This window comes from Pseudorasbora parva, chromosome 20 (genome assembly GCF_024679245.1).
Source record: "Pseudorasbora parva isolate DD20220531a chromosome 20, ASM2467924v1, whole genome shotgun sequence".
NCBI classification, from domain to species: domain Eukaryota; kingdom Metazoa; phylum Chordata; class Actinopteri; order Cypriniformes; family Gobionidae; genus Pseudorasbora; species Pseudorasbora parva.
This window is the reverse complement of record NC_090191.1, coordinates 360,635-432,723: the sequence shown is the minus strand read 5'-3', so window position 1 is coordinate 432,723 and position 72,089 is coordinate 360,635. Positions and strand designations below refer to the sequence as shown.

The window sequence follows — 72,089 nt, the reverse complement described above, 5'->3', positions numbered from 1 at the left end:
GGCACGATTGTCTAACAGAAATTTTAATGTGAAAACAAGCTATGGTTAACATTTTGCTTTGAAAACAATGTATTCAGTTCAGAAATGATTTGTTTTTACCTTGAATACACTGGCAGGCAGCAAGAATCTCCTCCCGTTCAACAAAGTGACAGAAGCTGTGTCTTCCAATCAGTGAAGCCTGCGCTCCAGGTCTGCACAGAAGAAAACAACCTCCAATTGCTAATCAAAAGTTGCAGAATCACGGCCAAAACGCGGTGGGCGGGCGGTGTAAATAATGCTAAAGTAAAGATAACTGCAACCTGTGGACTATAGGCTACAAACAACCCACAGCAACACTGTAAAAGTAGCCTGATGATGGGAGACCAGATTATAACCACATACATATGTAGCCTAGGGTTAAATATTCATTTGTTATCATTCTAAATGTCTTGTTACTGATTTCATTAGTTCTCACATTATTTTAACATTCATTAAAATGTAATCTAATCTAAAAAATCCATAAACAAATAAGGCATAAATCCTTCCTTCACTGAATGCAATGCATTCAATCATTTCTAACCGTTGCCTGCGGTGAAGTGACATCTGCATCTGATTAGTTTGAGGATATATTTTAGTTCCTAATGCATTTCGAGTCTTCCTGCAATACAGTCGAGATCTAAACAGCTCATAATCTGCAGGTGGCTGTTCACACTGTCATAACACTGCCTGTTCGTATCATTTTAAAGCGGTGTCTCACCTGGGCTCCTTGTGTGTATTCGGTATATTGATGAATGAAGTCGTCTGGTACGCTCTTCAGTTGAAGTCTGAAGTCAAAAGGGTTCTTTGGTCATATTTATAGTGCTTATGTTCAGGAAATGTTTCCCTAGAGCATTTTGATTGGTAGAAGACAGAGAAATGTATCTGGTTAGACGTGTATTGCTCAACAAGAGGGTAAATACCTGGCTCCTTTAAATCTTTCAGACTAAACCACTCCCTCCTGTGTTCTGATTTGGTATCCGTTACCATAACTCTACTGTCCCCTCGGGGCTCTGTGGCCTGGGCCACATTCTTCAGCTGACTTTCTATCTTTTTTTTTTTTTTACTACATTTCTACACTTCAAGTCTTCCTTTACATAATTGTAATAATACATAATAATGTTAAGTCCTGCAAAGAGAGTTTGGCAACACTTTATTTTGATGGTCCCTTTTGGACATTCTCCTGACTCTACTGATACTCTAATAAGATGTAAGTGCAGTGTTACTCATTGTCAGTGTTGTGGTCTGGACCAGCTCATTGGAGTCCGAGTCAAGATCGAGTTCAAAGAGGGCTGAGCCTGGTCGAGACCTGAGAAAATCCACAAACAGCATTAGAACTTAATTTTATAAACTTTTTAGTTATGAAGGGCGTGCACGAAGTGAATGCAGAAAAACTGCTGCCCTTTTAAAGCAATGTGAATGTGCCGGAGGGAGAGAGTCAGACTTTTTTGTGTGGTTGGACACTTTATTTTTATTTTTTTAAATTGTACATGTTGTTAACATGTAAACATTGTTGTTACAATGCTGTTAATTTACACAATGCCTCCTATTCATTTATGTTAATAAATGTCTAAGGAGTTGTCGGGCCAGGGGAATCGTCCCCTGGAGGACTATGTTCCAGACTTTTTATACTTTATTGATGGATTGCCATGGAACGAGATCCGTTGGAAGAGGTGTTTTTGTTTTGGTTTGGACCCTGACCTTGCTGAACTCATGCCTTCAGCTGAAAACCCGTTCACCCTTTTTCAGTGTATTGATTTAATTTTATTTTTGAGTGGATCCTCGTTTACTGTGGGGACTGAGGAGGAAGAACCCCCTAGTCCCACAGCAGTCCATGCTCCAGGCCACGTCCATGCTCCAGCCCATGAGCGCACTCTGGCTTCAGCCCCAGTCCAGACTCCAGCCTATGAGCCCACTCCAGCTTCAGCCCCAGTCCAGGCTCCAGCCCATGAGCGCACTCCGGCTCCAGCCCCAGTCCAGGCTCCAGCCCATGAGCCCGCTCTGGCTCCAGCCCCAGTCCAGGCTCCAGCCCATGAGCCCACTCCGGCTTCAGCCCCAGTCCAGACTCCAGCCTATGAGCCCACTCCGGCTCCAGACCCAGTCCAGGCTCCAGCCCATGAGCCCACTCCGGCTTCAGCCCCAGTCCAGGCTCCAGCCCATGAGCCCACTCTGGCTTCAGCCCCAATCCAGGCTCCAGCCCATGAGCCCACTCCAGCTCCAGCCCCATTCCAGACTCCAGCCCATGAGCCCACTCCGGCTTCAGCCCCAGTCCAGACTCCAGCCTATGAGCCCACTCCGGCTCCAGACCCGGTCTAGGCTCCAGCCCATGAGCCCACTCCAGCTCCAGCCCAGGAGCCGGCTCCAGCCCCAGTCCAGGCTCCAGCCCATGAGCCCACTCCAGCTCCAGCCCCGGTCCAGGCTCCAGCCCATGAGCGCACTCCGGCTCCAGCCCCAGTCCAGGCTCCAGCCCATGAGCGCACTCCGGCTCCAGCCCCAGTCCAGGCTCCAGCCCATGAGCCTGCTCTGGCTCCAGCCCCAGTCCAGGCTCCAGCCCATGAGCCCACTCCGGCTTCAGCCCCAGTCCAGACTCCAGCCTATGAGCCCACTCCGGCTCCAGACCCAGTCCAGGCTCCAGCCCATGAGCCCACTCCGGCTTCAGCCCCAGTCCAGGCTCCAGCCCATGAGCCCACTCTGGCTTCAGCCCAAGTCCAGGCTCCAGCCCATGAGCCCACTCCAGCTCCAGCCCATGAGCCCACTCCAGCTCCAGCCCCATTCCAGACTCCAGCCCATGAGCCCACTCCAGCTCCAGCCCCATTCCAGACTCCAGAACCATGAGCCCACTCCGGCTCCAGACCTAGTCCAGGCTCCAGCCCATGAGCCCACTCCGGCTCCTGACCCAGTCCAGGCTCCAACCCATGAGCCCACTCCGGCTTCAGCCCCAGTCCAGACTCCAGCCTATGAGCCCACTCCGGCTCCAGACCCAGTCCAGGCTCCAGCCCATGAGCCCACTCCGGCTCCAGACCAAGTCCAGGCTCCAGCCCATGAGCCCACTCCGGCTCCAGACCCGGTCTAGGCTCCAGCCCATGAGCCCACTCCAGCTCCAGCCCAGGGGCCGGCTCCAGCCCCAGTCCAGGCTCCAGCCCATAAGCCCGCTCCAGCTCTAGCCCCATTACCACCATGGCCCCCTGAACTGCCTCTACCGCCATGGCCCCCTGAACTGCCTCTACCGCCATGGCACCTTGAACTACCATTACCACAATGGCCCCCTGAACTGCCTCTACCGCCATGGCCCCCTGTACTGCCTCTACCGCCATGGCCCCCTGAACTGCCTCTACTGCCATGTCCCCCTGAACTGCCTCTACCGCCATGGCCCCCTGAACTGCCTCTACCGCCATGGCCCCCTGAACTGCCTCTACTGCCATGGCCCCCTGAACTGCCTCTACCGCCATGGCCCCCTGAACTGCCTCTACCGCCACGGCCCCCTGAACTGCCTCTACCGCCATGGCACCTTGAACTACCATTACCACCATGGCCCCCTGAACTGCCTCTACCGCCATGGCCCCCTGTACTGCCTCTACTGCCATGGCCCCTTGAACTGCCTCTACCGCCATGGCCCCCTGAACTGCCTCTACCGCCATGGCCCCCTGAACTGCCTATACCACCATGGCACCTTAAACTGCCTCAACCGCCATGGCCGCAAAACTGCCTCTACCGCCATGGCCCCTTGAACTGCCTCTACCGCCATGGCCCCCTGAACTGCCTATACCACCATGGCCCCTTGAACTGCCTCTACCGCCATGGCCCCCTGAACTGCCTCTACCACCATGGCCCCTTGAACTGCCTCTATCGCCATGGCCCCCTGAACTGCCTATACCACCATGGCCCCTTGAACTGCCTCTACCACCATAGCCCCCTGAACTGCCTCTACCGCCATGGCCCCCTGAACTGCCTCTACCGCCATGGCACCTTGAACTACCATTACCACTATGGCACCTTAAACTGCCTCAACCGCCATGGCCGCGAAACTGCCTCTACCGCCATGGCCCCTTGAACTGCCTCTACCGCCATGGCCCCCTGAACTGCCTCTACCACCATGGCCCCCTGAACTGCCTCTGACACATGGCCCCCTGAACTGCCTCTACCGCCATGGCCCCCTGAACTGCCTCTACCGCCATGACCCCTTGAACTGCCTCTACCGCCTTGGTCCCCTGAACTGCCTCTACCGCCATGGCCCCCTGAACTGCCTCTGACACATGGCCCCCTGAACTGTCTCTGACACATGGCCCCCTGAACTGCCTCTACCACCATGGCCCCCTAAACTGCCTCTACTGCCATGGCCCCCTGAACTGCCTCTACCGCCATGGCCCCTTGAACGGCCATGGCCACCCATGGGTCCAGGTCTGTCCACGCCTGAGGGTCCGGGTCCGCCCACGCCTGAGGGTCCGGGTCCGCCCACGCCTGAGGGTCCGGGTCCGCCCACGCCACAGGGTCCAGGTCCGCCCACGCTCCCAGGCCCGTCTCAGCTACGCCAGGGTCCATGTCCGGTGCCTTGGCACGGGCCTGGCCCACCATCCCTCCCCCAAGTCCACCCCCCAAAACGTTTTAGATGTTTTGATTATGTATGTGCGTCAGGGGCCGCCCATAGAGGGGGAGATCTGTCACATGGTGTTTCCAGATTCTCCTAAATTCATTATGGGTGATTTTAATCACTTTTTTGTAGAAAAATCCTTAAAAGGTTTTCAGCAGTACGTCACATGTGCTATTCGCCTGGGGAAAACATTGGATAAATGCTGTGGCTCTATCCCATGTGCATATAGGTCTATCGCTTTTCCTCCCCTTGGTTCTGCTGATCACTATACTTATTTAGCACTAGCATATTTACCAGTGATAAGGAGTACGAAGAAGGTTTTAAAGGTTGTTACACAATGGACTAACGACAGCATTGATGGTTAATCATTGTTCACAGGTGTCCCCTGTCTTGTCATTAGCCCTTGTGTATTTAAGCCCTCATGTTTGCCATAGTCTTGGTCAGTTATTGCATGTGTAACCTGCTGTCGGTGAGTGTTAGTCAAGTCTTTTGTTGTTTTTTGATTTATGTTAAGCTTTCATAAAAGGACTGCACTTGGGTTCTCAACCTCGCCTCCAGTGGGTCTTCTGTTACAATGGAACATTAGGTCATGAATATTTACTTATAAGGCTGGGGACACACTGCAAGCAAGGCATGTCCGTTTTTATTTCGGCTCCAATGTTAACCGGTTAGAGCATGAAATATAATAGGAAAATATATTTATATGCCATTTTGACACAAATATATATTAATAAATTACCTTTCATGTTTGAAAGTCTGTAGGTTAACATAAATGCAGATATAGGCCTAATTGTAAAAATAAAAAACCACATAATTATCGATTTTGAAATAGTAAACCTGTCAATACACAACGAAAAATTGTGTAGCCTATTTTGCTGTCAATACCATATATATATGGTCAATAGGCTACTGCTGATGTTGTCTTTGCTATATCAATAGGCAATATATTTATATTTAACATGACGTATAGGGCTTCCCTGTACATTAATATCAGCAGCGTCGCGTCAGACACGCTTCTGGTGTGCAAAGTCAGAGAAAACGGCATGCAGCCACCCCGCGACTGACACACCACAGAAACGCCACGCTTGCAGTGTGTCTCCGGCCTAAGTCATGGAAATGTAATGGTAAAAATGTGCATGAACCCCGGATAGTGCTAACTAGATCTGTGTGGCATCTGCATAGCTGTGTTAAGCAATCTAATTCTCTTTCATTATTTGGCTCAGTGGGAGCATGTTCAGGTTGAATAGGAGTGGCCTTGGGGGATTCGGCATGTCATAGATGTCCATTTAGGGTGCGTTCACACTTGTCATGTTTGGTTCGATTAAAACGAACCCTGGTGCGGTTGCTCGGTTAGTGCGGTTCATTTGAACATATGTGAACGCTGCCATCCGAACCCTGGTGCGCACCAAACAAGCGGACCGAGACCGCTAAAAAGATGGGTCTCGGTCCGCTTCCAAACGAACTCTGGTGCGGTTCGATTGATATATGAACGCAACACGGACCAAAGACATGTAAACGGACCAAAAACCGGACGTAATGTCACAAGATGCGACGCATAATGCAGCTGATTTGACGACGCGGAAAGATCGGTGTATCCAAAATGAGTAACTTTAACATTAGAGGGCAAACGTGGAGCAACGAGGAAGAGCCTCATCAATATTTGGTCAGACGAGCATGTTTCGAAAATGCTAGAAAAAACACACAAAAAGCATACCTGGCTCTTCTCATCAAAGTTCCTGTGTTGCCCATTATTAGCAGGTGCAGACGACAGAACGGCCGTCTCTGTTCTGCACAACGGAGGAAATCCTGCTGCTGTTTTGAATGTTTTGAACATTTTATGAGCTCTTCATGAGTTCTCAGCGGGTAAAAATAATGCCACATGTACACGCATAAAATGATCGCGTTTAATCCAGCACACAGCGTTGTTTGGAACATTTCATGAGCTCTTCATGAGTTCTCTGGTAAGAAATAATGCCAAATGTGTTACACGCATAAAATGATCGCGTTTAATCCAGCACACAGCGTTGTTTTGAATGTTTTGAACATTTCATGAGCTCTTCATGAGTTCTCTGGTAAGAAATAATGCCAAATGTGTTACACGCATAAAATGATCGCGTTTAATCCAGCACACAGCGTTGTTTTGAATGTTTTGAACATTTCATGAGCTCTTCATGAGTTCTCTGGTAAAAAATAATACCATGTACACGCATTAAATGCCCGCGCGTGTAATCCGCACACAGCATTGTTCTGAATGTTCGGTAAGCGAGCTCCTACGTCATATAAGCTGACCAATCAGGTTGTGAGCGTCTCCCTGTGCCTTTGGTTCGGTAACTTTAGGTTCGCTGTTAAAAATGCCCGTGTGAACGCTAAGCGGACCAGGACTATTATGTTTGTTTTTGTTTTTTGGTCCGGACCAAACGAACCAAACGAACCGAACTACAAGTGTGAACGCACCCTTAGACTTATGGTCACCTACAGTCAAACCAACATTTTTCAGACGCCTTCAACTTTTTCTCACATTATCACAGTTTATTCTAATTTATTCACAGTTATTATAGTTTAGAAAATAGTAGTGGAATAAAAGAAGAACTTTTTCAGAGAGTTAAACTGTGTCAGAATAAATGAATCTTGATAATGTCAGATAACTTTGATGGAAAGGTATGTAATACAGAATTGGAGGGTATAATGTCACAGTCAACTTTATTTTGCTATCCTCACTTACATAAATTAACTATGGTGGACCTGTGCCTGGACATGACCAGCTCATCCTGGAGTGTCTGCTGAGCCGTGTCAATTGGTGTCTCCTCTGAATTTGCCTCACCGGCACGTCATCCTCAATAAACCCGTCTCAGGCGCAATAACTCCGATCTTTCATGTATTCATACTCTTGTGTAATCGACGCACCATCCTAAATAAACCCGTCTCTTCCGTGATACCCTGCAATTTTGAATATTCCGATCTAAAATGATTTCTGACCTGTAAGGTTGCCAGAATAATAATCCTCCGCTGTGTGTTAATAGGCCAGAGGAGAACTGAGTCTGGTTTGTCTAAGGTTTATTTTTCTCCATCATGCCCTGATGGAGTTTCGGTTCCTTTGGTCGCCTTTGGCTTGGCTTGCTCAGTTGGGGACGCTAACATTATGATCAAAGTTATTCAACTAATTATACAAATACAATTAATTTGTTAGGTTTTAATTAATTCTATAAACTATAATACTGATCTGCCAACATTGTCTCTCTATGATAAATTAAAATAAGCTGATAACATCACTGTTTACTCCAGAACGACTGTACAGCCAAATCTAATTCTGCTGCAGTTTTGTCCTGTTTAACACTGAAGCTGCTCTGACACAATCAGCGTTGGAAAAGCACGATATAAATAAAGTTGACTTGACTAGTGTCCTGCATCCACCAGTAAAAAATATATCTGATGTCTGAATAATTTTATGACTTCTGTATTCTCACATAGTCCCCTTTGACATTGACTCTGACTGTATACTCACAAATAACCTCTCCCTTCTCAGTATGACCTGAACCATTATTAGACCATCCCAGAAAGCCTAATCCAGTTCCCTTTCAGTCAGTCACGTTCAACGAATTGGGGATCATCTTTAGAGACCAATCTGCTTTAAGTGTATAAAAACTAGCCAATAATGTTGGCATGTGGTTTACGCCCGCCCACAGGGTGAAGGTACAAGTCAGCAAATGGCTGCACTAAAAGAGCAGAGCTTTATTTTCGTTGATCTGGCTGATCCTGGCCTAGTCTCGAGAACAGTTGTGCAAGCAGAGAGGTGCTCTGTTAAATCAAGTATTCATGAAACACTTTAATTATCAATCAGAAAACCTCAAGCTATAGTTTCTCAATTCAGCACTTCTGTCTGTCTCACAAAAAGAGAACTGTTGTGCTCACTGTTAAACTTCTATTATCACACTGATGGTTTAGATTTGTTGTATTTCAGTTCAACAAATCAAAGCTGTGTCCTTATTAATAACATTAATGTTTTATGAATCTGATATGACATAATGGAAGCTTAGCAAAGAGGCTGTTATGAAGAATGGAGCAGTTAACAATATACATAAAACAACAACTGAACATTCATTATAAACTAAAGGAGTGAGTGAAATGACAAGAAGCATGCATTTGATGTGAAACGAGTAATTTCTCTCCGGTTTTCTTTATATTTTATATTCAGCTTCATCACATGCCTGTTTACGAGCAATTCTAAATAATTATAAATACAATGTGAATATGCACATATTAGAGTTACAAATGATTTACTCTTATCATCTGATCGTGGTTGTATCTCTCTATTAGTGTTACTCGATCTTAGCGCTGCATTTGATACTATCGATCACAATATTCTTCTGAATAGAATCGAAAATTATGTTGGCGTTAGTGGAACTGCTTTGGCATGGTTTAAATCGTACTTATCTGACCGTTATCAGTTTGTAGCAGTAAATGAAGAGATGTCACACCGATCACAAGTTCAGTATGGGGTACCGCAAGGCTCAGTGTTAGGACCGTTGCTTTTCACCCTGTATATGCTACCACTGGGAGATATCATTAGGAAACATGGCGTTAGTTTTCATTGTTATGCTGACGATACTCAGCTCTATATTTCCTCACGCCCGGATGAAACCTACCAATTCACAAGATTAACAGAATGCATAGCTGATATAAAAAATTGGATGAATAGTAATTTTCTGCAACTTAATTCAGATAAAACTGAATTTTTAATTATTGGACAGAAAAGCTCCACAAGTAGTAACCGAGAATACTGTCTAACACTTGATGAGTGCTCTGTCAAGCCCTCGTCGTCAGTGAGGAACCTGGGTGTGCTCTTTGATACCAATCTTTCATTTGAAAGCCACGTTTCTAGCATCTGTAAAACCGCATTCTATCATCTTAAAAATATATCTAAATTACGGCACATGCTTTCAATGCAAAATGCTGAACAGTTAGTACATGCGTTCATGAGCTCAAGGCTAGATTATTGTAATGCTCTACTGGGTGGTTGCCCTGCTCGCTTAATAAACAAACTCCAGCTAGTCCAAAATGCAGCAGCTAGAGTTCTTACTAGAACCAGGAAGTATGATCATATTAGTCCAGTTCTGTCAACACTGCACTGGCTCCCTATTAAACATCGCATACATTTTAAAATCTTGCTTATTACTTACAAAGCACTAAATAGTTTAGCTCCCCGGTACTTAAGCGAGCTCTTAACGCATTATACCCCATCACGTCGATTGCGGTCTCAAAACTCTGGCCAGTTGATGATACCTAGAATATCTAAATCAACTGCAGGCGGTCGATCATTTTCCTATTTAGCTCCTAAATTGTGGAATAGTCTTCCTAGCATTGTTCGGGAAGCAGACACACTCTGTCAGTTTAAATCTAGACTAAAAACACATCTCTTTACCATGGCATACACATAGAACATTTTTAACTTTCATTATTCAATTCAATTGACTGATTGTTAGGCTGCATTAACTAGGTCAGCCGGAACCGGGAACACTTCCCATAACACCTGATGTACTCGTTACATCATAAAAAGAGTGACATCTACGCTAATGTTAGTCTCTCTGTTTATCCCGAGGTTTATCCCGGATCTGGGCCCTGTCCGGATCGGATGGTGGACCTGCCTGGACATGACCAGCTCATCCTGGAGTGTCTGCTGAGCCGTGTCAAATGGTGTCTCCTCCGAATTTGCCTCACTGGCACGACATGCTCAAAACCCGTCTTCGGCGCAATAATTCCGATCTTTCATGTATTCATACTCTTGTGTAATTGACGCCCCATCCTAAATAAATCTGTCTCTTCCGTGATACCCTGAAAATTTTGAATAATCCGATCTAATATGATTTCCGACCTGTAAGGTTGCCAGAATAATAATCTTACACGGTGTGTTAATAGGCCAGAGGAGAACTGGCACCCCGACTGAGTCTGGTTTCTCCCAAGGTTTATTTTTCTCCATCATGCCCTGATGGAGTTTTGGTTCCTTGCCACTGTCGCCTTTGGCTTGGCTTGCTCAGTTGGGGACACTAAAAATATGATTAAAGTTATTCAACTTATTATACAAATAAAATATATGAATTAGGTCTTATTTAATTCTATAAACTATAATACTGATCTGCCAACATTGTCGCTATATGATAAATTAAAATAAGCTGATAACATCACTGTTTTCTCCAGTACGGCTGTACAGCCAAATCTAATTTTGTCGCAATATTACCCTGTTTGACACTGTGAAGCTGCTTTGACACAATCGTGATTGTAAAAGCGCTATATAAATAAAGTTGATTGATTGATTGATTGATTGATATCTTATCAAAAAATAATGTGTTGGCGGTGTTGTTTTTTATCCTTGTTTTTAAGAGCATCCTACAGTAGGTTAAGTTTCAGGAGTTTAAATCTGTCCACATGTTGAAGAACGCCTAGGGCTCACTGAACACGTCTGAGCACGCTGAAGATGAACTCAAGAGTGTCGCACCGTAGGTAAAGCGGCCTGCCATCTCTGTATGAATATTGCTCTATATTGGGTTGCGTGACAAAGTTTCAGGAGTTGAAATCTGTCCATGTTGAAGAACGCCTAGGGCTCACTGAACACGTCTGAGCACGCTGAAGATGAACTCAAGAGTGTCGTACCGTAGGTAAAGCGGCCTGCCATCTCTGTATGAATATTGCTCTATATTGGGTTGCGTGACAAAGTTTCAGGAGTTGAAATCTGTCCATGTTGAAGAACGCCTGGGGCTCACAGAACCTGTTTGAGCATGCTGAGGAATGAGCTCGAAGGCATTTATACTGGCAGATGAAGAAAATGTCAACCGTTGTGATCCAATGCAGGGAAACAGCAGATGATAATGGAGATTAGTGGCATGATGTGAAGACACTGTGCAAAATGGCCTTCCCCTGCTCATGTCTTGATACATACTCTGTTGCCATACAATGCCAGGTTCAAGTGTGTTTTACTGCATTAGCTGAAACAGCCGTCTTTATTCATTAGCTCCTATGGAAAAACAGAATGACATCAATAACATCAATGACTTCCACTAAGAGTTTGAATTGAGTGCTTTTGTCACGGTTCATGGATTCACCGGCTCATTTTGTATATGTGCGTTTGGTTGTGTTGGAGGCGTGGTCACTGATCACAAATCATTCACCAGCTGCACCTCATCTCACCTGCCTTTTTAAGTGCCTCGCCTGCATTCTGTGTTTGTTGATCGTTGCAGTTGTCCCTGTGTGTTCCTCGTGTGCAGTCGTCTTCCCTGTGTCTGTGTGGATTCTTCCGTCCTGGATTTTCCCGTTGCCTGGTCTGTGCCCATTGCGTCCCTGTGTCAAGTTGCTGCACCGTCTCCTAGAGCTTCCTGCATCTACCTGGCACGAACTACCAGAGACTGAGCTTTTGCTGTCATTTACTGTCTTACCAGTATCAGTAATAAAGAGACCTTGTGCATTCGCTTTTGGATCCGCATCTGTCTTCATTCTCATTCCGCTGTGACAGCTTGAGCCTCTCAATTTTATGAAACTCAAGGGCCAATAATTATGGCATCTCTGGGTCTGATACAATGGTTTTAACATCAGAAGCAGTCTTTTTTTTTTTTTTTGAGGCTCACGTCATTACATGCCTTTCGGAATTCTTTTTTTTTTAATTCTCTCATATTCAAAAATCCTATTTTATCCTAGTTGTTGTATATAGGCAAAATATATGACCTTTTAACCCCAAACGTAAAAATGTCTTTGCTATGTAAGGCAATCCTCAGTCCCTGAAGGATGGAACAGATGTACATCAGAGATGATGGGAAGACATGGGATCTTGCTTGAGCACCCAATCCACTTCAAGTGAAAATAAACAAGCCACTGAACATGCTCACATCTTTGTTTTTGCTGAGAAGCCGAGCTAGTCCTCATTTTCTCCTTCAGGAAATGAGGGTTACCATACAGGACCAAGCCGTTCCCTTTCAGTCAGTCACTCTCGGTGTACAGGTCCTTCTCAAAAAAATAGCATATTGTGATAAAGTTCATTATTTTCCATAATGTAATGATAAAAATTAAACTTTCATATATTTTAGTTTCATTGCACACCAACTGAAGTATTTCAGGTCTTTTATTGTTTTAATACTGATGATTTTGGCATACAGCTCATGAAAACCCAAAATTCCTATCTAAAAAAAAATAGCATATCATGAAAAGGTTCTGTAAACGAGCTATTAACCTAATCATCTTGTCACGGTTCATGAATTCACTGTCTCCTTCTGTCTGTGTTTTGTGGTGTTGTTGGAGGCGTGGTCACTGATTACTCATCACAGATCACTCTCACCTGCTGCACCTCATTACCGGGCCTATATATTCCTGTGTCTCACTCAGTCTTGTATCAGATCGTTGCAGTGTGTCTTGTGGGTTCCTGTGTGTTCATGATCTTTGTGGGATTGCTTCGTTCCGGTTCCGTCCGACCGCGTCTGCCCTTGCCTCCCTGCTCACGGATCTTCTGTGTCTGCCGGCTTCCCCGCACGGACTGCGCTGCCTCACAGCCTGATTACCACCTGAGACCGATCTACCTGACTTTTTTATGAGGGATTCTGTTCTTTGTTATGTGACTGAGAGAAATAAATTATTATTATTTTCGCTATTGGATCTTGCTGTTCTTTCTTCCCAGCGCATACAACACATCTGAATCAACTATTTAACCCTAAACACCTGCAAAAGATTCCTGAGGCTTTTAAAAACTCCCAGCCTGGTTCATTACTCAAAACCGCAATCATGGGTCAGACTGCCGACCTGACTGCTGTCCAGAAGGCCATCATTGACACCCTCAAGCGAGAGGGGAAGACACAGAAAGACATTTCTGAACGAATAGGCTGTTCCCAGAGTGCTGGATCAAGGCACCTCAGTGGGAAGTCTGTGGGAAGGAAAAAGTGTGGCAAAAAACGCTGCCCAACGAGAAGAGGTGAGCGGACCCTGAGGAAGATTGTGGAGAAGGACCGATTCCAGACCTTGGGGGACCTGCGGAAGCAGTGGACTGAGTCTGGAGTAGAAACATCCAGAGCCACCGTGCACAGGCGTGAGCAGGAAATGGGCTACAGGTGCCGCATTCCCCAGGTCAAGCCACTTTTGGGCTACAGAGAAGCAGCACTGGACTGGTGCTCAGTGGTCCAAAGTACTTTTCTCGGATGAAAGCAAATTTTGCATGTCATTGGGAAATCAAGGTGCCAGAGTCTGGAGGAAGACTGGGGAGAAGGAAATGCCCAAATGCCTGAAGTCCAGTGTCAAGTCCCCACAGTCAGTGATGGTCTGGGGTGCCATGTCAGCTGCTGGTGTTGGTCCACTGTGTTTTATCAAGGGCAGGGTCAATGCAGCTCGCTATCAGGAGATTTTGGAGCACTTCATGCTTCCATCTGCTGAAAAGCTTTATGGAGATGAAGATTTGGTTTTTCAGCACGACCTGGCACCTGCTCACAGTGCCAAAACCACTGGTAAATGGTTTACTGACCATGGTATTACTGTGCTCAATTGGCCTGCCAACTCTCCTGACCTGAACCCCATAGAGAATCTGTGGGATATTGTGAAGAGAAGGTTGAGAGACGCGAGACCCAACACTCTGGATGAGCTTAAGGCCGCTATCGAAGCATCCTGGGCCTCCATAACACCTCAGCAGTGCCACAGGCTGATCGCCTCCATGCCACGCCGCACTGAAGCAGTCATTTCTGCTAAAGGATTCCCCACCAAGTGTTGAGTGCAGAACTGAACATCATTATTTGAAGGGTGACTTTTTTCGTATTAAAAACACTTTTCTTTTATTGGTCGGATGAAATATGCTAATTTTTTGAGACAGGAATTTTGGGTTTTCATGAGCTGTATGCCAAAATCATCAGTATTAAAACAATAAAAGACCTGAAATATTTCAGTTGGTGTGCAATGAATCTAAAATATATGAAAGTTTAATTTTTATCATTACATTATGGAAAATAATGAACTTTATCACAATATGCTAATTTTTTGAGAAGGACCTGTACATTAGAGATGATACAACGAAATGGGATCCCTACCAAAAACAGCATGTTGTTGGCCCTTCCAGCAAACTGCATAAGCCTCTCAGACTCTGAGAGAGTCAGTCACTGCTGTTACACATGACCCACTTCCTGAGACTATTGAAAAGTGTGCCCCATTCCATCAGAATGCTGCAGAAGACTCAACCTGCCCGAAGGGAGGTAACCATGTGTAAACCATTTTTTTCTCATGCATATTTTAACACTATTTTAATTAATTTCTATGTAAAGCACTTTGAATTGCCATTTGGTATGAAATGTGCTATACAAATATCAATCAATCAACTTTATGTATATAGCGCTTTTACAATGCCGATTGTTTCAAAGCAGCTTCACAGTTCGGGTCAATTTGACCCGGAGAAGACTTTCTTTTTCCCGAAAATACTAGTTAATGTTATCGCTTTGGACTGAAACTTAGTGACTTTGTTCCCAAAGGGTATAACTAAATCTCATTTTTTGGGGGGAAATGCTCTTACTTTTTTTGTGGGGGTTTTGTAACCTTGTTACACCTGAAGTGTTCCCGGTCAAAAATGACCGGCCTATTAAAAATAGCTTATAAATCACTCATTATACCATATGTTCACCTAATCTTGGATTCATTCTTTTTGTCAACTTGTTCTCTTTGAATTAGGACTGGTTTTATATTTCTGTTTGCATCTTATTAATCGTGGGCCTCATTTCTCTGAGAGTAGGCATGGTCAAAAAGGATCACAATGGCCGACCATTGACCTCCATAACCAAGACCTTTTCGCATTTGAGGTTAAAAGGTCACATATTTTGCCTATATAAAACAACTAGGATAAAAATAGGATTTTTGAATATGAGAGAATTAAAGAATTCTGAAAGGCATGCGATGGCGTGAGACATTGCATTGACAAAATCGGCTGCTTCTGATGTTAAAGCCATTGTATCAGACCCAGAGATGCCAGAATTATTGGCCCTTGAGTTTCATACATTGATTCAGCCTGTTGACTGTAATTGAGAGGCTCAAGTGCTCAATTCTAACCCTTAATGGAAGTCATTGATGTTTTTGATGTCATTCTGTTTTTCCATAGGAGCTAATGAATAAAGACGGCTGTTTCAGCTAATGCGGTAAAACACACTTGAACCTGGCATTGTATGACAACAGTGTATGTATCAAGACATGAGCAGGGGAAGGCCATTTTGCACAGTGCCACTAATCTCCATTATCATCTGCTGTTTCCCTGCATTGGATCACAACGGTTGACATTTTCTTCATCTGCCAGTATAAATGCCTTTGAGCTCATTCCTCAGCATGCTCAAACAGGTTCTGTGAGCCCCAGGCGTTCTTCAACATGGACAGATTTCAACTCCTGAAACTTTGTCACGCAACCCAATATAGAGCAATATTCATACAGAGATGGCAGGCCGCTTTACCTACGGTACGACACTCTTGAGTTCATCTTCTGCCTCCGCGTGCTCAGACGTGTTCAGTGAGCCCTAGGCGTTCTTCAACATGTGGACAGATTTCAACTCCTGGAACTTAACCTGCTGTACTGTACTGTGCACATATTCACGTTGTATTTATAATTCTTTATAATTACCCGTAAGCAGGCTTGTATGATGAAAAAGAATATAAAACAGAAAGCCAACCGTAGAGAAATGGCTCTGTGGCGAGCAGATAGGCTGAGAGACCGTGAGAGAAGGCCGAGGCTGGCCGTTAATGATGATGAGTGACAGCTGCTTGCGGCACCTTTAGTCTCATACGACAGTGAATGATGACAGGGAACCAGGCCTGGAATTTGAGGTGTGTTTAGTTTACGCTTTATGTGTGTGCCTCTTTGCAAAGCTTGTATTATGTCATATCAGATTCATAAAACATCAGTGTCATAAATAAGGACAAAACTCTGATTTGTTGAACTGAACTGCAACAAATCTAAACCATCAGTGTGATAATAGAAGTTTAACAGTGAGCACAACAGTTCTCTTTTTATGAGACAGACATGAAGAGGGCTAAATTGTGGAACTATAGTTCGGGGTTTTCTGATTGATCATTTTGAGATTTAAACAGTGAATACGTATTGTAAACACACTTTTAGGGTAGAACAGGGTAATGCAAATCATCGGGTAATGTGAGACACATTTGTGGTCATGTGACATTATGTTTTCAAGCTCTTCCCCATTTCCCCTAGACTATGAAGGAGAGAACCTTCATGTTTTTTTTTTCACAAAAATATATATTTTTTGCATGTAAAAGTATATTTTCTTGCAGTTACCTTAACCACCTGTTGTGCCAAAGCAAATTGATTCAGGTAGAAAAACTTGAAAAAAAAAATGTTCCACCAGAACACAAATAAATGTTAAGACCTAACTGGCCATCCTAACTGAGGAAAATGCTTATAAAGAAAGACAAAAGAAACGGGCAGAGAAAAAGAAAAAGAATTGCAAAGAATTGGCAAAAACCGAAAAAGAAAGCACCCCAAAAGACACCTCAAAACTACAACTTTTAACATTCATGTTGCTCTCATCTATTATTGTAGCAGAGATTGTGCTGAATACAGAATAAAACGTGAAACTACATCAAAATAGATAATTAAATACATGAAAATGGCACAAATGTGAGAGCCTGTCAAAACACCACCAGCGCCCAGAGCACAGCTCAGGGCTCAGAGGTTAATACAGATAAAGGCCAAACATCAGCGCTGGTGCCTCTTGATCTCAGTGAAGCATTTGACACTGCCGATAACAGCATACTTCTTGACAAACTGGAAAACTGGGTTGGGCTTTCTGCCATTGTCTTAAAATGGTGCAGGCAGGTCATATTTACTTTACAAGGGAGAGGTTACCATGTCAAGTCAAGTTAAATCAATTTATACAGCTCTTTTACAACGCCGATTGTGTCAAAGCAGCTTCAGTGTCAAACAGGACAATAGTGCAACAGAATTAGATTTGGCTGTACTTCTTCATAACAACCACTGAATAGTTTAGCTCCCCAGTACTTAAGCGAGCTCTTAACACATTATACTCCATCACGTCTATTGCGGTCTCAAAACTCTGGCCAGTTGATAATACCTAGAATATCTAAATCAACTGCAGGCGGCCAATCCTTTTCCTATTTAGCTCCTAAACTGTGGAATAGTCTTCCTAGCATTGTTCGGGAAGCAGACACACTCTGTCAGTTTAAATCTAGACTAAAAACACATCTCTTTACTATGGCATACACACAGAACATTATTAACTCTCATTATTCAGATCAATTGACTGATTGTTAGGCTGCATTAACTAGGTCAGCCGGAACCGGGAACACTTCCCATAACACCTGATGGACTCGTTACATCATAAAAAGAGTGGCATCTACGCTAAAGCCGAGCTCAGACTGCATGATTTTCAGACTCGTCGGGTCACAGTGCTCTTTTCACACTGCATGACTGAACAAGAGTCCGGACAGTGGACCTGCGCCTGGACATGACCAGCTCATCCTGGAGTGTCTGCTGAGCCGTGTCAATTGGTGTCTCCTCTGAATTTACCTCACCGGCACGTCATCTTTCCAATCTTCCAATAACGTCGATCTTTCATGTATTCATACTCTTGTGTAATCAACGCACCATCCTAAATAAACCCGTCTCTTCCGTGATACCCTGAAATGTTGAATATTCCAATCTAATATGATTTCTGACCTGTAAGGTTGCCAGAATAATAATCCTCCACGGTGTGTTAATAGGCCAGAGGAGAACTGGCACCCCGACTGAGTCTGGTTTCTCCCAAGGTTTATTTTTCTCCATCATGCCCTGATGGAGTTTCGGTTCCTTTGGTCGCCTTCGGCTTGGCTTGCTCAGTTGAGGACATTAAGGGTGCGTTCACACCTACCTTGTTTGGTCCAGAATTTCTGACTTTTCAGTTTGGTACGAACCAAAATTACAGGTGTGAAACCTCCTGCGGACCACGGTCTGGACCAAAATTAACATACAATTTATACAAAGCTTTCTACAAAACAAAACTTAAAGAAGTGGTCAAAATCATTTCTGACTTGATGTCTTATATTGCACATCTGTGCACGTTTCATAATCAATATAGCCTAGATGAAATTTAAAAATAACATTATAATATTTAAACATAACTATAAAAGAAAATACATTGTTTGGCTAAAAAAGTAGCTTAGTCTTCTCCTCCTTTCCTGTCGGCGCCAATAAAATGTTTGCAGAACGAGGACGTTCATTTGGTGGATTAGCCTCGAGTATAGTTGGTGCTGCAGAGAGTAATGCCATAATATTAACAGTATTGGCAACAATATGCGTCTGTTCATTCATTCTTGTCAAAGTTAGCCGCTGAATTGACAACACACTGACGTCAGACGCACGTCCGCTAACAAACCAATCAATGTTAAGATGCAGCCCACATAGATGATGACGTCAGGACGCCAGTGCGTCATTTAAAGTTATTTAGTGCGCTCGCATAACTGCAATGTGAAAGCAAACCCAAACTAACCAAATGGATATAATGTATCAAAACACGAACTTTGGTTTGGACCTTGGTGCAGACTTTCAGGTGTGAAAACGCCCTAAAATTATGATCCAAGTTATTCAACTATATAAATGGTAAATGGACTGCATTTATATAGCGCTTTTAACAGACCCTATGGCCATCCAAAGCGCTTTACATTTTCCCTCACATTCACCCATTCATACACCGACGGCGATGTCAGCCATGTAAGACACCATCCAGCTCGTCGGGAGCAGCTGGGGTTAGGTGTCTTGCTCATGGACACTTCGACACTTGGTCAGGTGGAACCGGGGATCGAACCACCAACCTTCTGGTTTGTAGGCAATCTACATGAACCACTGCCGCCCCATTAATATACAAATAAAAATAATGATTTATGTCTTATTTGATTCTATAAACTATAATACTGATCTGCCAACATTGTCTCTCTCTGATAAATTAAAATAAGCTGATAACATCACTGTTTACTCCAGAACGACTGTACAGCCCAATCTAATTCTGCTGCAGTATTGTCCTGTTTAACACTGAAGCTGCTTTGTTGACAATCTTCATTGTAAAATGTCATGGATGTCCCTTTAACATATTCTGTTGCCTATAAGCAATGCCACATCTAATTAGAGTATTAGTAGAGTATAGTTATTTACAGTCAGGAGAATAATGGTCCCTTTTGGACAATATAAAGTGTTAACAAACTGTTTTTGCAAGAATTAACATGTCAGGAATTATGTAAAGGAAGACTTAAGAGTGAAGAAATGCAGTGAAAAAAAACAACAACATTTATCTAAGAAAGTCAGCTGAAGAATGTGACCCAGGCCACAGAGCCCCGAGGGGACAGTAGAGTTATGGTAACGGATACCAAATCAGAACACAGGAGGGAGTGGTTTAGTCTGAAAGATTTAAAGGAGCCAGGTATTTACCCTCCTGTTGAGCAATACACGTCTAACCAGATACATTTCTCTGTCTTCTACCAATCAAAATGCTCTAGGGAAACATTTCCTGAACATTAGCACTATAAATATGACCAAAGAACCCAGTTGACTTCAGACTTCAACTGAAGAGCGTACCAGACGACTTCATTCATCAATATACCGAATACACACAAGGAGCCCAGGTGAGACACCGCTTTAAAATGATACGAACAGGCAGTGTTATGACAGTGTGAACAGCCACCTGCAGATTATGAGCTGTTTAGATCTCGACTGTATTGCAGGAAGACTCAAAATGCATTAGGAACTCAAATATATCCTCAAACTAATCAGATGCAGATGTCACTTCACCGCAGGCAACGGTTAGAAATTATTGAATGCATTGCATTCAGTGAAGGAGGGATTTATGCCTTATTTTGGTAATTTTACTCATTGGGCAACATTACTATTAACTAATTCAAAACCCATAACCACAATTACATATTATTACTTAATCAATTAGTTAATAATCATGTGCCCCAACAAGTAAAGTCATAACATAATGATACCTTTATAAATCTTTAGCTAATGATTAATTAAAGCAGACATCTGGAAGTTGAAATGCATGGCTTTGACCCCTTGTGGTAATTAACATGTTAATTTACATTATTAGTTAATATAATATGTTATTAAGGAATGAATACATTATGACACATTTAGCTAATAACTATTTAATGATTACTTAATCTATTAATCATGTAGAATCTGATGCAGTAATCATTAATAAATGGGTTAGTTCACCATTAGTTATACATTAACTCATGATATTCTGTGCATAAGTTAAGCATGAATTAATGATATTAGTGCACCCGTATTGTAAATTGTTACCCTTATTTTTATGGATTTTTAGACACTGAATTAGATTGCATTTTACAGATTTTTAAAACAATATAAGAACAAATGAAATCAGTAACACGTCAAAATAACTTTAGAATGATAAAGTAGTCACTATTAAACTTCAAATGTATAAATATCCCCATTGTTCACTGTGATTTCCTGCAGCCATGGCATCAGAGCACATTGAAGTGGCAGCTCTAGGAAGACCTCTGTATCCTGGGATGCTGTATGACTGCCGTGAGGATTCCTTCATGCCAGGTGCTGTACTGTACCCACTTAAATGCTTTTTATTCAACCAAATGTGAATCAACATTACAGTACATGTGAGGTCATGATGAGACATAAGAAAGCACAACAATATTACATTAATAATCTTATACAAAAAACAACATGACCCTGGCAAAAAAGGAGTAGGCTATACTTTATTTATTTCAAGTATATTTTCTTTTTCAATAGTATATTGTAATTATACTAATAAAAAAAGTTTGTAAAAGTATATTACCATCATAATGTTTAAAACACTTTAAAATAATTGTAGAATATTTTTAAAAAATATATCTTAGAAAAATATCCCTAAAATGAAAGTTCTGTGTACTTTTTGTGCTTATTTGAACACTACTTTAAAATATATTTGTATGTTCAAAATAATCATTGTAACAATGCACTAAAAGTATTTTAAAAATACACTATTTAATACCCTGAAGTTGTTGTCCCATCTGTTCTGTGTCTGGCACTCTGTGGGACTTATGTTGAAGGTCATCTGTGCATTGTTTCTGTGTCCTGTTTCTGTGTGGTTTTGTAGTTTCTCATGTTTATTAGTCTCCCCAGGTGTTTTCCATTCAGCACACCCCTTGTTATCTCATTTAGCTTGCCTTTCCTGTGTGTATATATAGCCCATGTTTTCTCTGGTTCTCTATCGGTCCTTTTTTAAATGTATGCAGGTGTATGCCCAGTGTAACCCAGTGTGCCTATCTCGTTCTCTATTTCCATTCTGTTACGTGAAAGAAAGTCTTGTCAGGCCGTTTAGCAAATCAATATAATCTGCTGCCTGTCACTTGTCAAATTAAGACTAAGGTGGGGGAAAGAATGTATACTGTTAAGTTAGCACGTCTAAACATCTGTTCAATTAAGAACAAATCATTTCTAGTCAACGACTTAATAATCACAAACTACCTTGATTTTTTGCTTCTAAATGAGACGTAGCTAGAAGAAAACGTCTCGGTTACGTATGGTAACCCTCATTCCCTGAAGGAGGGAACGAATTGGGATCAGTTCTGGGAGCCCCTATCAGCTTGGAGATATAGAAAACGGGCCAATGAACATTGGCGTGCGTGCTTTGCATATCGCACCCGCCCCCGCGGCGTGGGTATAAAGTGGAAGTGATCCCCACGCACTGTTGTTTTTCACTCAGGAGCCGAACCCGTGGCTCGAACTGCAGTGATGGTACAGCAACTGTGGCGACGGGACGTACGTCTCCGTTCCCTCTTTCAGGGATCAAGGGTTACCATACGTCACCGAGACGTTCCCTTTCAGACGGTCACTTCGATGTACGTCGGAATGACAAACGAATTGGGATCCCTTTGGAAAACGCCACCGTTACTACCACTTCCAGTGCCCTGCTAGAGCCCCTCAGACCCCGTCTGTACCGGACGCGGAAATTCCTGCAGGGAGAGTCACACTGCTGTTCCACAAGACCTATTCAGCAGACTATTGGATAACACTGGGAAAGCGTGGCCTGGGGGCCGCTGCGGAAGCCACATCACCCCAGAGGGAATTACCATGTGGAGAGTGCACCTATGGACTGGCCGTGGGCAGTGCAACACACGGAAGTCTCAGGGGTGGCCCCGGCCTTCTTAGGCAGGGGAGCAACACCGCACTGAGATGGCAGAGCAGGCTCTACCGAGGGCTCACCGTAGGGAGCCGTACCGTGGAAGAATACACATATGGGACCGCCGTAGGGGTCACGACATATGAAACCCAGCCTAACAGCAGTTCCACCAATGCATGCGAGTGTTAGACGCGGGTTGCGGAGGACTCAACAGACATGGAGTTTCCAGAGGTCTGGATGCGGATGCCAGAGGGTGCCCCGTCTTTTAGTCAGGAGGTCCTTCCTCAGAGGAATGGGCCAAGGAGGTGCTGTCGCAAGGAGCACTAGTTCCGGGAACCACGTCCTGTTGGGCCAATACGGAGCTACCAACAGGACCTGCTCCTCAACCTCCCTGACCTTGCACAGTGTCTGTGCGAGAAGGCTCACTGGGGGGAACGCATATTTGCGTAGGCCCCGGGGCCAGCTGTGTCCCAGGGCATCCGTGCCGAGGGTCAGGGGATAAAACAACTGGCAATGGGCCGTGTCTGGGGCTGCAAACAGGTCTACCGTGCAGTCCCGAAGCGGCTCCATATCAGCTGGACCACCTGGGGATTGAGTCTCCACTCTCCCGGGAGAACTGGGTGTCGTGAGAGCTCGTCGGCTGCACGATTGAGCAGACCCGGAATGTGAATGGCACGAAGTGACCTCAGATGCTTTTGACTCCATAGCAGGAGGTGGTGGGCGAGTTGTGACATGCGACGGGAGCGTAGACCACCTTGTTTGTTGATGTAAGCAATGGCTGCAGTGCTATCCATACAGACCAGAACGTGCTTGCCCTGAAGCAGCGTCTTGAAGCGGCTCTGGGCAAGACGAACTTCTAACAACTCCAGGCAGTTGATGTGCCATTGCAGTTGAGGCCCCGTCCACAGACCTGAAACTGCAAGCCCGTTGTATGTGGCACCCCAACTGGTGGATGAGGCATCCGCGGAGACAATCGCATGCCTGGATACCTGTCCTAGGGGCACCCCCGCCCATAGAAATACATGGTCCAACCACGGGCTGAAGGTTTGGCGGCACCTCAGTGTGACTGAGACACAGACTCGGTCGTGTAGCCAGCGTTGAAGCTGTCTCATATGAAGTAATCTGAGTGGCATGACCGCGGCTACGGATGCCATATGCCCCAGGAGCCTCTGAAATTGTTTCAGTGGGATCGCTGTCCTGCATTTGAACAAATTCAAGCAGTTCAACACCGACTGGACGAGCTCCTCTGTGAGGTGCGCTGTCAGGGCGACCAAATCCAGCTCCATCCCGAGAAAAGAGATCCTCTGCGTGGGACAAAGTTTGCTCTTTTCCCAGTTGACCCGAAACCCCAACTGGCTGAGGTGCTTGAGCACCATGTCCCTGTGTTCGCACAACTGCTCTTGCGACTGGGCAAGGATCAGCCAGTCGTCGAAGTAGTTGAGGATGTGAACACCATGCTCTCTCATGGGAGCAATAGCCGCCTCCGTGACTTTTATGAAGACATGGGGCGACAGGGAGAGCCCGAAGGGTAGGACTTTGTACTGATATGCTCATCCGTCAAACGCAAAGTGTAGAAACGGTCTGTGTTGAGGGAGAATCGAGATGCAAACCAGTCGATCGATGCAAACCAATCTTGGGGACGGATGCACCTGAAGATGCATTTCTGCGTTAGCATTCTGAACGGCAGCCTGTGAAGGGACCGGTTCAAGAATCGCAGATCCAAGATCGGACGTAACCCGCCGCTTTTCTTGGGCACAATGAAGTATGGGCTGTAAAAGCCGCTCTTCATATCGGCTGGAGGAATTGGCTTGATCGCGTCCTTCGTCAGTAGGACTGCGATCTCCGCCTGAAGCACTGGGGCGCCCTCCTTTAACACAGAGGTGAAGTGAACATCCCTGAACTGAACTTGGGGGGATGCCGGGCGAACTGAATCGCATAGCCGAGTTTGATGGTACGGATGAGCCAGCGGGACGGGCTGGGGAGTGCTAGCCAGGCCCCCAGCGACCGAACCAGTGGGACCAACGGCACCACAGACGTACCCGTAGTGGAGCAGTGCAGTGGCATGCAGGGACCCGGCCCGGATGGCATGGTAGCAGCCAGAGGCGGGGTCTGTGTGCGCGGGGCAGCACCTACCTGCTTCCACTGAGGGGGATTGCTGCCAATTGGAGAGGCGTTTGAGGTTGACAAGGCATGGGAGTGTCGACCACCGCCAAGTGTGCTCTCTTGGCACCCAGAGATTTTGGAAACTGCTCTTTTTGTGAAGTTTTGGGTACCACTGGCACTAGGGCCAGTGGCGGAACAGATGTTAAACACAAAAGACCCCCCAGTCCGGGGGAGGAATTGGTGCTGCTGCCACTCCCTGTAGAGCAGTCTCCTCCATCTCTGGGCGGCCTGTCTCAGGGTCTCTTACGACGGCACTTGCCATCTGGCTTGGCAGCGGCCTGAGCGGACTGGACGTCCTTCCCACGGCCGGCACCACGCTTACGCCCGGGTGGTGGCTGCTGCCGCTGGGCAGGGGCGGCGGCGGGCGGGCATCCTTGGTGATGGACAGGAGGAGGTGCTGCCACTGGCGGCGGGGTGGATGCAGCAGCGGACCGCCGGGGCAGGATGTGTTTCTGTTGCTCCTCCCTCACGGCCAGCAGATCTTGATGGTGTTCATGGTGAAGACGAGCGATTGAACAATGTCTGCAAGCGGTGTCTTCGGCAGGGTCTGCATGGCGGCGGCGATCTTCTACCTTCCCGGGTTTCGGCAGAAGTGTGACAAGGTTCGTGTGTGTGTGATGGAAGGAAGAAGACAGGGTCGGCGAGACTGGGACTGCACACTTTTATTGATCAGACTTCTCTTTAACATAACGCACAAGGGCACTTTTCTTTCATATACTCAAAACTCGGTAGGCAACGTTTCTCAGCTCGTCAGCTTCAGCTCATTCAAAATGCTCAGGGTTAGCAGCAGCAGTCCCAGTCCTGGTCTCTCTCACTCTCTGTCTCTGCTGCCGTTTTAAAGCCGTCTCTCCAAGCCAATTACTGCAATCAGACACAGATGTGAGTCATTTGCACTTGACCTACTTTCTCCCCGCTTGGTCTTGCTCCCTCTCTCCCGCTACAGACCTTGCGGAACCACGCCCCCTCTGCCACATCACTCAAAGCAAGGAGACTCTGCTTTTAGCTATTATGCCAGCCGCAGTTGGAACCAGCTTCCTGAACAGATCAGATGTGCTCCAACAGTAGCCACATTCAAATCCAGACTCAAAACACATCTGTTTAGCTGTGCATTTACTGAATGAGCTCTGAGCACTGTATGTCCGACTGATTGCACCTTATCTATGCTTGCTCAGACTTACACACCCTCCAGAAGCTTGTGTTCTGCGAGTGAGCGACGCCTCGTGGTTCCATCCCAAAGAGGCATGAAATCGCTCTCACGGACATTTTCCTGGACCGTTCCCACCTGGTGGAATGACCTGCCGATCTCAATTCGTGCTGCCGAGTCTGTAGCCATTTTAAAAAAAAACATCTTAAGACACATATTTTCCAACTGCACCTGACTAATAAAGAATAGCACTTAACTATCCATTATTTTTTGTTTGTTTGTCCCAAAAAAAAAAAAAAAAAAGTGTACTGTGCTAATTAACTGAGACTTCTTACAGCTCTTACAGGTTGTTGGCCTTGTTTGTTTCGTTGCTTCTTTTGCTCTCCCCTTTTTTGTAAGTCGCTTTGGATAAAAGCGTCTGCTAAATGATTAAATGTACATGTAAATCTATGCATCATTTTTTAAATTCTTTTGATAACTGTTTTATTTTACCTTTGCTCTTATCTTTGGTTCATCATTTTATTATTTTTACTTCTCTTTACAACTGTATATTTCTATTTCTTATTTCGTATATCTGTTCATTATTACTTTTGGTTAGGGCTGTCTGACTCAAAGAGATTTTAAAAAGAGAGCAGTGTGCTTTGCTTCTTTCTGCTTGTGGTAGCAGAGAGTGTAAATAAGCGGACTCAAGAAAGAGGAGGCCCTGCGGGGCATCGGTAACGTCCCCTACAGGATCCCTTCTTGGACTGACTTGTAAGGTCCAGGAGACATTGCGAACCTGCTGCATCTCTTCTCAGATAGGAGTACCTGAATTTAGAATCAGGCAGATAGGAATCTATCTGGAATCTGTTTTTTTTTCCCTCTTTACAACTGTTTCTATTTTTATTTTTACACATTGTATTCTTTTTAATGCATTTGTTATCCCTATTAATTCAGTTCTATTTAACATTTACATTTATGCATTTGGCAGACGCTTTTATCCAAAGCAACTTACATTGCATTCAAGGTACACATTCAAACTTTTTTTTTTGTCAATTCTTGCTTTCCCTGGGAATCGAACCCATAACCTTGGCGTTGCTAGTGCCATGCTCTACTGTTTAAGCTATAGGAAAGCTATAAAAAGCTATTTAACCTGTTAAGCTGACTCCGAATTTTTGAAAAAAATCCTAAGAAATGCAAACTCAGACTAAAACAAATACAGTTTGTGAATCCTTTGCACTAAAAGCATAATTATGGTCTCATTTGAAAGCAGACACCTGGCAGTTTACTGTAAAGTCAAAATGATAATATTTTTCATAATCAAAAAAAAAGCTATAATAAGCTTCAAAGTTTTGTAAAGTTATTAGAAATTTATTTGTATGATATATCTTTATGAAAATAAAATTGAAGTGGGCCTTGGAGAAATCTAGAAATGCACTACAGCTAAAGCCACAAGTCTGACCATGTTATATTTCAGATCTGAAGATGATCAGTCTAAAACTCTGAATTTTATTAAACGTTTTACAAGATCGTTTCATGTAATTTTATTTTGAGATATCTCTAAAATATCAACTGATGTTTATTGCCATGTCTTCTCAGCTTTCATTCGCTATTTTGCCTCTGTTGTTTAGAGGTGCAAACTGCCCTATTCAGTTTGTCTCCCCGGCACACATTCACACTTCTGCGGACTGGTTATGGCTCTAATTATTATTCTTTTGTCTGCATTTTAATTACTAACAATTCTCTATTCAAACTGTTCTATTCAAACCTCATTTCTAAATCAAACCTCTCACTTTACCCTCACTGAGACTCTATCAAATGCATTTCGTCCAAATAAGCATTTCAGTAGTTTTACATTTAGAAAATGTTCATAAAAATAAAGTATTTACTCAGTGGCAGGTGCATCTAGGGCAAGCTAGCATGTTAGCTTAGCACACCAGCAAAACAACAATTTATACGATTAAAATCATGTTTTATTCAAAACTTGCTTCATATCACTTTATAATTTATAAGTCGAGTGTTTTATATAACAATATGTGATCTCATGTAGCTTCGGGTCAAAAAATCTGACAGAAAATATACAATGCTAAAAGCTATGTGGAATAGCATTGCATTATAAATATCATCTATTATGAAACCACCCAACATGGCATAAAGAACACAGACCAACCATATATTGCCGCGATTGTGTGTTTATTGTCTTAAAACGTGTCTATCTGCATTAAATAGCGATCTGACGATCTCAGGAAGCTGTTTTGGAAATGTCAGATACTTCCTGAATGTCACATGGTGTGTCTGTTCTTCATGTGTTCCACATTGGGTGAATTTTCAGTAGTACAGCTTTCCAGCGCCCTCCGGCTGCCAGAATGAATTGAAAACACAGCATATCACTGTCTACTGCTCTCATAATCACACATCCGCGGATTTTGGATAAAGATTGAATAAATAATACTTCTCTGTATAGAAATTTGACTCAAACATGTGAGAATCTATCAATACACTTTTGAAGTAAAAGCCCCGAGGGAAGTTGTTTTGTCGAGTGTCTTCATGACGACCACAGAGGAGTTTTTTATGAATGGGAGCAAATGACGCGCATATTACAATCAAAAGGTTGCGACGCCCATGATCATATTCATAACTCCTGGCACATATTAACACATTCTGGTCACTATAAGACTTTGAGAATAAAAGAGAGGTAAAAAAATTAAACTTTAGTCTTAGATCTTTTTAATGATGTATAGTTTGTCAAGGTAATTACTTACATCTGATAGTAATTTTGAGCTAATTTAAGCAAAGAGACCTTCAGCACGTCCTCGTCCTCGTGACGGTTATCAGGTTAAAGCACTTTGAATTGCCATTGTGTATGAAATGTGCTATATAAATAAACTTGCCTTGCCTTGCCTATACTGTTCCCCGATCCTGGTTCTTTTTGGTTTTCTTTGGTTTTACTTTAGTGTTATTTTGTTCCATGTTGTTTGTTCATTATTAAATTAAATTAAATTATGAGGTGGTTTAAATTATGTGGTGGCTGTCTTGTGTACTTGGGAAGAGCACAGGGCGTCCTCCAGAGATTCAGGGGCTGTTACGTAGCAGCCTGCTGTCATCTCGGAGGAGATTCCAGAGATGCCCATTTGTATTTCCTTGCCCTGGCTAGCATCTGTCCTTGTCCAGAGAGGGCTCCGTCCCGTGCACTGAGTCCAGAGAGGGCTCCAGTTCCTGCACCGCATTCCCGCACTGGCTGAGCTCCTGCGGGAGCAGAGGAAATAGCACTGCTGCGGCAGTGGAGAAATTAGCCAGAGAAGCTGAGCTCCTGTGGGAGCAGAGGAAACGGCACTGCTGCGGCAGTGGAGAAATTAGCCAGAGAAGCTGAGCTCCTGTGGGAGCAGAGGGAACAGAACTGCTGTAATAGTGGAGAAATTGGCCATATAAGCTGAGCTCCTGTGGGAGCAGAGAGAACAGCACTGCTGTAATAGTGGAGAAATTGGCCATAGAAGCTGAGCTCCTGTGGGAGCAGAGAGAACAGCACTGCTGTAATAGTGGAGAAAATTAGCCAGAGAAATTCAGCTCCTGCCAGAACGGAAGGAACGACTCTTCTGCAACAGAGGAGAAAGGGTTAGATGAACAATTGGAGAAACAAATTGTGTATCCAACTGGGACTCTTATTTTGAAATGTCTGCCTGATTATAGCGGGATTCTCCTTCAAATTTGTATGAGGGAGATACTGTCTGCGTCCCAATTAGTCTACTTATACTACGACCTAAAAGTATGTGCTCTTTTTGTGAAGAAAAAGTACAGATTTTGAGTGTGTAGCAGAAAAGTATGCAAGCTATGGGACATACTACTTCATCATCTTTAACCGACTTTGTCGCTTAGTTACGCGCATCCCGGCAACACCGTTTAGCTGCCATGTCAATCATCGTCAGATTTGTCACAGTTAAAACCCTACACAATCAGTTCAAGTTCCTACCGCATCGGATGGAAATGTAGCCACACGTTGATTTGCCATGTGTGGGTCTTTAATGCAGAGACTCACCTCATGTGTTTGCAGTTTAAATGTAATGACACATTTATAAGTTGGCCAAACGTGTCATTACAAAAGTTCACAATGCTGCTGCTGTGTTTGACCCCCTTTCGCCAACAGAACTGCCTTAATTCTACGTGGAATTGATTCAACAAGGTCCTAAAAAAATCTTTAGAAAAGTTGGCCTATATTGATAGGATAGCATCTTGCAGTTGATGGAGATTTGTGGGATGCACATTCAGGGCACGAAGCTCCCGTTCCACCACATCCCAAAGATGCTCTTTTGGGTTAAGATTTGGGGACTGTGGGGGCCATTTTAGTACAGTCAACTCATTGTCATGTTCAAGAAACCAATTTGAAATTATTTGAGCTTTGTGACATGGTGCATTATCCTGCTGGAAGTAGCCATCAGAGGATGGGGACATGGTGGTCTCTACCATCTACCATCTGACTCTACCATCTGAATGTCTCAACAGAAATTGAGATTCATCAGACCAAGCAACATTTTTCCAGTCTTCAACTGTCCAATTTTGGTGAGCTCGTGCAAATTGTCACCTCTTTTTCCTATTTGTAGTGGAGATGAGAGGTACCCGGTGGGGTCTTCTGCTGCTGTAGCCCATCCGCCTCAAGGTTGTGTGTGTTGTGGCTTCACAAATGCTTTGCTGCATACCTCGGTTGTAACGAGTGGTTATTTCAGTCAAAGTTGCTCTTCTATCAGCTTGAATCAGTCGGCCCATTCTCCTCTGACCTCGAGCATCAACAAGGCATTTTCTCCCACAGGACTGCTCCATACCGGATGTTTTTCCTTTTTCACAACATTTTTTGTAAACCCAATAAATGGTTGTGTGTGAAAACCCCAGTAACTGAGCAGATTCTGAAATACTCAAATCGGCCCGTCTGGCACCAACAACCATGCCACGCTCAAAATTGCTTAAATCACCTTTCTTTCCCATTCTGACATTCAGTTTGGAGTTCAGGAGATTGTCTTGACTAGGAACACACCCTAATTACGAAATTGAACAGGTGTCCCTAATAATCCTTTAGGCGAGCCATAAGTGTGGTCATGCTTTATTTAAAATCTGAGGCTGTTATGTCCAAAACTAGGAAGTTTATGAAACATTTTCTAAGACCATGTTGGGATTTTTTTTAGAGAAGATGCTATCAAATAAGTTTGTTGGCCTGCAGACACCCATTTGCAGTCTTATGTCTAATGTCTGGCAAGGAGAACAGCTCAATTAATGCTACAATGTGCTCACTCTGCGATCATTTTACACCTTTCAATGTATGGGACGTAATTCTCATTATTATTTGTTATGAATATTTTGTTTTTTTAACAGCCATTATTCAAAGTCATTATAACATATATGCCTGCTTAAATGGCCAATTAACAGTGCAGTATTTAATTTTAAAACAAAGGCTCTTTAATCTCCAAAACAACTGCTACTGTAAATTAAACTTCTATAAAATTGGACCTTGCATGATACAGGGACATGGGTTCCATTTGATCCAGTTATTTAAGGATATACCAGCCATTTTGGGACCTTTAATGAAATTCCAGAGAGCACTTTATTCAACCTATTACCCGTGTACTTCACACATGAACTTTGATATGTTTTTGAACTTTGTTTATACATAATTTGATATTATGTTTTTGTATTTTGCTAGTGTGAATTGACATGGTAAAAAGGTTGAGGTGAAATGAGTGTTGCTGTACTTTAATAATACTTAATATAAAATATAACTAAAATTGCATTGAATAAGATTTAAGAGTTATGTTTATTCTGTGTTAACTGAACTATTAATGTGGCATGTTTCCTTTTTAACAAATCATATGACTGGTTATGGGTTTAGTTAAGCTTGGGATTGTTATAAAAGTGCACTACGTAAAGTTGTTCCAATTTAGCACATACAAGTACACTAAATAGGCTTTAAGTTAGGCTTTTACACAACTTAATTAAAACTTAAATATACTTTGTACAAAATCAGTTGTTCCAAAATAGCACATTTTAAGTTAACTAATCATTAACACACTTCAGGTATACTGATAATTAGTCTGGATGCAAGACTAATTATCTTATCAATTTTGACTTGGGGTTTCTTCAACAATTCTTTGTGTCCTCATATGTAACTATTAAAGTCATTTCTCATTTCAGGTGTTACTCTGTGGGATAAGGATTCACTGAGTAAAGATTTAAGCTCCCATCCCAAGCCCATGACAGATGTGAAGTTCAGTAGCTCCGACTCTCTCTCTAGTAAGGCCAATCTCCTGGATGTAAGTGCTTCCCTGAAGGCCAGCTTCTTAGGAGGGCTGGTGGAGGTGGGAGGATCTGCCAAGTTTCTGCGTGACACCAAATCCTCAAACCAACAGTCCAGAGTAACAATGTATTACAAAGAAACCTCAAGATTTGATCAGCTCACTATGAAACATCTGGGCCACATCACCTACCCTCAGGTGTTTGATCAGAAAACTGCAACTCATGTGGTCACGGCTGTACTCTACGGAGCTCAGGCCTTCATGGTGTTTGATCGGAGACTTTCAGAAGAGGAAAAAAAGCAGGAGATTGAAGGAGCACTGAATATCATGGTCAAAAGCCTCCCTGGTTTTTCTATTGAGGGAAAAGGTGCTGTAGAAATGACAGATAGTGATAAGAAAAGGGCTGAGAGCATTGATTGCACATTTCATGGTGACTTCCGCCTTGATCAGAACCCTACCACTTTCATAGAGGCCCTAGACGTGTACAAGAAGCTCCCCACTATTCTAAAGAAGAATCCAAAGAATGCAGTTCCAATCAAAGCCTGGCTCTATCCTCTTTCTAAACTGGATACAAAAGCTGCTCGGTTGGAGAGAGAAATCACCACACGTCTGGTTTCCAAAATTGAAGGTATAATGGAGGAGCTGGGAGAAGTAGAGAGGACATGCAATGACCTCTCCAGAAACACATTGGTGAATTTTTTCAGCGACGTCCAAGAGAGACTGCGCTTATTTCAAAACTCATTTAGCATTTACCAAACGGTGCTTATGAAAGCAGTGGCCAGAGTCTTGCCTGCTATACGAGGAGGAGAGATGAAGGAGAAGTCGCTTGAAGACATTCAGAAGATCCACTATAACTCCCCTTTTAGTGCTGACAGGCTTAACCAATGGTTGGAAGATGTAAAGTCTGAACTTAACCACTTAACTTTGTACACCAGAATGCTGGAGGGAATCAAAACTGAAAACTCAGACGGTCTCAACACCATGCTCCTTGATCCTGATATTGATGTTGTGGTGTGCTTGACCTTCACATCTCTGAAGTATGATGACCCGTATCTTTCAACCCTGAAGGAGTTTCTGGAATCTGAAGAGTTTAAAGAGCTAGATGTGGTAAAGAAACCACTTCCTATCACGTTTCGAGCATCAGAAGAGTGGTTCAAGAATCCTGATCTCATCTCAAAGATGAGAGAGACCATTTCTCTTTTCAGAGGTTTTGCAGAGGCTAATAAAGAGGAAAAGAGATACAGATTCATTATTTCTGCCATATCCGATCCATCCAGTCCACGCTCCTCCATCCGTCTGTATAAAAAAGGGAAGCTGACAGACACACAGTTCCAGCCCGTGTCAAAGCCTCCTCCTCCAGAAGTGAAGAAGGTCCTGGAGCGCAGTGTGACCCTGAAACTGCAGAAGTCCCCAACTGGAGAAACTCTGCAGTACAGAGTGGAGTACCAGAAGGTGAACAGGGAACAGTGGGATGCCATAAACACACCTGATGAAGACTTAACTCTGACTGGATTGGAGTTTGGAAAGCAGTACTTGATCCGCTGCAGGATAGTGGGTAAATTGGGAGTGAGTGAAGCCAGTGACAGTGTCAGCCCCATACCTTCAGGTAAGTGCCATATGCACATTTCTTTGCATTAAAGTGATAGTCCATCCAAAAATGAAAATTCTGTCATCATTGAATCACTCTCAAGTTGTTCCAAACCAGTATGAGTTTTTTTTCTGCTCAATACAAAAGAAGATTTTTAATATGTTTATTAAAGAAAAGCCCATAAACATGTCAAGGCACAGTACAGATAATATAATTGTTACAAAATTGTATGTATACATAATACTGCATAAAACATGCATAATAAATGTCCACATTCATATAAACATATAATCACAATAATATACTGTATGCATATTCATATAAACATACAAAACAACAGGAAGAAAAAAAGAGAAAACATATTACCTTTACCCAGATCAATCTCCCTAAAGTACTCTAAAAATGCGCTCCAAGATTTTACGAAAAGGTAAGGGTTCATTTTAAATACAAATTTAATCTTTTCCAGTTTGAGGGCAAACTAGGTCAAAAACCCAATGACGGTTGGTTGGAGAAGATGGCCGCTTCTAGTTAATTCGTATAAGTGATCTAGCCAGCAGTGTGCAAAGTAAAATGGTATCCATCTCTAAGGCTGTTAGTCTACATTTTTTCCAGAAGAACCCCAAATAAGGCTGTCAATGGGTTGGGGTCTATTGCTGTAGTGAAAATGTCTGAGAAACAACTAAATATCTGTCCCAAAAACTTAATAGCTTAGGACGGGGACAATGAGGGACAAAAAGAATGAAAACAAAATGTGTACTCACTCTAGGTGCTTTGAACCGTGCCCCGGTCGGTTCGTTTGGCTGGGCCTGGCCCGATTGGTTGGGCTCGAGGTTCGCAGGCAGTATGAGCACTCACCGTGTTAGAGCATGGAACACCTGTGCACTACTGTCATTATGACAACAACAAACACCCAATTATTACTACTTGGATACACTTTTCGATTAAATCAAGTTTATTTAGGTTTATAACAACTCTGGTTATCACATTATTGCTTAACATAATTTGTACTTTGCGAGTAAAGCCGTATATTCCTCCTTCAAAGTCAGCTGCATCTGTAATGATCTTCTAATATGTGCAGTGCAGTCAAGTGAAAAATCGCTGCATGGCATAAATGATAAATCTATTAGCCAGTCTATTAGTAAAAGTTTTTTTTTCCGGTCTTCAAAACAAAAAAAGTTGCATCATGAATGACGCAAGCTCCAGCCCGGTATGTTAAGTGCAAGTGTGAGTGGGGGCCAGCGGGGTAGTGGAGAGGGGGGCAATCACACCTGGGCACGGTACAACAACACAGCGTCGACAGGTGGGGTCTACGTCAAAAATATCTTACAGAGTTGTACCCTAGACCAATGAATACAGTGCACTACCTTAAAGTGAATAAGCCTATGCCTAGAGCTAATTGAAGAAGAATGTATCCTTTTCAAGATAGCGTCCCAGGTTTCATCTTCTAATATAATACTGAAGTCCTCCTCCCAAAGAGATTACAATGATCCAAAGTCAAGTCAACTTTATTTCTATAGCGCTTTTACAACGGCGATTGTGTCAAAGCAGCTTCACAGTGTTAAACAGGACAACATTGCAACAAAACTTGATTTGGCTGTACAGTCGTTCTGGAGTAAACAGTGATGTTATCAGCTTATTTTAATTTATCATAGAGCGCCAGGAAGACTATTCCAGAGTTTCGGAGCTAAATAGGAAAAGGATCGACCGCCTGCAGTTGATTTAGATATTCTAGGTATGATCAACTGGCCAGAGTTTTGAGACCGCATTAGACGTGATGGAGTATAATGTGTTAAGAGCTCGCTTAAGTACTGGAGCTAAACCATTTAGTGCTTTGAGTAATAAGCAAGATTTTAAAATGTATGCGATGTTTAATAGGGAGCCAGTGCAGTGTTGACAGAACTGGACTAATATGATCATACTTCCTGGTTCTAGTAAGAACTCTAGCTGCTGCATTTTGGACTAGCTGGAGTTTGTTTATTAAGCGAGCAGGGCAACCACCCAGTAGAGCATTACAATAATCTAGCCTCGAGCTCATGAATGCATGTACTAACTGTTCAGCATTATGCATTGAAAGCATGTGCCGTAATTTAGATATATTTTTAAGATGATAGAATGCGGTTTTACAGATGCTAGAAACGTGGCTTTCAAATGAAAGATTGGTATCAAAGAGCACACCCAGGTTCCTCACTGACGACGAGGGCTTGACAGAGCAGTCATCAAGTGTTAGACAGTATTCTCGGTTACTACTTGTGGAGCTTTTCTGTCCAATAATTAAAAATTCAGTTTTATCTGAATTAAGTTGCAGGAAATTACTATTCATCCAATTTTTTATATCAGCTCTGCATTCCGTTAATCTTGTGAATTGGTAGGTTTCGTCAGGGTGTGAGGAAATATAGAGCTGAGTATCGTCAGCATAACAATGAAAACTAACGCCATGTTTCCTAATGATATCTCCCAGTGGAGCAGATACAGGGTGAAGAGCAGCGGTCCTAACACTGAGCCTTGCGGTACCCCATACTGAACTTGTGATCGGTGTGACATCTCTTCATTTACTGCTACAAACTGATAACGGTCAGATAATAACGATTTAAACCATGCCAAAGCAGTTCCACTAATCTAGGTGAAAGAGTCTCTATGTGCTGGGATTTAGCTGGAAAATAAATTACTTCACTGTATGCTAATTGCATTGATTTAGAGTGTCGTTCCCGCATATCCAATCTTCACTTGGTGGGAATTCCGGAAGGTTTAGAGGGCCCACAACCAAATATTCCCACAAACAAGAATTCAGCTTGATTTTTTTTGTCATTCTGAGGAATCCAGTTGTTTTTTTATGGAATCTAGTTTATTAATTTTTCTACCTCAGAACGAAAACCCTAGCTAATTCTTGTTTTTTGTATTTTGGAAAAAAAAGAAAGAAAAAGGAACCGTTTTCTAACTTTTCTGCTTTCAATATTAACCTGATAACCGTCACGAGGACGAGGACGCACTGAAGGTCTCTTTGTTTAAATTAGCTCAAAATTACTATCAGATGTAAGTAATTACCTTGACAAACTATACATCATTAAAAAGATCTAAGACTAAAGTTTCATTTTTTTACCTCTGTTTTATTCTCAAAGTCTTATAGTGACCGTAATGTGTTAATATGTTCCAGGAGTTATGAATATGATCTTGGGCGTCGCTACCTTTTGATTGTAATATGCGCGTCATTTGCTCCCATTCATAAAAAAATCCTCCTTGGTCGTCATGAAGACACTCGACAAAACAACTTCCCTCAGGGCTTTTACTTCAAATGTGTGCAGATGTGGAGAAATATTGATAGATTCTCTCATGTTTGAGTCAAATTTCTATACAGAGAAGTATTATTTATTCAATATTTATCCAAAATCCGCGGATGTGTGATTATGAGCGCAGTATACTGTGATATGCTGTGTTTTCAATTCATTCTGGCAGCCGGAGGGCGCTGGAAAGCTGTACTACTGAAAATTCACCCCATGGGGAACACATGAAGAACAGACACACCATGTGACATTCAGGAAGTATCTGACATATGGACATATCCACACAGCTCCCTGGGATCGTCAGATCGCTATTTTATGCAGATAAACACGTTTTAAGACAATAAACACACAATCGCGGCAATATATGGTTGGTCTGTGTTCTTTATGCCATGTTGGGTGGTTTCATAATAGATGATATTTATAATGCAATGCTATTCCACATAGCTTTTAGCATTGTATATTTTCTGTCAGATTTTTTGACCCGAAGCTATATGAGATCACATATTGTTATATAAAACACTCTACATATAAAATATAAAGTGATATGAAGCAAGTTTTGAATAAAACATGATTTTAATCGTATAAATTGTTGTTTTGCTGGTGTGCTAAGCTAACATGCTAGCTTGCCCTAGATGCACCTGCCACTGAGTAAATACTTTATTTTTATGAACATTTTCTAAATGTAAAACTACTGAAATGCTTATTTGGACGAAATGCATTCAATAGAGTCTCAGTGAGGGTAAAGTGAGAGGTTTGATTTAGAAATGAGGTTTGAATAGAACAGTTTGAATAGAGAATCGTTAGTAATTATAATGCAGACAAAAGAATAATAATTGGAGCCATAACCAGTCCGCAGAAGTGTGAATGCCGGGGAGACAAACTGAATGGGGCAGTTTGCACCTCTAAACAATAGAGGCAATACAGCGACTGAAAGCTGAGAAGATGTGGCAATAAACATCAGTTGATATTTCAGCGATATCTCAAAATAAAATCACATGAAACGATCTTGTAAAACGTTTAATAAAATGCAGAGTTTTAGACTGATCATCTTCAGATCTGAAATATAACATGGTCAGACTTGTGGCTTTAGCTGTAGTGCATTTCTAGATTTCTCCAAGGCCCACTTCAATTTTATTTTCATAAAGATATATCATACAAATAAATTTCTAATAACTTTACAAAACTTTGAAGCTTATTATAGCTTTTTTTTATTATAAAAAATATTATCATTTTGACTTTACAGTAAACTGCCAGGTGTCTGCTTTCAAATGAGACCATAATTATGCTTTTAGTGCAAAGGATTCACAAACTGTATTTGTTTTAGTCTGAGTATACATTTCTTAGGATTTTTTCAAAATTTAGAAATCAGCTTAACAGGTTAAATTAAATAAAAAAACTGAAATGATTGACTGATTTAGCAATCTTACTGTAAACATTCTTTGTGAAATGAATGCTCAAACATTTCCCCACCAATTCGCTTGCCTGTAAATTTCATCCTGGGTTGGTAGGGCTTGTCATCTTCCCTGGCAACCATCCGAACATGTGTCCCGACCAAGCGGTAACCTCCTGCGATCTCTCTTGAAGCCAATACGGAAGTAATGTAAACTGCAATTCCTCAACTGGCCACTAGGGCTCCAGAAGGGAGCAGAATCTCACTGAGCCCAATGGTAAAATTCTCAGCTTTACAGCAGAAAAAAAAAACATGCTTACAGCCTGGTACAAATTGACCTTCATGACAACTGTGCCATTTAGCCGCTGTCTACATTCCTTGCGTCACAAGTGCCGCCCACATCCCGCCTCTTTGCCCATTTTCTGTTATCCGAGTGACACGCGATGACGTGCTCGCAAGATGGCAATGCCCAGCTCGTCTCTGCCTTACAATTCAGAGCGGCTTATCAGAATCCTATGGGTGACAGACACTACGGCCATTTTTACAGTCTGTGGTCCCGACCTCAGCAGACTCGTAAGAGTCCATGTTAACGCCCAGCTCACAAACCTCGCTGCTTGCGGATGTCTGAACAGTTTTGTGTCAGTGTCAAGGTCAGCATTTTGCATGGATTCAGTTGCCGTTTCATCGTCGTCGTTGTTTAAATCCTTTATTTAAGAATAATTCCCAATTTTACTTCTCTTAACCCCTTGCCTATAACTACTGTTACAACCCCTTGACTTGAGGAGAAGCAACATGAATGGAGAGGCCATACACAATCCAATTGGCAAAATAATAAGCGTTTAATCAAAAAGACTGACATAACGGCAAGTAAGGATTAAAATAACACCAATTACAAAAACACATCAAGCCAGGCAAAAGAACGGGAGACAAGGACCAATACGATTACTTGTGCAATAATGCTCATGACCAAGTATCCGCCACCACATTACTTTCATTGAACGAATCACCAGCGGTTTTATGAATTAAAACATATTCATCCGCAAGAACAGCCGCCTCCGCAGCGGTCATCACTTTATGTTCGTTTACAAACATTGCGACATGCTTGGGGATAATGTTTTTAAACTGTTCTAGTACTATCAGATTCGAAAGACCTTCAAAGCTATTAGCACTCAGTGATGTACACCACCTGTTAAAATAACTTGTCAGTTCTCTAGTCACTTCTACGTGTGTTTTTCGATCAGCTTTCCTCCATCCCCTAAACCGTCGCCGATATGCTTCAGGGACAAGTTCATATGCCCTTAACACCACCTCTTTTACAAACTTATAGTTCTTTCGATTTTCAGAGGAAAGTGAGATGAAGGCTTCCTGAGCTTCACCCTCTAAAACGCTTTGTAGTAGGAGTGTACACTCTGCATCGTTCCAACCTCTATCCTCAGCCAAGCTTTCAAACAGAGAAAAGAACACATCTGGATCTCAATCATTGAATCTTGGTAAGAGTTTAATCAGCTGTAGTAAACCCGACATTCGATTTCCACTCATCCCCGAAAGTTCCTGATCATCCAGAGGTTCAGCACTATCCCTACTGAGCTTCCCTTGCCCGATTCATTTTAAACGTTCCGCATCCTGTGCCAATTTCACTTCTTCCATTTTAGTTTGCATTCGAAGCGTTTCAAATTTACGTTCTTGGTCTCACTCTTGCATTTTTAGTTTATGTAAAACGAGTTGTCTATCTAATTCACGTTCTTTGTTTTGTATACTAAGGAGTTCTAACTATTGCTCGAATGTTAACCCAACAGGTGCTAATAACGCATGAGGGATTGAAGTACCTTCAGATATCACCTCTTCAGACTGGGTCTCTGCAGTTAAAATAAATCTCTTTTAATTTTTCCTCTACTGCCTCCCGAAGAAGTTACCTTTATACTTTCTGGAACAGCTCATTTAAAATCGAAATGTTCAGCTACTTTAAACAATTGTTCTTTTGACAGACCTCCTAATTTCTCATTCGTAGGAGCAGCTAAAAAATCCTGTAACAAATCTATTTCGGCCGGCTTTGCTATAATCCACAGAACGAAAAAGTTATACTCACCTGAAACAACTGGTCAAACATCCACTACCAGAACTCTTGTATAGCCACCCCACACCCAACTAATAATTAAACAACTAATTATCCTCAACCCTAGTCTTCAGTACGCCCACATGCAGCTCAACTACTAACCAGTCTACCCACGTTCGACGCACCAAAAAAACAAACAAAAAAAAAACCTAAAATAACAAAAAAGCATTAAGCGCTTCTTCAGCTTAACACGGGGTTTCTCATGGCTTATTGCAGTCTAAACCGCACCATCTGAGCAATTTAAGTGCAACTGTCGGCCATGTTTCTCTCTCCTCTCCAATCCAGGACCACTAAAAAAATCATTTTTGTATGACACTCCCCAAAACTTATCTTCCTAATAATACCCCATTTTGAAACCAGTACTCTTACAAATTATCCAAATTATAATTCCAATCAAAGAATTATCCAAATTCTACAACCTCCCGAGCCAATCTCAGGTCAGTTGCGGATGAACCCCATACGTTACAACACCAAGACTCGAGGAAAAGCAACATGAATGGAGAGGCCATACAAATAATCTAATTTGCAAAATAATAAGCGTTTAATCAAAAAGACAAACATAACGACAAGTAAGGATTAAAATAACACCAATTACAAAAAACACATCAAACCTTGACTGGAGAGGATGAGAGCCAACAGGATGTCCAAGCTACCAGGACCGCAGAGATCACGCTCCCAGCCTTTTGTCCCAACACACCATCTCTTTTCTTGTCAACTCTCAAACTTCTTATAAGCAGTATGGTCAATCACCGTCAATTCTCCACACCTGTGTCACAGCGCTCAACCTGAAAACACACACAACATTTACCCAGAGACCCCTGCTGGACAAAATCAAGTACTACTCGCCCATGAGTCGTCACACTACCCATTTTGGCAAGTGGTTAATTTTGACATACCCCAAATAAAAGGGCTGGCGCTCACATCTTTATGGGTAGACACATAAGCATCACATATCTAGAAAACCAACGCTTAAGAGTTTAAAATTCAAGACTCAGAATTACTCAGACTGTTTTAATATGAAGATATACAGGCTCACACATTAAAACAAAAATACAGAAATATTATTTTTAAATGTATTAAATTTTTTTTAACTGTAGTATAACAAATTATAACCACAATTAAAGCTGGGTGCACACTGTGCGATTTTGCCCACAAGTTGGCAGTCTGAGACAAATTTTGCAAATCCTAAAAGATTCCTCTGATCCTAGACTAAAATCCGACATCTTTGATTGTTAGTTTGACATGGTCAACGGCAGCCGATTAATGACCACTGCGATCAAATTTTACCTCAGACGAAATTCTGGCAGTGTCAGAAGACAAGCCTTAGAGCACAATCCTTGACTTCTCCTATGACAACCATTCAATATCTCGTTTTTTCAAGACAAACTATGACCAAAACGAGAGCTAGAGATTTCTTTGTAGCCTCAATTTCAGTCCCGCGTTTCAATTTGAAAAGTCTGCATTTATTTATTGATGATATAAAACACTGGACGAGTTTTCTTGCGCGCGTCCGTTTTTAGCGTTTTAAGCATATTGTAAGACTATGTCATGTGAGTGTTTAGCAAAGACTAAGAGAAGATGCTAATCATTATTAAAAAATAAATTTGCCTTGCCTGGCCTGGCCTGGCCTGTAAAATACATTCTCGCAGTCTACTAACTAGTCTTTCAACTGCTCAATTCACAGTGTATTGTTCTCTTTCATAGGTTCACTTTGACGCTGCATAATGCGTACGCCCATGGGCGTGCCGATTGTCTGAAGGCCTTATAGAATCACGCCAATTAATTGGCTGATGGCGCAGCACCTCCCCTCTAGCTCATCCCCTTTGAGCTATACTGGCGCGCGCGGCATCTTCTCCCCAGATTTCTCTGCCTTCACGAAGCGGTAGCATCGCTCCCTTCGTGCGATTTATCTGACCCTTAAAAACTGGATTTAAGCATCTTTCTCCATGGATGGCGGAACTTTGTTCTCCTAACTGGTGAAGTATATGATGGAGTTTCGTTGTTGCCCCGCCGATACATTATACATAAATATATAATGTATCACTTACCATGCGGGTAATCGCTCGAATAGAGCGAGTGATTACCCGCATGGTAAGTGATACATTATATATATATATATATATATATATATATATATTCCTCTGCCGCGCGCCCGAGGCGTGGCCTGGGGTTCGGACGTTTAGCTCTAGGACATCGAGTGTGAGCGGGCTATTTCCCTTCTCTCACTCCCTCTCCCGAGCGCTCGCTATTAAAACTATTTGATCCCCAGCCCGGAAGCATGTTAGACCGTTTCTTTCGGCCTGGCTGACATTTTGCTTACGACAGCGTCCGACTCTGAGGATTTCGGGCCTGTCTCGTTTGACGACGCTCTCCTGCCTTGTGCCAGGAAAAAGCGTGGCCTACTCCGAGCTCATCGACGCGCTTCGTGCACGACTGAGAAACTTGCGATCGATTGGCCTTATGTTCCCCACGAATCGGATTCTTCTAAGCTCGATTACATTTTTTAAGTGTGCTAGTGCGAATCGCACGGTGACAAGGAAACTGCCGTTTTTCAGCGATCTGCACAACTAGGTCTCCAGATCCTGGAAGCAGCCGTTTTCCGCCCGCCTTACTGATGTGGCAGCCGCTCACTTCACCATCCTCGTTGGTTCTGTGGAGCATGGTTATTCCGCCATTCCGGCGATCGAAGACACACTGGCCTCTTATCTTTCAGCGGTATTACGCCTAGGGCTGTTTAGTGCACCGCATAGCCAAGTATTTCGGCCTTACGGGCTCGGCAGGGCACTCGATGGCTGGTCTGGTGGCCACTAACGCCACCTTTGGTTAAACCTCACTGAGAATCGCGACAAGAAGGTTTTTTTCTCCTCTACGCACTCTATTTCTTAGGGGGATTTATTTGGTGAGGACTGTCAACATCTACGTGGTGTTCTATGTGTATCATAGTCATCCCCCACCTACCACGGTTTGTGGTCGCCCCTTTCCAAGACAAAGACCTCATCGGTGCAGATGAAGCGGCCTGGCAGAAGCTTTCCGCTCCTGCCCCGCCGAGTCGTTTCTGACCCTCCGGGCAGGGAAAAGAGTCAGACCGAACGTTCGGGGCTGGGTCAGACTGCGCAAGCATTTCTGTCCGCCTCCTGGCCGCTCTCCGAGTCCACCCCCTTCACACTCTTCTCTCGAGGGGTAGGGTCGGCTCAACCTCTCACCACTCCCACGCCAAGAAATGGAGACACTTTAGGCTTTCTCCCCCTGAGTCCGTCGGATCCCATTTCCACTAACCGTTTTCTAGGAGACACGGCCCATTCTCTCCAGTGGTCAGTGGACCTTACGCTTCCCACTCAGGTCATCGCAGCCTCCTCGCCGCATATGGACGCAGTCAGCTTTCTGTTGCGGCCGAACGATCCCTCCAGCCCTGTGAACACCGTTAAGAGTGTGTTCTTACCATCCCAACAGACCGCCTTTTAGGGGTCTATCTGGATTCCGTGTCATGCAGGCCCCTCTGGACCCTGCCCGGATTTCCAGTATCAGGACATGCCTGGCCCACTTCAAGCCTGGCCCTGTGAACACCATTAAGAGTGTGTCCTTACCATCCCGACAGACCACCTTTTTAGGGGTCTGTCTGGATTCTGTGTCAATGCAGGCCCGTCTGGCTTCTGCCCGGATTTCCAGTATCAGGACATGTCTGGCCCGCTTCAGTCGGCACAGGGGTCGTTTTCCGTTGCCAGATGATTACGACGAACGCCTCCCTCACCGATTTGGGTGCGGTATTCGAAGGCCGTCCAGCATGAACATCTGGACATAGGAAAGTCAAGCCTGGCACATTAACTGCCGAGAGCTGAGAGCGGTCTTCCTGGGCCTTCGGCATTTCCTCCCCTTCCTCGCAGGGCACCATGTCATTGTCAGGACAGACAACATGGCGGTGGGGGGGGGGGGTGGCTCTCAGTCGCGCACCCTGAACAGGCATGCGCACCGTCTCCTCCTGTGGGCCCAGGGCAAATTCCTGTCCCTCAGGGCAGTCCATATCCCCAAGCAGATTCCGGCGGTTCTGTGCAGAATGAGAGGGAGCAAGGCCAATCTTCTGCTGGTGGCACCATTCTGGCCGTCTCAGACGTGGTTCTCGGAACTGATTGTTCTACTGGACTCCCCTCCTTATAGGAGATTACAGTCAGAAAGGATTTGCTTTTACAGCTCCAGGGCAGGATTTGGCATCCTTGTCCCGAGATCTGGAAACTGTGGGTGTGGCCTATAAGGGGCCATCAGTCTTAAGGGTCGGTCTTCCAGCAGATGTGCAGGAGACCATCGCTAATGCCAGAGCCCCCTCTACGAGGAAGCTTTACTCTTCCAATTGGAAGGTTTTTCAGGCATGGTGTTCGGCCCACAGTAGTAGTCCAGTCGACTGCCCTATGGTTCAGTTCTGGAGTTTCTGCAGGAGAAGTTTGCAGCCAGGGCGGCGGCTACTACTCTCAGAGTGTATGTAGCGGCTATTGCCGCTCACAGGGAGTTGGATGAGACCCCTTTGGGAAGCATTCTTTAGCCTCATCTTTTATGAGAGGGGTCAAGCGCCTGAGGCCAATTCGCTCCCCTGGTGTACCCTCTTGGGACTTATCTATTGTCCTGGGAGGTTTGAAGAGTGCTCCCTTTGAGCCATTGGAGTCAGTTCCGGAGCGGGTTCTGACTCTTAAAAGTTGCTCTTTTATTGGCTCTAACTTCTTTAAAGCGAGTGGGGGATTTGTAAGCCCTCTCTGTTAGTTAGGCTTTCCTAGTTTAGGTCTCTCTGAGACCCAGGCCAGGTTATGTGCCCAAGATTTTGTCCACATCCTTCTGCTCGCAGGTCACCATCCTCCATTCTTTCCACCCTCCGCCTTTTGCATCCGACAAGCCGTCTTGCTCGGCAGAGAAATCTGGGGAGAAGATGCCGCGCGCACCAGAATAGCTCAAAGTTGATGAGCAAGAGGAGCGGTGCTGCGCCATCAGCCAATAAATTGGCGTGATTCTATAAGGGCTTCAGACGATCGTCACGCCAATATGCGTAGCCCATATGCGTCATTACGCAGCGTCTCGGTCCCTATTCAGAGAAAATAGGTTACGTGAGTAACCTGAGACATTTTCACTTAATCCCTATATAATCCTGGACTTAATCCTCATTATTCTTTTATAGTAATTATTTTATTTATATTCAAGCATAATTACCTATTCAGTAAATCTGGATTGGCCATCAATCCCACATTCATTCCAATTTACATTAAAACCTACTATCTGAAGTCTTTTTGGCAACAGACAAAATTAAGCATACTGTTGCTACCTTATTTGAAATAAAATATAGCTCCTGGTGTGGCTGTTGCATTAGAGCTACGGTTCACGTCAAGCTACATAACACAAAATTAAAGATTGATATTACACTTTAACTCCAAACTCCCTTTAAACAGCCAGCGAGTGTTTGTATTTACTTCCGATCTCGGCATACTGTGGGATTCAGTGATGTTCAATAAAGTTAAAACGTTATATTTAGCATTTTATATGGAGCTAATCACTACATCTGGTTGGCATATGTTACTGAACACATTCTTTATACATATGAAAATACACCAAATCACATGCAAACACATACAAACCATTTGCCATCGTATTCGTGCATTTATTAGCTTCGTGTTTCAGGAGTTGGCAATGTTTACAGCAGAGAGATGAGAATGAGGAAGTGTGCAGAACAGCGTCACCAGAGGGCGCAGGAGTATTGTAAAGTAAGATGATTGACAGCTGAACAGCGAATGAGAAAGCTCTGAGATCATGAGTGATGTGCAGCAGGACGTAAACATACTGATAGATGGCTGTGCATAATATTCATCTCTTCAGATCAGCATAATTCAGTGAGAAATGAATAGAAATGTTATTCTCTAATGACAAAATATTTTGCAAACATGTGTTGATAAATCTATATTTGTCCAAATATGTGCATGTTTTGACTAAGTGCCCAAATGGATGTTGTTTAGTGCATGTATTATGATCACAAATTAAATCTAGAAGACGTGACTGGCTTTTGATTCTTGTTGATATTCCATTCAAAATATCATTCATACCAGATAAATTATAATACACTCCTGACATAAATTAAGATATTATTGTCACTGCATCATAAACATTGGTCAAATAACGTAGCTGAAGGCTTTAATTTTATAATTATACCACGTTTTTCCAGATTGTTAGAGTGTGATGTTTTAATGTGCATTGAATGTTGACATCAGTAATCTAGGGCCGTATACGATCTTTGAATGGAAAGGGGTTAACCGTGTTAGTAGTAACGCTACTCAAAAAAAAGTCTGAAAATCTTTTCTGCTGCTTATTGCTAGCCATGACCAAATGAGTCTGAGTGAGCTGACGTGACAGCGACAAATTAACTTCCCGAGGAATTGTTAAAATAATGAATCATTAGTTTATATCTCATCCACTGCCCATTATTTTAATCACATCTCAAGCACAGTATGTTATCTCAGTCTATTTTAATTTATTTAATTTCATGTTTTTAAATACAATATAATTTTAGCATCTACTTATGGCAGCCATAATAGCAGCACTCTCTTCTTTAGTCGTTGGGCTTTTGAAGACTTTGTAAAACTCTCAGTAATAACGCTGTATCAAGTATTAAAACAAGATATAAAAGGTGGTTTGTGGAGCTCCTTACTCGTGTGGCTTCACATGGCAGATGTTAAAATGGAAGTCAGAAGATATTTGGAAGAATGTTTGTAACAAAGCAATAAAAAGCAACCCATGACCACCATAGTAAGGAAAAAATGGTTGCTCAATCTGTTTTGTTACAAATATTCATAAAAAAATATATTTTGTGTTCAGCAGAAGAAACTCATACAGGTTTGGAATAACTTGAGGGTGAGTAAATGATGACAAATTTCATTTTTGGATGAACTGTCCCTTTAATCTTTATCAATGTATGCATTGACAACTATATTTCCTAACAAATGTATGCTACTTTCATATGAAATTCACTATAAATACAAAGCTTTGTAATAAATCAAACCGATCATTAGTAGTTTTTTTTTAAATTATTATATCAAAAAACAATTGCTAATCATAAACAATTTATGAACAAACCATTATTAACTTTTCATTAACCCTTGTACATCAATTTAAAAAAAGTTACACATAGGTTCATAGAGGACAAAATGTCCTAAAAAATAATCTTGGGTGCACAGACTTCAGTTTGGTTTTATTTTAAAGAAGACCCATGGCACATTATTGTTGAAGTCAAAAAAGTGTATAAAGTGTGTCACGTCACAAACACAAAGGAGCTCTAAAACTAGAACATTAAAATCAAAAACTCCACTGGTTCACAGCGGTTGGATTTGTTATTCGCAGTTGAGTTTTTCTCTCTCATAAGCCCCGTTTCCACCAAAATTACCCGGAACAATTTGTACCAGGAACTTTTTTACAGGAACTTCCCCCCCCTATCTTCATAACTTACAAAATAAAAAGTTTACCCCTCAGAAAAATGAGCTTTCCTCTCTTGTCAACATGAGCGCGGCGCGTGCTGTCGTCATGTAAGGACGCACACTTAAAAGTAATCGGTCAGGTCGTTTACATGGTGAAAAAAAATGAATAACGAGTATGGAAGAGATTCAAGCTGTGCTGCTTTTGCTGGTTATGTATCGGTTTACTAAAGAGGTAATTCACAACGACAGAAAAGAGCACTACTATGCAGATTCAGCAGCATATTCAGAAAGCTTGTAAAGCTAGATTTAAAATTACAATGTATATTATTATCAGCTATTACGGACATTGAACGTGAGATGGCTGAGAAGAACGCACGCCATCAGACAGAGAGCAAGACTGATATTTACTGAACGTAGACAGAACCTCGCAAAAGACTTGTAAATATGCCTGTAGAAATAAAAGGCTGCGTGAGCTAAGCCAATCAGCATGTTCAGCGCCCAAGTCCCGCCCTCGAAAGTTCCTGAACTTTGAAAAAGTACTACCCCGCGAGCAGGGCCGTTTGGAGGGGGAAATATTTACCCGGAACTTCATTTATACCCTGGTTCCTGCGGTCTAAACACACGAAGTACCACCCAAAGTTCCTGGTTCCTGGGTAAAGTTCCTGTGGTGGAAACGCGGCTATATATTACAAGCACACACATGCACACCCACACACAGTTTATTTTATTACATACATACCAACACACCCACAAAATTATAGCTGCATAATTTAACAAATTGGCTTTATGATATGCATAAAGTGAGTATTTGTTTTATATGCCCAAAATAAAAATTGTAAAGTCTTGCCAACAGAATAAAAGCCTATTAACAAAGACTGCACCTTTTTTTATAGTTAAATGGCAACAGGATTAAAAATAGCAGTTTTAGTGGGTTTTGATGTGGACATTTTTGTCCAAAAGGGCCTGAGTGCTTTTTTTTTTTTTAAAGGAAATTGTGGTTAAATATTAAAACTCCAATAAAAAACATCCCTGTGGCAAATGTTATGCAGTTAGCATTACCACAGGCTAAGTTATCCAACAACAACAACAAAAAACAACAACTGAAAAGGACAAAAATTCACTTCTTACATTGATTATATTGATACCAAGAGTTGAAGGAATATCTGATAATATTTTTTTTTTAAGGAATTTATGATATATGATTTTAAAAGTACAAACCAGACTCCAAAAAAGTTGGGACACTGTACAAATTGTGAATAAAAACAGAAAGCAATGATGTAGAACTTAATCAACACATCAACAACAACATCAACACATAACAAAAAAGTTGTGCCGTGGCCATGTTTCCCCCTGTGTGTCATCCCCTCTTCTTTATATATATTAGTCTGCAAACGTCTTTGGACTGAGGAGACGAGCTGCTCAAGTTTAGGAATAGGAATCTAATCCCATTCTTGTCTAACACAGGCTTCTAGCTGCTCAACTGTCGTAGGTCTTCTTTGTTGCATCTTCCTCTTTATGATGCGCCAAATGTTTTCTAATGGTGAAAGATCTGGACTGCAGGCTGGCCAATTTCAGTGCCGGATCCTTCTTCTACGCAGCCATGATGTTGTAATTGATGCAGTGTGTGCTCTGGCATTGTCATGTTGGAGAATGCAAGGTCTTCCCTGAAAGAGACGCCGTCTGGATGGAGCATATGTTGCTCTAGAACTTGGATATAGCTTTCAGCATTGATGGCCTTTCCAGATGTGTAAGCTGCCCATGCCACACACACTCATGAACCCCAGACCATCAGAGATCAGCTTCTGAACTGAGCGCTGAGAACAGCTTGGGTTGTCCTTGTCCTCTTTAGTCCGGATGACATGGCGTACCAGTTTTCCAAAATAATAATAATAATAATAATAATAATAATAATAATAATAATAATAATAATTCATTACATTTATATAGCGCTTTTTCTAGGCACTCAAAGCGCTTTACATTGAAGGGGGAATCTCCTCATCCACCACCAATGTGCAGCACCACCTGGATGATGCGACGTCAGCCATATTGCGCCAGAACGCTCACCACACACCAGCTGATTGGTGGAGAGGAGACAGAGTGATGAAGCCAATCAGGATATGGGGATTATTAGGAGGCCATGATGGACAGAGGCCAATGGGCAAATTTGGCCAGGATGCCGGGGTTACACCCCTACTCTTTTTCCGAAGGACATCCTGGGATTTTTAACGACCACAGAGAGTCGGGACCTCGGTTTAACGTCTCATCTGAAAGACGGTGCTCTTTGACAGTATAGTGTCCCCATCACTATACTGGGGTGTTAGGACACACACAGACCACAGGGTGAGCCTCACTTACACCTCTACCAGCAGCTACCTGGTTTTCCCAGTAGGTCTCCCATCCAGGTACTGACCAGGCTCAGCCCTGCTTAGCTTCAGTGGGAAACCAGTCTTGGGCTACAGGGTGATATGGCTGCTGGCAAAAATTTCTGCAAATTCTAATTGGTCTGACCCCAGAACAGTTTTCCACTTTGCCACAGTCCATTTTAAATGAGCCTTGGCCCAGAGAAAACGCCTGCGCTTCTGGATCATTTTTAGATATGGCTTCTTTTTTGACCTATAGAGTTTTAGCCGACGACGGCGAATGGCGCGGTGGATTGTGTTCACCAATGTTTTCTGGAAGTATTCCTGAGCCCATGTTGTTATTTCCATTACAGTAGCATTCATGTATGTGATTCAGTGCTGTCTATGTTATGGAACAGAGACAAGGAGAACAGGAGATGGTAAATGAGGGGGACAGAGGAGGTTGGTATTTGAGCTTGCACTATAATGGAGAAAGACCAGTGGATGGTTGACACAGGGAGTTCTGTGCATACTCAGCTCACCGAAGAAACTGGTTCCAGGAGTTCTGGTGGCCATGACAGAAGGTACAGAGGAAGCGGCCAATCTCTTGGATCTTCCTCTCCGTCAGCCCATTCGATTGGGGGCTCAAGGAATGCTTTCCAGACACTGGAGATGAACTGGGGACCCTGATCTGAGATGATGTCTTCAGGAATGCCAAAGTATAGGATGACATGTTTAAACATGAACTCGGGAGTCTCCGTGGCGGTGGGCAACGCTTTCAAGGGAATCAGACGGCAGGATTTTGAGAATCAATCAACCACTACCAGGATGACTGTATGGTTCTTGGAGAAGGGGAGATCTGTGATGAAGTCCATTCCTAGGTGTGACCAGGGTCAGTTACGAACGGGCAGAGAATGGAGTTTGTCGGAGGGAAGATGGCAGGGGCACAGATATTGTTCCAGATTCTCTGAAATTTTGGATGATATTATGCATTGAAGATGATGATAACTTCAAACTCTTTGTAATTTTTCTCTGAGAAACTCCTTTCTTATATCTCCGCAACATTGGGGGAATTTGTGATCTTCTGCCCATCTTGACTTCTGAGAGACTCTTTTTATACCCAATTACGTTGCCAATTGACCTAATAAGTTGCAAATTGGTCCTCCAGCTGTTCCTTATATGTACATTTAACTTTTCCGGCCTCTTACCTGCCCCAACTTTTCTGGAATGTGTAGCCCTCATGTGTAGCCACTTCAGGTTGGTGGAGAGTTCTTGCCTCAAGTGGAGGAGTTTAAGTATCTTGGGGTCTTGTTCACGAGTGAGGGAAGGATGGAACGGGAGATTGACAGACGGATCGGTGCATCATCTGCAGTAATGCGGGCGATGTACCGGTCTGTTGTGGTGAAGAAGGAGCTGAGCCGTAAGGCAAAGCACTCGATTTACCGGTCAATCTACGTTCCTACTCTCACCTATGGTCATGAGCTGTGGGTCATGACCGAAAGGACAAGATCCCGGATACAGACGGCTGAAATGAGCTTTCTCCGCAGGGTGGCTGGGTGCTCCCTTAGAGATAGAGTGAGAAGCTCGGTCACTCGGGAGGAGCTCAGAGTAGAGCCGTTACTCCTTCACATCGAGAGGAGCCAGCTGAGGTGGCTCGAGCATCTATTTCGGATCCCTCCTGGACGCCTTCCCAGGGAGGTGTTCCGGTCACGTCCCACCGGGAGGAGGCCCCGGGGAAGACCCAGGACACGCTGGAGGGATTATGTCTCCAGGCTGGCCTGGGAACGCCTCGGGGTACCCCCGGAGGAGCTGGAGGAAGTGGCCAGAGAGAAGGAAGTCTGGGCGTCTCTGCTTAGACTGTTGCCCCCGCGACCCGGCCCCGGATAAGCGGAAGATGATGGATGGATGGATGGATGTAGCCCTCATGAAATCCAAAATGAGCCAATATTAGGCATGATATTTCAAAATGTCTCATTTTCAACATTTGATATGTTATCTATATTCTACTGTGCATAAAATAGAAATGTATGAGATTTGTAAATAATTGCATTCCTTTTTATTCAGTTTGTACTGTGTCACAACTTTTTTGGAATCGGGTTTGTATTTGAAACCAAACATAATTTTTATGATTTAAAAAAATTAAATTTACATAGTAAACAGAATTTTTAGTAACCTATACTATGCTGCCGTGCAAAAGCAAAAGGCCGTAACTTCGTTTTTGGTCGAAAATGAGTTATTGACATTTTTGGGACATTCAAGACCTCCTTTATCATGTGGATAAATATCGTTAGTCAATTCTGTTGTTTTTTCGAGAAAATTATGGATTGTCTTAACAGTAATTTCCAAAAGCCCAGGAGAAACCAAGGCAGAACACCGTAACAGCAGTTACCGCTCTTTGTCTTTGTTTTGGAACGCTCAAACTGAGTTACGGTACTCTGCCTTTGTTTAGCCATGCGTCAAAATTAAGTTACGGTACCGACATGCAGTTGGTGTCCCGCCTTTGTTTTACTGTCTATTAAAGTTTGCCGCGTTTAAGTTACGGTGTAGCCTGTGTACTGAGTGTCATACATGTTTTCATAAAGCAGAATATTCTCTCAGCACGCTGTCAGGCAGTCTGGGGCTGCCCACTGCACGAGTGTGTGTAGATACTCGAATGCCGTGACAGTGTGCGATCACGCATACAATCAGTAGTAACAGTTCGCAATTATATCCATATATCCTACCTTTTCTTGTAAACCCGATAAAATCCATGGCCAAAATCCAACGTCATCGGAGATGTTTAATCCACAAGCATTCTGAGAATTATTCCTACTTGTCGTTCACATCAATCTAAAAGTTGTCCTTTTAGGCTATAGGCGATTTTCATTCAAAGATGTAAAAGTAATAAAGCTATGTAGCCTATTGTATCTTTTTTTACTAGATAAAAACAATAAAAACATATTGCAATAAATAATTACTTAGCCTATGAATGGGCAATCCGATCCAGTCAGCGCTGTCATTAGAGTGTGATAGCCAAACTTAACCCTTGATTAACCAGCGGCACTATTTGCTATTTATCTTATTCCGATCCCATGCATTTTTACATGATTTGTTATTTGTTCTATTTTTTTATATCTTTGCATTATATATGCAAATGTTTACTCATTAGAAATAATCTCATCTTGTTGATATAATTCAGTGTCACCCATCAACCTGTAAGTTTTGCTGCACACCAATGAAGATATTCTTTACAAGACGTATTGTGTCCTTAATAATAATAAGATGGCTATAATTAATTGTAAATCATCCAAAATAAATGCCATGATCATTAGATTTTATACAAGTGTTACTATATTGATTTTGTAAATGGTGATAAGCAACCAAATATTGATAATATGGAAGTTACTGCCTTTTGCCTTGGCATGACTCCTCATTTTTTGCAGACAATACAAAGGCAGAGTGCAGTAACTTCAAAATAGGGGTCAAAAGTCAAGTTTGAGTAAAAAAAAAGTGTATGTAGATAATTTTCATTACTAAAACATCTAAATGCCAGATTTCCAGTGTCCTACCTCTAACTAATTCGGCTGGACAACAACAAAAATCTTTAAAGTCATTTTTCTGAGTTCCACACTCCAGTGAGTTAAGGTCTTTTGCCTTTGTAGGGCAGTATACTAATGTCAATAGTGTCAAACCCTCAATAGTGCTTGAGTCAGGATTTGGGCTCTGGAAACAGCAGGAACATTTCTCTAAATATCTTCTGTGTTGGAGGATGTTTGCATGTGTTAGCAATGGGTGCAGGATCATTTTCTCTTGAGATGATAATCACACTCTTCATGTCTGTTGATTTCCACAGTCCCTGATCCCAAGACCAGGAGCGACTTCCTCCAATGTAAGTCACTGAGAACACAAGCAGAAAAACTCATGAGTGTGTTCATGTTCTTCCTGGAGAAGAGGAAACATGACAGAAGAGTTTTAGAGTTGATCATGTGAATGATGATTAAACTGAACTGAGACACTGCTGATATATTGAACATGAAGAGTTCAGATACAGTAAAAGATCAGATGCATAATTCCTGATGCTGATGTGTTTCTCTCCATCAGATTCATTTCGCCTCACTCTGGATCCGAAGACAGTGAATAAAGACCTCCTTCTGACTGACAGGAACCGAGGGATAACTCTCAGTGATAATGATCGGCCGTATCCTGATCATCCAGACAGATTTGATTTTTATTGGCAGGTGTTGTGTAGCGAGAGTGTGAGTGGACGCTCTTACTGGGAGGTTTCGTGCAGTGGAGATGTGGGTGTATCAGTGTCATATAAGAGCATCGGCAGGAAGGGACAGGTTAATGAGTCTATGTTTGGAGGTAATGATCAGTCCTGGTGTTTGTCCTATTATCTCTCCAGTTACGCATTCACACACAATAACATACGGACTGAATTCCAGAAAAAGTCTCAAAGCTGTAGAGTAGGAGTGTATGTGGATCCCAGTGCAGGAACTCTGTCCTTCTACAGCGTCTCTGGAGACTCAATGAGCCTCATCCACTCAGTCCAGGCCACATTCACTCAGCCGCTCTATGCTGGCATTTGTATTTGGTCTAGTTCATCATCAGTGAAACTGTGTTAAAGAATCAGGATAGACTGATGAGAGATTCTACCCATAATGCTTTGAGCTCATGATAAATCAGTGACAGTGAGATGCTATAGAGGCTCTTCATTACGTTAATACTACAGCGGAACTTCTGAAACAATGTGTGTGTGTTTGTGTGTGTGTGTACGTGTGTCTGTACGTGTGTCTGTGTGCGTGTGTGTGGGATAAATCCTCATATAGACAGTGGGATCAGTGTGTGATGGTGTGTAATGTGCTTTTCTCCAGCTCTGTTTGTGTTGATGATGATCCGTTTCATTTAGTTTGACCAATGGTTTATAATTCATGTGTGTGTGATTGTGATGTGTTAATCATATTGTAATCCAGGTGTGTTTAGGGGCTCATTAACATTATTGTGTGTGTGTTGATGATGATCAGTTTCATTTAGTTTGATCAATGGTTTATAATTAATGTGTGTATAATTGTGATGTGTTAAGCATATTTTAATCCAGGTGTGTTTAGGGGCTCAAGAACATTATTGTGTGTTTGTGCCGTTTTGTCTATGATTGTTTTTCTGCTCTAAAGGCGTCTGGGCGTCAGAGACTGTATTTCACAGAGATCTCATGCTTGGAAATAATAAAAACCTTCTCCTTGATTGTTTGATCAAATTCAGTGGAAACAAGATATGCAGAAACGGTGTGTGTGATGACCCTTTAATGATTGTGATGTTCTAGGTCATTAAAAGCAATAGTTGTTCAACAACTCAAGAATATGTAAAGTGTGGTATTTGGGAAGACACACTAATTATAGTGAAGACACACTAATTAACATGATAATAAACAGACGGATGACTTTTCCGTTTGATTACATGGTTAGATTTAGATGGAAATATCATATATTGAGTTCCAGTGTAACAGAGGCCAGCTAGTAGTCACTGTGCGAGTAAACCTCACTCCTCTGACCTCAAGAGACGCTCTAGTGACTGACGCTAGAGGTTGCAGCCTTTAGCCTCCTTGAGTGTCCAACTGTCATGCCGGCTGACCCGGGTTTGAGTCCCATTTGGAGCGAGTGATATGAACAGGAGGGGTTACACCAGCTTACAGATAATCACCATATTTATAATGAATATCATATTTATCAGAAACATGTTGGAAATGAGGATGAAGTTATTTACTCTATTTTTACACTTTGAGTAAATCAACCTGCCGATTGCATTATAGTGATTTATAGTCTGTAGTTAGTTTTATACAGGAACTGGAGAAATGATTAAATGAAGCGTAAAAACTTTATAACCTGTCTCTTACAGAATTGTGCCATGTAATTTACCCCTTAATACTATAATAAACTGTGGTAATGAAAATTAAACACTACTGTCTGTAATCAATAACAAAAGATTCTGAAAGATTACTATTTCAGGTGATATCCTGAAATGTTGAATATTCTAATCTAATATGATTTCTGATCTGTAAGGTTGCCAGAATAGTAATCATACACGGTGTGTTAATAGGCCAGAGGAGAACTAGCACCCCCTGTCTCACGTCACCAGAGTCAGCTAAATCCCAGCACATAGAGACGCTTTCACCTAGATATTATCACATAGAGCAGGGGTCGCCAAGTATATTTGGCCACGGGCCAAAAAAAAATTTGCCACTAGATGGCGGCCAGTACATACTCAAGGGATAATTTAATAAAGAAATAAAGAAATAAAAATAACTCAAAACATAAAAGAGGATTTGAATAAGCCCATTATTGGCATGTTTGATTGCTCTTAACAAACTATGTTTTGAATTGTTCCATATTGTGAATTATACAGGTCCTTCTAAAAAAGTTAGCATATTGTGATAAAGATCATTATTTTCCATAATGTAATGATAAAAACGTCTCCGGTTATGACTGTAACCTTAGTTCCCTGAGAACAGGGAACTCGCGCTGCGTCAGCTTGATGCTACGGGGAACGCCTCCAGCGTGACAGGTGTCTGAGCTACTATCAAATCACAGCAATCCTATTGACCGGCGACAGCCTATGATGTCATCAAGGTGCGACCAGGAAGTATATAAGGGCACCTTGCAAACATGACACCAGCTTCTTCGTCTTATGGGACTGTTCGCAGGCAGGCCCCGAGGCATGGCAAAGTGATGCAGCATCTCGTTCCCTGTTCTCAGGGAACTAAGGTTACAGTCGTAACCGGAGACGTTCCCTTTCAAAAGGGAACTTGCGCTGCGTCATCTTGACGCTATGGGGAACGATATACCCACGCCGCCATGCCGAGGGGAGTGCATGCCTACTGGCAGTGACAACTGTCAGGTCAAGCAAATTCAACTGAAATGCCTGAACCACTCCCCCTCTGGTCACACTAGGCTGTCAGTGACAGCATTCCCTACGGTCATAACCCAAGCTATGGCCTTGGGGCACCTTCGTGTACCACATTAAGTCCTACCCCGGCCGCTCAAAGACCTGGAACCAACCCGTTCAACAGAAGGGGTTCCTTTAAGGGAATGTGGCGAGGGGACCCGAGGGCGCCCCAGCCAGTCACTATTCAGGAAGAACTTCACCGAATGCCACCAGGGAGGCCTGACCTGGCGTCGCTATGCGGGACGCTTCCGTCGGCCAGCCCTGTCTGTTGAAAAACAGAGCCTCTGGAGAGGCATCCAGCTGAGGGACTGCAAAACTGGCAGTATCCGCCTCAGGCCGGACCTCAGAGACGGGCTCTCCTGGAGAACAGCGCTCAGCGTAGTGCTTTCGGACCCTGGCTAGTGAGGAGAGTTAGCTGCTCGATCCTAGAATCTACTGAGCACATACATTACAGGGGTGCTCAGGAGGCCTGAGAAGGCCTACGGGCTGATCTCACAGGGAGGCCCCGCGGGGTCTACAACCAACTGATCAGGCCTAGGCGGCCGTAAGCTCACAGACGACCCTCATAAGAGGGGAGCTCTTAAGCCTGCCTTGTAGGTACCATGCTGTAGGCAACCTATGCAGGTCCCCGTCCTGTAGGGACTGCATAGCAGCAGTGTCATCTCGTCGTGCTAGAGTATGCAACCACCATTAGGTGTTGCAGGCTAGGACCGAAGCCTGATGGCAGGAACCAATAGCTGTCAGCTTGAGCCAGTTATGTGGCTCCATCCAAGGAACTCGTTCCACCCCAGGGAGGCCTGACGGAGCCTCTAACTGGCACCGTTGAAGCTAGCTGTTTAAAGCAGGAGGGAAGTGGCTTAACTGATCCCCTCAGGGAGGCCCATGAGGCCATTCACCACCAGAAGTCACCCATGTTAGCTGCGCGAGTGTCCAAACCATGGAGCTCGCTCTCAGGGAGGCCTGGCGACGCCTACTACCTGGCAGCAAGCCCTGCTAGCGGCTAGCTTGTCACCGAGACCGGATCCGGGAGGCCCAAAGGGGCCTATCACCTGACACCACATTATACTGGTTAACCGAGCGTCCAAGCTCAGGGGCTCACCCACAGGAAGGCCTGGAGAGGCCTGATACCTGCTATGCTCACTGTCATAGGAACTGGGAACCGGGGACACACCCTCCGGGAGGCCTAGAGAGGCCAGATGAGGCCTGTTGTACCTCAGCAGGCCCTCAGGGAGGTCTGGTGAAGCCTACTACCTGTCATCCAGCGCTGAGGCCCTGGAGTACCCCCTCAGGGGAAGCCAGATGAAGCCTGCTGTGTCCCAGCAGGCCCTCAGGGAGGCCCCACGAGGCCTACTACCTGTCATCCAGTGACTGAAGCCCAGAAACACCCCCTTGGGGGAAGCCAGACGAGGCCTTCTGCTACCCCAGCAGGCCCTCCAGAAAAAGCCTAGGCCAATAGATGTGGCGGCCCTGAGAGGGCCAGCCTGCATAAGAGTATTATGTGCGGCTCGGGGGAGCGAAAAAAACTCAATAATACTCCGTCCAAGCCCCGCGAGGCTAGACATAAATCTGTAGTTCATGACTCATCCTGAACTCACCCTCCTGTCTATGAAATTCCACGAGGGGCAACGCTAACCGCTTTACCCTGGGGTGGCTAAGAGCTTCCTGTTTGACTAGGAGAGCACACTCGCCTAAAACAACAGCACATTCCCACAAGAATGAGCAGTTTCCTTAAATACTGCTTCATCACACAGAGAGGAGGCAAAAACCGTTCGCACAACTGTACATACAATGGCGGCTATTCTCTTCTAGCAAAGCTAGCTCTAAACATTCCACATATTGGCATCTTAGAAAATCGTTCTAGCCACCGGACAGGGGAACTACAGGGCCCTATGGTGTCCTCCACGATACTGTGATCCCCAAACCCTCGGCGGGGAGCATGAAGTCTCACACAACATCAAGAATAAATGTTTCCCTCACAAGGATTGCCTCCTGCGCGCAACGATATTCACACATAAGCTTTACCCACAGTATGCATGCTTAGGAGCGCAACCGATCTTTCATGTATTCATACTCTTGTGTAATCGACGCACCATCCCATCATTTATTTCCAAATAAATCTGTCTCTTCCGTTATACCCTGAAATTTTGAATATTCCAATCTAATATGATTTCTGACCTGTAAGGTTGCCAGAATAATATTCTTACACGGTGTGTTAATAGGCCAGAGGAGAACTGGCACCCCGACGGAGTCTGGTTTCTCCCAAGGTTTATTTTTCTCCATCATGCCCTGATGGAGTTTTGGTTCCTTGCCACTGTCGCCTTTGGCTTGGCTTGCTCAGTTGGGGACACTAAAAATATGATTAAAGTTATTCAACTTATTATACAAATAAAATGTATGAATTAGGTCTTATTTAATTCTATAAACTTAAATACTGATCTGCCAACATTGTTGCTATATGATAAATTAAACTAAGCTAATAACATTACTGTTTTCTCCAGTACGACTGTACAGCCAAATCTAATTTTGTCGCAATATTATCCTGTTTGACACTGTGAAGCTGCTTTGACACAATCGTGATTGTAAAAGCGCTAAATAAATAAAGTTGATTGATTGATTGATTGATTGAACCGCCTGAGGGCCTTCTCACTAGGGCTGGGCGATATGTGAATTTTTTTGGGGGGATAATCGCCTTCTAAAATATCGCGATATCTGATAATATCATCTACTTCACTGACCCCGCCCACTCGCGCGCAATTGCTCATGTCTGTGTCAAAAAATTTCAGGCATAAAATGGAGGACAACGGTTTAATATCCAAGAAAAAATGCACATCGGTAATTTGGGAGTATTTTGGATTTAAACCGAATGCAAATGGTGAACCAGCAGATCCAACAGAGGCTATCTGCAGGCTGTGCAAAAAAAGAGTAAAGGTTAAAGATGCGCAGACCACTAATCTCCGCAGCCATATCCGCATACACCATCCAGCAGTAGCGGCCTCATTTGAGCCCCGCTCTGCAGCCGCTTCTCAAAGCGGGAAAAGTTCTAGTTTAACTCCGATTGCTTCTGCGTTCGCTTGTGGAAATAAGTATGATAAATCGAGTTTAAAATGGAGACAGTGCACTCTAGCTGTGACCCGTTTTCTGGTTAAAGAGATGATGCCTCTTAGTCTTGTGGACCAGGCAGAATTCCGGTCCATGCTTCAAACTTTTGACCGGCAGTATGAAGTACCCAGTCGGAATTATTTCTCAAGAACAGCTATTCCAGAGCTGTATAATACAGTGAAAACTGAGGTTATGACTAAAATCAGTAGCGCGGATTATGTCGCTCTTACGACAGATATGTGGTCGAGCAGCAATACGATGACACCTTACATGTCAATTACTGCTCATTACATAGACAAAAACTGGGCACTACAATCAAACTGCTTCGGAACGATTTATGTGCCTGAGAGCCACACAGCAGATTATTTAGCAGATAGTCTCTTGGAGAGTGTTAAAGAATGGTGTGTCGATGAAAAAAAGATTTCATGCATTACCACAGACAATGGAGCTAATGTTGTTGCAGCTGTGCGGCAACTAAAATGGCCATGGCTTAATTGTTTTGGGCATAATTTGAATGTTGCCATAAACAATTCACTTCAGAAGGAGAAGGCCAGTACAGACCGAGCATTTGGTGTATGCCGGGCCATTAATGGGGCTTTCTCGAAGAGTTGGCACCGAAGACGTGAACTCGTGAGAGCGCAAGAGGAGCTCGACATACCTAATCACTCTCTCATAACGGTAAAACCATTTTATTGTAATACTTTCTATTTTAATATTATTTTGTTAACACTTTTTAGAATAAGGTTTCATTAGTTAACTACATTAGTTGCATAAACTAATAATGAACTTGATGTTATAATGAATTTAATAATGAATTATTTTAATTTCAACATTTACTAATATGCTTAGCCTACTATCAAAAATTGTAGTTGGCTATTTGTTAACATTAGATAATAAACTATGAACTGACCATAAAAAAGATAAATAGGCTATTTATCAGTGTTGGTTTATTACATTAATGTTAACAAATTAACCTTGTAATGTGTTATTTTATATTGTATTTTATTATGCTATTTTAAATTGCCTACCCATGATTTTTGTCATCACTTTTATATATATTTTTTTCATTTCTTATATTATAATAATTTTATTCTAACACCTTTATTTTATAGTAGGCTATTTAAAATACAGTCCTATGGTTACCTTTTATACACATTTTCAACCGTTTAAGGTTAAGCTACATGCTACAGATTAAAATGGGGAACACACGCAGCTAAACAAATAAAACAAAAAAAGGTTAAACAAATGTTCAATTAAAAGTTTGCTATAAAAAAAATAGACACTTTAAATTCTAATGTTAGCCTATTTGTTTTTTTGTTTTTTTAAAATGTTTTTTTATTAATTAATTGTAGGACTGTCCAACGCGCTGGGGCTCGAAGCTGAAGATGACAGAAAGGATTCTGGAGCAGACTCCAGCAATACGACGGGTCTTTGCAGATGACAAAAGCCGACGTCCACTACCAAACTTAACGTGGCAAGATATTTCCGTTCTGGAGTCAGTGAACAAAGGACTGAAGCCTGTAGCAGACTTGACTGACGTTTTGTCAGGAGAAACTTATGTTACTGTTTCGTCTGTCACCCCAGTGCTACAACACACACGTCGTGTCTTAACGGAAAATGACGATGACACACAATTGGGTAAAAAAATTAAGACTGGCATCTTGGAGGAATTAGACGCCAAATATAACAATTACGCAACCCAAAAACTTCTCCGAGTCAGCACTCTCCTTGATCCCCGCTACAGAGGTGGATTTAATTTAAACGAATTGGAGCAAACCAAGACAGAAGTGCTTGATGCCATTACAGAGTGCCATCGTCACTCAAGCCTGGTAAATCAAGAGAACATCGAAGAACATGCAAACACCAGCGCTCAAGAGGTGCCTTTGAAGAAGAAAAAAAACACATTGAGTGATCTCCTTGGAAAGACCAAAAAAACACCTACGAGTGAAGCGGGTCGGGCAGCGGCGGAGCTCGCGGCCTATCTTTTGGAAGATGTAATTGACGGAGAGGAGGACCCACTTGAGTGGTGGAAAAATAATGAAAGCCGATTCCCGCTCATGTCTCTCGTAACGCGAAAATTTTTGTGTGTGCCTGCAACAAGCAGTCCGTCAGAAAGGGTTTTTAGCGCAGCAGGTCAAATTGTCACCCCATTCCGTAATGCTTTAACCCCAGAAAAGGTTAATATGCTCGTTTTCCTTTCTAGAAACCTGCGTTAGATTGTTGCGTTAATGTTTTATAAATGCATAGGTTTCAATTAGCTACCTAAATAACCTGGTGTTTAGATTATATTTTATTTTTGACAAACTAGCCTAATGAAGGCTAGTGATTGTTGATGATTTTAATGATTTTTTAAAAAAATGCATTCATGATACGCAACTGCTATGCTTGCAAACTACAGTTAGCCTATTTTTATAGGTTCAAATAAAAGGTGTTTGGGTTATATTTTGTTTTTAAGGTGTCTAATAAATAATAATAAAAATCAATTGTTTTAATTTTAAATGATGATTTAGTTTTTTGAAGATTTTACTAATGATTTTTAAAAAATGCATTTATGATTTTCATACGCAACTGTTAAGACATGCTGGGTAAACCAGTTGCGGTGTTTTACAGATCACTTGCATAGTTATTTTAAGGTGATTTTTGTTTACCCATAGTTTGATATATTTTTTTTTAAACGTTTTGAATATGTTTATACTGATAAAAGCAATTTTTCTAAATGATTGAATATGGTTCGCATTGTGTCCTGAATAAAATATTTTTTCCCAAAGATTTTACCCTCTCGTTTTATTTTTAGCGTTAGTATTTTAAATGTTTTAAATGTTTTAAATGTTTGATTAATATTTGCATTATTAACAGGCTATTCTATTTATAATTTTATAGCAAATAATATTTTTAGAGCTGTTTAAAACATTTAAACTCATTAGTTTATAACGCGCTTCTCTTTGCGCATGTATAATAAAACAGACACAGCCAACGACTTATCCATAATTCAATGTTTTGCTTTAACACATATAGGCTATACTGTAGCTATGCATCATAAACACTAAAAAGGTAAGTGTATGGTAACTACTAAGCTATTTGTAATGTATTTGGCAATGCAATGTCCTGTGAGTTTCAGTCTAATTTTTAAAATACTGTCGATTATCGTCTGATAACACTGACTGTTATCGATATCGAGATCATCGTCGTTATATCGTCATATCGCCCAGCCCTACTTCTCACAGCGCAGCCAAGCGGGATCTAGAGTATCATCGTCACGGCCCCACTCCGGGCCAGATGTAAGAAGCACCTGGGGAGACGATGAAGAAGAGCAGTAAATTAGATGTAATTCTTAACTCACCCACAAGGGAGTGATATTTCATCCACGCCAACCGCGTTGTGATACGATTCCTCTTCTCTGGGAGTCCGCCTCTTTGCGCCCCGCCCTTAACCGTGGGGAGCACGAGAGGCGATGTCGGCCCTCAGGCCCCGTCACTGGTCCGTAGACCGTGATGCCTCCCACCTGCCTGGGACCCGGATCTCCGCGGTGTGCGGTTCCTCAGACACCACCACCCGCGCTTCTGCGACACTGGCCCTCAGGCCCTGCTATCGCTGATATGGCGCACAGCTGTGCAGCGCGTGAGGGTATGATTGAGATCCCTCAGCAGGTCTTCCTAGTACACTTGCAACACCGACATGGCATCAGGAAGGAATGGAAAGCTCAAATAAGCCAATGGTTTTATGGCCGGGGAGAAATCGATCGTTCAGTCTAAACGAGCGATCTCTTCTTTAATGCGCCCGCATGATGGCCGCAGCCTGCATGCAGCACGCTCATAACAGCCATCGGCTCAGCATACATGGTCAGGATGGCCGAGAAATTTATTTCCCTTCTCACCAGCCATCCCTAAGAGCACTTGTGATTAATCTCGTCAGTCGCTAGATCGCCGGAGGGAAACGTCCCCTCGCGGCGATCGGCGACCCCAGCCGAGGGAATGTGACGTGCATCCGCGCTCAGCCTCGGCGTGAGCGGGGATCACATCACTAATCTCAGATGCAAAAACGCTCTTCCCTCAGGAAGAGCGCTAGACGAGAATGGAGCAATCTCGGATTGAAAACCTCGCTCACATTACACACAATCGATGTGACTCCACAATGACTCCACAAAAGCTTGATTGTGCATGCTCTTAATCCCAGGCAGAAAATAAATGAATTTGGATTACCTTTGACTTGAAGCATTCAGACAAAACAGTCCCTGAAGATGAAGAAGCTGGTGTCATATTTGCAAGGCGCCCTTATATACTTCCTGGTCGTACCTTGATGACATCATAGGCTGTCGGCAGTCAATAGGATTGCTGTGATTCGATAGTAGCTCAGACACCTGCCACACTGGAGGCGTTCCCCGTAGCATCAAGCTGACGCAGAGCGAGTTCCCTTTCAAAAGGGAATTAAACTTTCATATATTTTAGATTCATTGCACACCAACTGAAATATTTCAGGTCTTTTATTGTTTTAATACTGATGATTTTGGCATACAGCTCATGAAAACCCAAAACTCCAATTTAATAATAATTATTCCTTTTCCAGTTGGCAAAACAATCTGCCATATTCGGCAGATGAGGGCACGCCGCGGGCCAGATATTATTGCTGGCGCCAGTTGCCGCCAACTGACATAGAGACTGTGTCTGTTCCCCGAATTAGTAAATACAAAAAACCATCAAAACCATTCAACAGTAAAAATTTAATTGATGTCCAACAAATAAACAGATGATAAGATATAATGCATTGATATAATACAGATGATTAATTGATAAAGCTTGGGGTGATGATATTCGATCCCTTTCGCCAAAAACGCTTGTTGTCAATGATATGATTATAGATCATAACTTAGATGTGCTGTGTTTGACAGAAACCTGGCTAAAACCTGACGATTACATTACTTTAAATGAGTGCACACCCGAGATTATTGTTATAAACATGAGCCACGTCTGAAAGGTAAAGGGGGAGGTGTTGCTGTAATTTATAATAATATTTTCAGTATTACTCAGATGTCTAGTTTCAAATATAATTCCTTTGAAGTTTTGGTGCTTTATGTAACGCTGTGTAGTGTAAATGATAAATCCCGTCTGACATTTGTGTTGGCTACTGTATACAGGCCACCAGGGCACAATACAGACTTTATCAGAGAATTTGCTGGTTTTGTATCGGAGTTAGTATTAGCTGTAGATAAAGTACTAATTGTTGGGGATCTTAATATCCACGTAGACAATGAAAAAGACACATTGGGATTGGCATTTAGAGACATTCTAAACTCTATTGGAGTTAGACAACACATATCGGGATGAACTTCTTTACTAGTAAGATTGATAATATTAGGAATAAAATTATAACCATGCAGCCGCCTACTACAGTATCACTTCAGACAGAGCATTGTAGTGTCACTGAGGAAAAATGACACTCATTCACTGCTATAGGAGGAGAAGAATTGGCTAAACTTGATAAATCATCAAAATTAACAACATGTATGCTTGACCCTATACCGACTAGGCTACTAAAAGAGATGCTTCCCGAGGTCATAGATCCTCTGCTTATTATTTGTCACAAACTTGGCCTCTGTGGCTCCCTCCGATCGCCACCAGAGGGCTCCCTCACCGGAGTACTAATGTTGCGGGACTACATTTCCTATCATCCATTACCCAAGCTAATCACACACACACACACACCTGTTTCCCATTACCCAGACTATTTAAGCCTCTACACTCAAACACTCATTGCGAAGTCTTGTTTTGCCCCGGCTAACACTACTGAGTGGTTACCTTGTTTATTGTTACGCCTGTGGTTTGACCTTAGACTGCTTTGCTACCCCCACGAGTGTTTTCTGCCTGCCCTGAACTCTTCTACCTGTCTCTGGATACTCTGCCTTGTCTGCCGCCTGCCTTGACCCTTTGCCTGTCCCCGTTGATGATCTGCCTTTGCCTTGGACACTGTCATTGCTGGTATCTGACCTTTGCCTGTATTACTACGATTGTTTCTTTAATAAAGTTGCATATGGATCCCACTGAGTCTCCCGCCTTGTCACATTATTATTAATTCATCCTTGACATTAGGATATGTACCGAAAACTTTTAAGTTGGATATAATTAAACCACTTAATAAAAAAACGCAACTTGATCGTAAAGAATTAGTCAATTACAGGCCAATCTCGAATCTACCGTTTCTATCAAAAATACTAGAAAAGGCCGTGTCTTCACAATTATGTTCCTATTTAGAAAGAAATGGTATATGTGAGGATTTCCAGTCAGGATTTAGACCGTATCATAGCACTGAGACTGCTCTAATTAGAGTTACAAATGATTTACTCTTATCATCTGATCGTGGTTGTATCTCTCTATTTGTGTTACTCGATCTTAGCGCTGCATTCGATACTATCGATCACAATATTCTTCTGAATAGACTCGAGTTATGTTGGCGTTAGTGGAACTGCTTTGGCATGGTTTAAATCGTACTTATCTGACCGTTATCAGTTTGTAGCAGTAAATGAAGAGATGTCACACCGAACACAAGTTCAGTATGGGGTACCGCAAGGCTCAGTGTTAGGACCGCTGCTCTTCACCCTGTATCTGCTCCACTGGGAGATATCATTAGGAAGCATGGCGTTAGTTTTCACTGTTATGCTGACGATACTCAGCTCTATATTTCCTCACGCCCTGACGAAACCTACCAATTCACAAGATTAACGGAATGCATAGCTGATATAAAAAATTGGATGAATAGTAATTTCCTGGAACTTAATTCAGATAAAACTGACTTTTTAATTATTGGACAGAAAAGCTCCACAAGTAGTAACCGAGAATACTGTCTAACACTTGATGACTGCTCTGTCAAGCCCTCGTCGTCAGTGAGGAACCTGGGTGTGCTCTTTGATACCAATCTTTCATTTGAAAGCCACGTTTCTAGCATCTGTAAAACCGCATTCTATCATCTTAAAAATATATCTAAATTACGGCACATGCTTTCAATGCAAAATGCTGAACAGTTAGTACATGAGTTCATGAGCTCAAGGCTAGATTATTGTAATGCTCTACTGGGTGGTTGCCCTGCTCGCTTAATAAACAAACTCCAGCTAGTCCAAAATGCAGCAGCTAGAGTTCTTACTAGAACCAGGAAGTATGATCATATTAGTCCAGTTCTGTCAACATTGCACTGACTCCCTATTAAACATCGCATACATTTTAAAATCTTGCTTATTACTTACAAAGCACTAAATGGTTTAGCTCCCCGGTACTTAAGCGAGCTCTTAACACATTATACTCCATCACGTCTATTGCGGTCTCTAAACTCTGGCCAGTTGATCATACCTAGAATATCTAAATCAACTGCAGGCGGCCAATCCTTTTCCTATTTAGCTCCTAAACTGTGGAATAGTCTTCCTAGCATTGTTCGGGAAGCAGACACACTCTGTCAGTTTAAATCTAGACTAAAAACACATCTCTTTACTATGGCATACACATAGAACATTTTTAACTTTCATTATTCAAATCAATTGACTGATTGTTAGGCTGCATTAACTAGGTCAGCCGGAACCGGGAACACTTCCCATAACACCTGATGTACTCGTTACATCATAAAAAGAGTGGCATCTACGCTAATGTTAGTCTCTCTTTTATCCCGAGGTTTACTGCAGTCGGCCGGATCCAGGCCGTGTCCGGATCGGATGGTGGACCTGCGCCTAGACATGACCAGCTCATCCTGGAGTGTCCGCTGAGCCGTGTTAATTGATTGAATTTGCCTCACCGGCACGTCATGCTCAATAAACCCGTCTCTGGCGCAATAACTCCGATCTTTCAAGTATGCATACTCTTGTGTAATCGACGCAACATCCTAAATAAACCTGTCTCTTACGTGATACCCTAAATTTCGAATATTCCGATCTAATATGATTTCTGACCTGTAAGGTTGCCAGAGTAATAATAATAAACTGTTTAATAATAGGCCAGAGGAGAACTGGCACCCCGACCGAGTCTGGTTTCTCCCAAGGTTTATTTTTCTCCATCATGCCCTGATGGAGTTTTGTTTCCTTTGGTCGCCTTTGGCTTGGCTTGCACAGTTGGGGACACTAAAATTATGATCCAAGTTATTCAACTAAATATACAAATAAAATGTATTAATTTGGTCATATCTAATTCTATAAACTAGCCAATTTAAACTAGCCAAATCTAATTATGTTGCAATGTTGTCCTGTTTAACACTGTGAAGCTGCTTTGAAACAATCATCATTGTAAAAGTGCTGTATAAATAAAGTTGATTGATTGATTGATCTGCATAGCAGTGGAACTGAAGTCCATGCTTGCGTATGATGTCACAGAGTGGATATATGTAGATGATAAATAATAGTGGGCCAAGAACCGAACCTTGAGGAACACCCTGTGTGAGTGAAGCATTAGCAGATCTAAACCCTTGTATAGTGATATTATACTTTCTGTCACTAATGTAGGAAATGAGCCAAGAAAGTGCAGAGCCAGTGATGCCAATGTCAGAAAGCCTAAAGATCATTAATTCATGGCAGACTGTGTCAAAAGCAGTGCTTAAATCAAGAAGCAGCAAGATGTTTATCAGCCCTGCATCCATGGACAGAAGAACGTCGTTAACCACCCGTAGAAGAGCCGTTTCAGTGCTGTGTGCTGGATGAAAACCAGACTGAAAAGGTTCAAAATGGCCATTTTTATCCAAATATGACCGCAATTGTGAAGCAACAACCCTTTCAAGGACTTTGCTTATGGATGGTAAGTTGGATATCGGTCTGTAATTGTCCATGTTTAGGTGGTCTAGGCCTGTTTTTTTAAGAATCTGCGTCACCGCATCCATTTTTAGATCTGCTGGAATAACGCCAGATGACAAACTACACTTTGCCAGACATTTTCAGAGCGAGATATTCAAAATTCTGTAACGTCATGCAACTCTATCTTTGAAAATTTTAATAGTCTCATGGCAAACTACAGCCAGCCCACCACCTCGACGATGAAGACGTGGCTGAGCGAAGTAGATGTACCCAGGGGGAGTTAAGAGATTTAGGTTTAGAAGGTCATTAGGCATCTGCCAGGTTTCAGTCAGAAGTAGCATGTCCAGGTTTGTGTCAGTGATTATGTCATGCAACACAGAAGCTTTAGTAGTCAGAGAGCAAGTGTTCAGCAGCACACATCGCAGGTCTGAAGATGAGCCTCTGCCATTTCAGAGGTCAGGATCAAAACACAATGATCTTAGATTTCCAAAGTTAGTAGATCGATTTTCCAGCTTCGTTGCGCCCAACGCACGGGTGTTGGTAGCGACGAACGGAATATTATTGCAGGATGAGTGGTAATAAGTCAGAAGTTTCTTCCGCGAGTGATGTATGTAGCGCGGTCTGCGTAAAACTTCAAGTTGTTCACACCATTTATAGGTGTCCAGAGCCAATCGAAACAACCCTTTAAATGTTCTGAGATGAGCAAGAGAATTGTAAAGCCATCTCGGGGAAACTAATTTGATAAACGTCATTCAATTCGTCATTCAAAGCTTGCAAATTGATACGTGTCAACATGACCGGAGATGTGCAACGCAACCTACAACAACAGTTTAACGGTTTAAACTACGTTAGCCAGAACCATATCAAATCCAAAATCCACAGAAGGGAAGGCTAGCCAACCATACCAAGGATTTACGCCACAGAATGATAGAGAGAGGGGAGACTCACAGTATCAGATGTCGCGAGGGATATGAGGATAGAAATGGAGAGGGCTCGTAGCCGATCTGTGTGACAGGATCACGAAAACAGCCAGGTCAGTTATCCAGAAAACTTTTTTTAAGCATGTTACATTCTACCTATTCCAGGCTATGTAAACAGAGAGGGAAGACCACGTGGTGTGTTCATTTAAAGAAATATATTTATTAAAGATAAATAATGAACAACGCAAGTAAAATCAAGTCAGTGTATATGTTAGGTTGAGAAATAAAACATGTATGCAATAAGTAATATGAAGTGTCATGCAAATCTTTAGATTTTTAAGGGGGGGGGGGGGGGGGGTGAAACACTCAGTTTCAGTCAATCTCATGTCAATCTTGAGTACCTATAGAGTAGTATTGCATCCTTCATATCTCCGAAAAGTCTTTAGTTTTATTATATTTATAAAAGAAATATGGGCTGTACCGAGTCTTTCCGGAAAAAAACAAGCGGCTGGAGGCGTATCGTGTGGGCAGAGCTAATGAATGACGAGTGCGCACAAAGCGGTGGCGTACTCAAGCGTGGAGAAGAAAACGCTAACCAGATTCAACTAATAGATATGATATGATATGAACTTATAGATATGATCCAGAATCAGATCCGGAGGCTGAAATAAATTGAACAGGAGAAACAGCAGCAGCAGGACGTCCGTCTCTGTGGTATGGACTGTATTTAGTGGCCTGAAAACATTTGTGTGTCTTTACTCGCAGTTTACGAGGACATGATTCGGTTTATGGACTATTGTATGCGACTAAACCTTAGCAGTAGCGAGCAAAACGGTTTTGCACGTCAGACTAGTGTAACGTTATACAGAGAACAGCAATGGAGTCCGTTAGCGCATTTGAATGACGAAGCACGCTTTGTGAGAACGTCCCCTAGGTTTATGTTTGCGTGGTTTTACAATAATCAAACTGACACCTATATTGGTCAGCTAAACAAATGTATTTGAACACACACCATGGATCGCATGCTTCATTGATAAATTAACTAACGTTATACACGATCGTGTTCTTTACTGATGTTTACATTTACATTTATGCATTTAGCAGACGCTTTTATCCAGAGCGACTTACAACTCAGGAGAACAGGAAGCGATCCGTCAAGAAGAGGCAACGAAACACAAAAAGTGCCCTAAATACCAAGATTTGTACACTGCTCAGAGTAGCAAAAACCAGATAAAGGAAGAAGAAATGAGAAATAGAGGAGGAAGAGGTTTTTTTTATTTTTAAATTTTTTTTTATGTAAGATTAAGTGCTCATGGAAGAGATGAGTTTTTACCTGTCTTTTGAATGAAGCGAGTGATTTTGTCGTGCGTATGGAGGACGGAAGATCGTTCCACCAACCAGGAACAATGAAAGAAAAAGTTCTAGAGAGGGATTTCATGCCTCTCTGTGATGGTAACATAAGCCTCCTCTCATTAGCTGAGCGAAGGCTTCTGGTGGGGGTGTAGACTCGTTAGCTGAGCGAAGGCTTCTGGTGGGTGTGTAGACTCGTTGGCTGAGCGAAGGCTTCTGGTGGGGGTGTAGACTCATTAGCTGAGCGAAGGCTTCTGGTGGGGGTGTAGACTCATTAGCTGAGCGAAGGCTTCTGGTGGGGGTGTAGACTCATTAGTTGAGCGAAGGCTTCTGGTGGGGGTGTAGACTCATTAGCTGAGCGAAGGCTTCTGGTGGGGGTGTAGACTCATTAGCTGAGAGAAGGCTTCTGGTGGGGGTGTGGACTCATTAGCTGAGCGAAGGCTTCTGGTGGGGGTGTAGACTCATTAGCTGAGCGAAGGCTTCTGGTGGGGGTGTAGACTCATTAGCTGAGCGAAGGCTTCTGGTGGGGGTGTAGACTCATTAGCTGAGCGAAGGCTTCTGGTGGGGGTGTAGACTCATTAGCTGAGAGAAGGCTTCTGGTGGGG

The 72,089-nt window shown here is 42.8% G+C and overlaps 2 protein-coding genes and 1 pseudogene across 2 annotated transcripts in view; 1 reads left to right on the top strand and 2 right to left on the bottom strand.

The window, feature by feature from the left end:
- The window catches only part of LOC137048996 (stonustoxin subunit beta-like), a 24,036-nt gene extending 23,170 nt beyond the window's left edge, over nucleotides 1-866 (bottom strand). The window contains exons 1-2 of the mRNA XM_067427380.1: nucleotides 737-866; nucleotides 100-191 (exon numbers count right to left, since the gene is read on the bottom strand). The gene's annotated coding sequence lies outside the window, so the exon portion shown is untranslated. The remainder of the gene's footprint in view (nucleotides 1-99; nucleotides 192-736) is intronic.
- A 19,179-nt stretch (nucleotides 867-20,045) lies between these two features.
- LOC137049933 (stonustoxin subunit beta-like) lies at nucleotides 20,046-55,046 on the top strand. The gene is made up of 5 exons (XM_067428678.1): nucleotides 20,046-20,218; nucleotides 21,075-21,167; nucleotides 32,198-33,904; nucleotides 54,275-54,310; nucleotides 54,523-55,046. The coding sequence occupies exons 2-5, from the start codon at nucleotides 21,077-21,079 to the stop codon at nucleotides 55,044-55,046; spliced, it is 2,358 nt and encodes a 785-aa protein (XP_067284779.1). The 5' UTR covers nucleotides 20,046-20,218; nucleotides 21,075-21,076.
- On the bottom strand, nucleotides 50,464-50,580 carry LOC137050084 (5S ribosomal RNA; annotated as a pseudogene).
- Nucleotides 55,047-72,089: the final 17,043 nt, after the last annotated feature.

Bases quoted from the DNA above. Each gene is read 5' to 3' on its own strand.
- LOC137049933 (XM_067428678.1), top strand. From the start codon at position 21,077: ATGGCATCAGAGCACATTGAAGTGGCAGCTCTAGGAAGACCTCTGTAT. The intron at 21,168-32,197 runs GTGCTGTACTGT...TTCTCATTTCAG, and splicing joins TGAGGATTCCTTCATGCCAG to GTGTTACTCTGTGGGATAAG. The intron at 54,311-54,522 runs GTAAGTCACTGA...TCTCTCCATCAG, and splicing joins CAGGAGCGACTTCCTCCAAT to ATTCATTTCGCCTCACTCTG.